Genomic DNA, 72,089 nt, shown 5'->3' on the forward strand with positions numbered 1-72,089 from the left:
TTTATATTGTAGAAATTATAAAAATAATTATAAAATAAATAATTTTATAAATAATTATAAAAAAGTGTCTCATGCCTGAAAGGCAGTGATCACTGTTGCTTCTAGGCTCCCTTACTTTGTAGGAGTATGGTATACTTTCGGGAATATGTGATAGCTGTTTTCATAAGTACAGGCACCTTAGAGAGGAAGAAAACATGGATAATTGAAGCTTGTGGTTTATTAATTTCCTAGCAGCACAGCTATGATTATTTTGCTGGAGTACACTGGAGGTAGGAAAACTACTGGAAATTTTTGCATTTGAATTTTATTTTTAAAGCTTGTTTCTTTAAAGAGTGGTAGAAACTGATTATCCATTCCAAAATGTCTTTTCTCTGATCACAAAGAGAAAACGAACGTTAATATCTCTTATCATGGTGAAAAAAAGGAATTAATCGATGCAAACAAACTTCTCACAGTATTACTTTTAATGGAAAATAAAATGTCTCATGAAAAAGGTTAGGAATGCAGCCAAGGTTCAAAGAGCTGAAACAAGGATCTCAAGAACTATGCGAAACCGTCACATCTGTTTATTCATTTACTTCTCTCCCTTTTTTAGTCTCATTCTTTCTGAGTATCCATCTCATTTCTTCTTTCTTCTACATGTCTTCTGCTTGTGTTTTATCCTTTTTTCTCTACAAACTGACAGTACTGATTATCAATTTTGTGTATTACTCTTTAAGGTTTATTCAGGTCAACAAACAGCCCTCTGTTACAATTCCACATTTTTAGAAGATGTTTACTCTTTTGCTCACTTTTAATGGCAAAAACTGCAATGATTTTTGCACCAATCTACAGAAGCCACTTCCCCCAACTCATGTCAAGGCAGTCATGTTCCTTCATCTAATCAATTAGAGTTAAGGGGCTGAAGAAATAGCATTATGTTGTTCAACATCATGGCTGGGAGGCTTACATGTATAGATCGGAGTCAGACAATTACAGGAGAAAGTAGATGGCTCTAGACCAGGACAGGCAATCCTCAAAATGTCTACAACAGAGAGCGGTGACTTTGAGTTCCCTGGGGTCTGAGAAAATCAAGGAAAATGTTTTCTGTAGGAGGTAAATATGTGGGAGCTTGAAGACACAAAAATAATAACTTGGTTGTTTAAAACTTACTTTAAGATATAGAAAAGGTGAGAGCGGTTGTTTGACTTTTTTTCTTGCTTGGATCACTTTAGAAGGGATTCAGGGGAGGCCGTATATCCAGACATAAATTGCATATTCACTTTTGTAAACCAAGCTCAATGAGTTTGGTAAAGAAAGGAACCTCAACACATAAATCTCTTAATACATTCCAAGAGTAGATTTGTCTTATTGACAATGTCACATTTTTGCCCCCATATTTATTATGTTTCACTAAAACTCATATCTTTCTAACATTTGCTATTGTTAAATTATACCTCAGTCTACCTATACTTACCCAGTATTCCTTTATGCAGGATTTGATATTTATCCTGGTTGAATTCATGACTTGCCTCATCATTCCAATCTACCGTGACATTTCTGGATTCTTATTCACTAATTCAAAAAAGTTATCCCTTCAGCTTCATGTCAACTGAAAATATGATTACATGCCGTCAGATAGTGATGAGGCTTTGAAAACAAGGTATCAGTTAGAATACAATGAACACTTGACAGGATATTAGAGATCTTGACTCTGATTTCAACTGTGAACTATTATATGAATTTGCATAAGCTATTTAATTGGATTATGCCTTCTTTTATTTATATATAAATGGGGTAATAAACAGTTTTGTAATTATAAAATGAAACAGCATCTAAGAAGAAGCTGGGCAACCGCTTCAAGTTCTATATGAATGGATGGTATCATAGAATTCTTGTCTTAGGTATCAGGAATTGCCAGGTGAGATGAATTGCTACAGTTCTTGCCCTGGGGTGGCCTGACCTGAAGGGCCACTTGAACTATTCTGCACAGAAAGAAGATGTGAAACTGAAGCTGTAGAGCACACCTTCACTGGAGAGGCAATTTTTTCTATCCCTAGCATCGAAATATAATTTATATGTCAGATGGTGCCTTTGAGGCACCAGTCAGTATATGCATCAAGCCTGTTAAAAGTGATGCCAGTTAAAGGATGACATTACTTTGATTCTAAGATAGCTCCACTGACTACAAGGTGGCTTCTATAGTGAATGCATATGGTTTTAACTTAGGCAGCAACTCTAATGCCCTTGTTTATTTTTTTAACAGCACCCCTATTTTTCATCATGAAGCCACCTCTTTCCATATTAGTCCATGTAGTTCGGTTCAGTAGAGTTGAACCACTGTCTCAAGGGTGGACGTATGGTACACACTTGACCAAATAGAGTCTGGCCTCCACTGGCCACAGAAATAGAGTCAGAGACAAACATGCAAATGAAGTTATTCCAATTACATTTCCTCCCAGATAATTTAAGTATCAGGTAGAACGACAATGATAAAAACAATTGCTACTTGGTCTTGAGTTCTTGCTGTGTAGATCCTCCAGGCTGTCCTACTTTCTGTTTTTCCCAAGGCCTAGATATTCAAGTGTTATCTAAAAATATATAGGCTACTCCACCTATTTCCAGTATTTTTTGCCTGAGTAAGCCTGTTCTGTTTTTTGTTACCTGTAACTAAATAACTGAAACCAATATATACTATAACTCAAGACAATGAAAAAAAAGAGCCTTATAGAACCAAGAAAATGCAACATCTTGATAGCTCTACGGGCCCCTGTATGCATGCACTTTAAGTCCCCAAGAGTTCTGTGCGTTTCCCAGTTATGCCAGTAAAATCTAGTATCATCTAGTCTCATAATTACTTGATATAAATGGCCTGATTCTACCTTAGTCCCTGCTTCCTTTAACTAAATTCTTCCCAAATCTCAAACTATTGGAATTAAATTCCACATATTCTCTGCCCATCATAACTCTTCCTAGTATTCTAGAGATATTTAGTATTTGTTAGGGAAATTTAATCACAGAAAATGCTTCTTTTTATTTTTAATGTAATACAGCAAAAGTCTCCTTGGCACTAACTACTCAGCCCTGTATGGCGTTGGGAGGTACAGTAATTATCTATTGTTGCATAATAAATCACCCTAACATTTAGTGTCTTGAAACAATAGTATTTATCATCTTACAGTTTCTGTAAGTGTCAAATGTGGGTAGAACTTAGTTGGGTTCTCTGTTTCAGAGTCCATCAAAGACTGTCATCAAGTTGTCAGCAATGTCTGTGGTCTCATCTCAAGGCTCAACTGGGGAAGGATCTGCTTTCAAACTCCCTTATGTGGTTGCTGGCAGGATTCATTTTCTCAGGGAATAGCTGAATAAGGGCAAAGGCCTTTGCTGGAGGTTGGTTAGAGGCTGCCCTTAGTTTCTTTTTCTTTTCCTTTTTTTTTTTTTTTTTTTTTGAGATGGAGTCTCACTTTGTTACCCAGGCTGGAGGACAGTGGCACAATCTCAGCTCACTGCAACCTCTGCCTTCTGGGTTCAAGTGATTGTCCTGTCTCAGCCTCCCAAGTAGCTGGGATTACAGGCATGCACCACCATGCCCAGCTAATTTTCGTATTTTTAATAGAGACCTCAGCCTCCTGAAGTCTTGGGATTACAGGCATAAGCCACTGTGCCCAACCAGCCCTCACTTTCTTGATGCGTTGGTCTCTCCATATGGCAGCTGGCTTCCTCAGAGCAGGCAAGCAAGAGAGTTAGGGAGAAAGAGTATGAATAAGATGGAAGTCACAGTCTTTTATGATGTAATCTTAGGAGTTTGACAGTCTGTTACTTTTTTCATATTCTGTTGGTTAGAAGCAAGTCATGTGGCCCAGCCAGCACTCAAGGAGAAGGGTCATGAATACTACAAGGTCATGAATATCAGGAATCATATCAGAAGCTTCTTTGCACAGTAGGATGCCAATTTTTTGTTCACATATTGACATCATGTGGTACCTTAATCACAGAACATTGAAAGTAGTAAGGCAAAAGAGAACATAGACTTCATTTTACAATGTCCTCACAACTCTGTTTTCTATAGTAGCATCTGTGTATTTATCAACAGAAACTACCATACATTTGTTATTGAAATCTTCTCATTGTCATATTTAGTTTCATAGCAGTGTGTTCTCTTAAAGCTTTTAGTGCTGCATACTCAAGTGATCATGACAGTGTGCTTTAGACATGTAGACAAGATTTTATCTGTTATGGTGCAATATTGTACTGGGTTCTCACTGATAATCAGCTGTCTGGTCATTATCCTCTATCAGTAAAAATAGGAATACAATTTACTTGATTCTTTTAAGATGTCTGTGACTCTAAGACTCCCATATTTGCGAAGCAGTTGAAGCATCTTTTTAGAGGAGAGTGTCCATACGTTTTCCTTCAGCATTACAGTCTTTTCTTCTCTATTGTCTTTTTAAGGATATCCTCTTAATATCACAATTCGGTTACTTAAATCTAATTCTTATGTGTCTGATTGCAGAAAATTGATTGTGTGTGTGTTTCCAAAGTCAGTATCTGCCTTGGTTTGCATAAATCTGAGAATTTCAGGTTTTGGTAATTTCTGTGTTTAAATAGTCTCATAGTTGTCATCTTCAGTTCCCCAGTATATAGATAAGTAATTAATATGTACTGTGCCTTTATTATGACAAAAATCAAAGGAAAGACTTTAAATTTGAATCAATATTCAACTGTGCCATACGTAGAAAAAGACAATAGCTGTGCTATTTAAAAGAGAGGATGGTCATTCTAATTAATTGAACTTTCTAGTTAAAAGACATCAAACATTAGGCATTATCCAGAGGATATAGTAAATGTCTTCTGTTATGTCTGTGTTTTTTACACTATGGCAATATATGTTATGATGCCAGGATACTGCAGGAGAATAGCCAACACATTTATTGTAATTAATGTTTTTATTCATTCATACTTTCATTTACTCACTTATTTAATAAATAGTTGTAGAATGTACCCTTTGTGCCAGATACGGCATGGAATGCTGGTGAATATGAATAACACATAATTCTTACACTTTAGAAACTCGCAGTTTATTTAGAGAAAACAAATGTAAATAAATATTTATAGCATTTTACACAAAATAGTGATCATAGAAGAATGTAAATGATATGGAAATCATTTAAAGCTTATTCTCAAACTTTTGATTTTATTAATTGGAAAACCGTAAAAATTCTGTGGGACTCAAATAGACTTATTTTACTAACTATAGGCTAAAAGAAAGAGAGAATATACTGTCACTATAATATCATAAAATATAAGCCATTTTAACACCCAAATCAGGGAAAGGACTTGATCTTAGATTAAAATATATTTCCTCCAAAGTAAAGCAACTGTATTATTTCTATTAGCAACTCTATTCATTTCTGCTTAACTAATTATCCCAAAACCTAGACACAAACAGCAAAAATGTATTCTCTCACAGTCTCTATAGTTCAAAAACCGGTACACAGCTTAGCTGGGAGTCCCTGACTGAGAGTCTTTCACAAGGCTGCAGTTTAGGTGTCTGCTGTGGCTGCAGTTATTTCAAGGCTAAATTGGAGGCAGATGTGCTTCCAGCCTCACTCGTGTGGCTGCTGGCAGGTCTCCGGGCCTCACTGGCTCTTGGCTGGGTGCCTCCCTCCATTCATTCTTTTTTGTGCCTCCATATAGGGTAGAAGGCAGCAATGACAGCTGGTTTACCCAAGATTGAGTAAGCAAGTGAGGGGTGAGCCAACTGGAAGTCACAGTAGCTCATAACACAATCTCAGAAGTGGTAGCTCATTCAATACTTTTTTCAATATCCTGCTTAGAGATGCTAGGTTGTCCAGCCTACAGTAAGATGATGAATATCAAGAAGTAGAGATCTGTAGATCATCTTAGAGGCTGTCTATCACAGAAACATTACATCAATCTTTTTTGTGTTTTATTGCACCTTATGTTGATGAATCTCTGTAATAAATAAAAGGAGGAACAAGAAAGGGAAGGCTTCCTGGAGGCAGTAACTGAACAACATATTCCCCCATAAAAAAGGGGTTGTTGAAGTAACTGTTACATAGAATATGAGCAAAAGCCATCAGGTTAGAAATGGCCAAGTGTATCCTTTGGGATAGATGATAAGGAGCAGATATGGAGTCAAAGCTAATAGCACTGCAGAAGCAGGTAGGGGTCAGGTGCTGAAGAGCTGTACATGCCATACTGAGCAATTGGGCTTTATTTTGCAGGAGGTAATTTAAAAGATACACGGGGTTGGGATGATTAATGTTTTCTTGTCATCTTTATGAATATGATATTTGTGAAATTATTAGTAAATAGCAAGTAGCTTTCACAGGAAACATCAGTAGAGTTGAAGATATATATATATATATTTGTTGTTCAGGTGGCCTAGAAAGAGGCATCTAACCACTATGTAGTTAATTAATCTAATTTAAAATTATTATTAGAATTTTAAAATAATGACAAATCAGAGTCATTTTTAAATAAATTTTGGTGAGAAAAGCATATCATGTCTTTAAAATTTTTTAGTTATCTTATAACAGTAAGTAATGTTTAAGGAGACAGAAGTAAAACATATATAAATGTTAAGCTTGCCGTCCTAATCATTAGCAAAATTAATCTTCATCTCTTCTGTTATGAGAATTCTTGATATGAAGTCTTAGTCATAATCAGGAAAGTTCAATCTTAGCAAGTCCCTTAACCTTAGAAGCACTGTCCCATGTTGTGGTTGGTAATGTTTTCCAGGGGCAACAGATATCAGTGAAATGTCCCTCTTTTTAAAATGCCTGAGAAACTTTGAATCCAATGGTGATTCATTTTATGGCTTCTTCAGTGACTTCATAAATTGTACATGTGTGCATCCCCATAAGCACGTGTATATGTGTGCATACACACACACACACACACACACACGTGCCCACACATATACATTAAGAAAAATACAAACCACTTTCAGGACATAACCTCAGAATATCTCAATACATCACTGGGAAGGTAGATTCTGACCTGCAACCACCTTGCATTTTGCTCTAAATATGATCATATCACCTTCAAATGAATGCCCGGGGTTGATTCTGAATATGTTTCCAATATGTGATATAAAACTTTTGGCAAACAGTTTAAATATTAATTCACACTTATAAATGTTTCTACTTCAATTTTTAATGTTTTCATCATATTACTAGTTTACTTTGCTTCAGATTTTGAGGGTGCAAAAATAAGGTAACATTTCTTTTTTGAAATTCAGATTATCAGCGATAGCACCTATCTCATAATCAAGAAAACATCATCTTTCTGCTCTGGAATTTCCTCAGTCATAAAAAGATCAAGAATTCCTGGGGCATACTGAAGTTAACTGATCAGCATTCCTGGCTACAATTGCCTAGTGATGTAATTGCCTAGTGATGTAACTGATCAGCATTCCTGGCTACAATTGCCTAGTGATGTAATTGCCTAGTGATGTAACTGATCAGCATTCCTGGCTACAATTGCCTAGTGATGTAATTGCCTAGTGATGTAACTGATCAGCATTCCTGGCTACAATTGCCTAGTGATGTAATTGCCTGGTGATGTAACTGATCAGCATTCCCGGCCACAATTGCCTAGTAATATGAAAACTAGAAATTCTAACAAATCTGTTAGTTGATTCTGTTGTCTGCTGGTTGCTTGTGTCTCTGCTGATGAAGTGTCTCTGTAGAAAACCAATAGTTCATCATGGAATGAAGCTGACATGTAGGATCTAGGGGTGTCTGAGTTATGTTGCTCCTACACAACTCTCATAGTTTCTCAGAGAGGGAAGAAGATGAGAATAACATCTCTCTCTCTCCAGGGACATTAAGCACTTCAAGTCTAAACCCTCTTGGTAACAGCTCTAGCACATATTCTTGGCTATTTTCAATAGCATATGCACAGTGCAGAGGTAATTAGCTATAGCCACTCACTATTGCTTGACCCAGCCTCCATCATGCACCTCTAAAGCATCAGTTGTAAACTTACGGGCCCACGAACATAACAGATGTAATTAGCAGGCCAGGTGAGGTCTGGTATAAAGTGAAGAGCTCTTGCCCCACCCTAGCTCATTGTTATTGTGTGAGAATGAAGGCCCAAGTTACATGTTACTGGATTTTTTAAGAGAAACCAAACATTCTGATTTTTATATAAAATCTTCTATTCAATGTTGACAGCTAACTTGCATATTTAAAAACGCAATGGAGCCCAGGTGTCATGGCTCACACCTTTAATCCCAGTCCTTTGGGAGGCTACGATGGGAGAATTGTTTGAGCCCAGGGGTTTGAGGCCAGCCTGGACAAAATGGTAAAACTCTGTCTCTCCAAAAACAAAAAACAAAAAACAAAACAAAAAAAATAGCCAGGTGTGGTGGTGCATGCCTGTAGTCCTAGCTACTTGGGAGGCTGAAGCAGGAGAATTACATGAGCCCAGGATGTTGAGGCTCCATTGAGCTGTGATCACACCAATGCACTGTAGGTTGGGTGACAGAGCAAGATCATCTCAAAAAAAAAAAAGGAAAAAACAATAAAACAAAGAAGCACAACAAACAAACTTTGTGGAGATGTGGCTAGGAAGGACTACTTGGCTCCTTCAGCAGATTCTAGTGCTTTGTATACCACCGCAACTGCCTTCCTGGGGTCTCAGAGTGCTTTCCAGACTCTATTCTCCCGCCCTATTACAAAGGATTTTTACATCTGCTTCCCTTGCATAGTTGGCAGCAAGTAGCCAAAATCTGAGAATGTAAAGGAAAAAGAAAAAGGGTAGGAAAAAGGGTCTTGCTGAATTTACTTACCTATGAAATACATATGTCTAGAACAGTGCTTGGCCCAAGGCGCCCACTCATCTGTGGCTTGTTTTTCACTTTCTTCATTATGTCATTAGAAGTCCAAAACAAACATGTCATCAGGATCGCTGACTAGAGGCACCTAGCATGTGCCTCCTCTACAAAGGACAAAAATAGCAAGTATGAATAGATAACTGCAAGTTGAACAAAGTCTCTAGGGGAGAACAATGGAGTTGAATGATGAAGTGGCAAAGACCCCCTAAGGCATGGAAACTCAGGATGGCAGCAAAAAGAGGGAAGCAAAGTACCTGGCCAGGATCTATTTAGAGCCAAGCATTCCCATTGTGAAGAAAGGGTGGGTGGGAGATCCCCAGCTGTTCACATCCCACCATGGATGCCTGCAATCCTAGGCTGCAGAAGAGCCGTACTACCCTCACAGGCCCTGAGTCCAGTGGAGGGAGGTGCCTGGAGTCCAAGTGACTATATTACCCCAAAGAGAGAATACACACTGGGCCCTCTTACTCCTCAGGACCCAGGTTGCTGTTGCATACCATTTTGAGGATGGATCCCCTACCAGAGAGCATCCTGCCCAGGGGGCCAATAACCTCTGCATCTGAACATCCTTGGGGCTCCACTATTATCCCACCATACCCACACAGAAGACTGCAGGGCCACAGCTCCAACTAGATTCAGTGGTGCAGCTGTGAACCAGGCTCTTAAGCCCACCTGGGGCTCTGCATCCCAGACAACAGGTGGTCCAGCACAGCAGGGAGGATATCCTCAAGATAGAAGTTGTAGATGCACATATTCCACAGAGCCTAAGAGCCAACAGCCTGGCATCAGACTCCGCTGGTGACCCCATTACCTTCAGTAGCAGAACTACTTTGCACCTGTATTCCCACTTGGGGCCTGAGGATCAGTCCATCTAGGTCCCACCAATGCTGCAGGTGACCCTACCCATTCCAGGGGCAGAGCTGTCACCTGTGTACCCCCCAGGGTCCCCAGGATTCACATACCCAGGGCCTGCTACAGACATTGACCCCACCCACCACAGTGGCAGATTTGCTAATCATTATGCACCCTCCATAGAGCCCAAGGACTGGCCCGCCCAAGGCCTGCTGTTGCTGGTAACCTTGTCCACTCCTGTGGCAGAGCTGCTCAATGCTTTCACAGTGGCTCAAGCCCACCTGGTGGTCTCTGTAAGGTTAGCTGAGAGTAAGGGCAAGTAGACCCAAAGTCAGGCAAGCAAGTTTTATTAACTTGCCGGGCTGCTCCACAGTAGCCAGAGGAGGCAGCTCAGCTTAAGGCTGCTGTGGGGTTTTATAGGGCAAGGGGCTAGGTTGGGGTGGGGGAAACTGAGTAGTATTGCAGGTGTTTCAACCGTTTCCTGGAAATATTTTTGTCTGCTCAGTTATGCAACGGGGGCAGATGTCTTAACTGCATCCTGGAACTGTTTACCAGTTCTACTGAACGTCTTACACGAGCGGCTGTAAAAAAAGGTTGGGGGGCATTTGTAGGTAGTCACAAAGCACTGTATTGTCAGGGTCATGGAGTGAGGAGGACGGGTAGCTTGGATCTCTAACATTCCAGCCTTTAATAGGTGATAAAGGAAGAAGGGCGACGTTATCATCTGAGTGCTTCTAGCTGAAGAGGGGCGGCGACGTTATCATCTGACTGCTTCTAGCTGAAGAGGGGCGGTGTGCAAGGGGAAAGACTGGGGAGGTTGGGGGATGGTTGTTCTTGAAGCTGCCGGTATTTCTGAAGAAGCAGCATATCTCATACTGTCCCATAGGTGAAGGCTTTAATGCGGTCCTGTAAAACCTGGGTGAGGAGATTTATGAAGCGGGGTCCAGAAGCTAAGAGAAGAAGGATGGTTATAGCTGGGCCAAGGAAGAGTAGCAGCCAGGGCGCCCAAGAGCTAAGGGACGATGAGGGCCCGAGGGACCAGTTAGAAGATGTGTTTTTGGTTTTTTTTAGGTTTTGGCTTGGTCTTTGAGTTTTTGACTGCATCTTGTACTAGGCCTGATTGAGACAAAAGCAGCACTGTTCATCTAGAAAGATGCAGAGACCTCCTTTCAGCAGTGAGCAAATTAAGGCCTCTGCGATTTTGAAGGGCAACTGCTGCTAAGGAGTCTATTTGTGATTGGAGGGTTGAAACAGTGTCAGCTAAGTCTTCTAAACTGTCTGTAAGATCTCGTGAGAGGGAGCGATAGTAAGTGAGGGAAGTAGAAAGCCCGGCCACTCCGGTTCCAACTGCAGTAGTAATTCCCAGCCCTACTAGAAGGGGTATTAACTGAATGGCCCTGCATTGGCACACTTGAGTTTTTACAGGGATTGGTAGGCTTTGGTTTCCAGGGACAATGTCGATTTTTGGGCTTAGAAAAACTAGAGTACAGGTACAGCCCAGTTGGTAGGGAGGCAGAGATAGGTGGAGGCACCACACAGGAAGAATATGCCTTGGCTAGGTAAGCAGAATTAGTTGTGTATATTAACTAATTAGTTGTGTGAGCTTGTGGTCTTTGTATATCCATGCTCCTAGGGTGCCTGCTAAGGCAGCTGTGGTGAGTGGCTGTAAGGGAGTATTAGGAGTATTAGGAGACAGTTGGGTTGAACCTGGATTTGTGTTTTCCTAGTGGAGGAGAAATCGTTTTGTATCTACCAGGAGTCTTTTGTTATCATTTAATAAAGGGATTAGAAGACATTCATTTGTGGTGGGGGGATGGACCTCAGAGGGGGATGGAGTCCAGGGTTGAAAGGATAGGCAGGGTAACTGCCTTCCATTGTAGTATCCTGAGTTTAAGTTTTATAGTAGAGTGGTGTTAATTTTGGGGGGACCAGAAAAGCACATGGTAACCTGGAAAATGGGAAGGTGAGTATGGTCAATTGGGCCTTGGAGTTGCAGAGTGAAATTGCAGTGGTTTGAAGGTAGATGTCCTAGAAGGTGACCTGAGGGTAGTGGTGTTGTATGCACAGAGGGGCTTGGGAAGTTAAGAAGGTGGTGGTTATAGGACCAAGGATGGGCTTGGTATGGTTGGTTTTGGGGCTAGATTATCAAAATAGGGGTGCATTAGCAGAACTGCTCGCCCTGTTGTGGTGAGGGGTTTGTTTGTTTTGGAATAGGAATTGGAGAGATTTATTAAGTACTGTAAATCTGGGTATTGGTAGGGGCCGCTTAGCTCATAATGGGGGTATAAAGTTATTTGAGTAAAAACCCAGTCACAGGTTGAAACAGGAATTGCGGTGTAGGCTATAGTTGATAGGCAAAAGCAAAGCCACTAGTTATCAGCGAGGGTGGGGTTGGCCTATTTTAATAAGGCATGGGTAAGATTTAGGATTTTGTGAAGGTAATTAGGCATTGGTGGAGGAAGGAGAGCTAGAGTGTCAGGGACCAGGAGGGGTAGAGAGACAAAGGGTAAGTAGGAAAGTAAATAAGTGTGTTTCATCTGGGGAAAAATCGCACAAGTCACCTTGTAAGAGAAGGTCATTTATCCACTCTAAAAGAGAGTCAAAAGTGGGAGCTTGGGGATAAAACCAAGAGATATCTTGGCACACAGAGGTGAGGAAGATGGTAAAGCGGCAATATAGGCACAGGCAGGACATTTAGAGGTGGTGATTATTTGTTATGGACTGTGATTCCAGTTATGAGGATAATTAATAGGCAAAGGGTTTAAGTGATTGAGATTTTTTGCCTGATACTCCACTTGGAAGGTGCTACAGTATATAATCCTACTGCAAAGAGTATGGTTAGTATGCTCCTTATTGCAATGGTAGCATAGAGAGACTTCCATTAGAGAATATAGAGGTAGAAGTAGGGCAGATGTTGAAGATTAAATTGGATGTTACTTATCTTTCATATCTTTAGGGAGAGAGGGGTTCTTCTGAAATAGGAGTGAGGTGAAGTCAGATTGGTCCCAGGGCGGCGCTGAGGTATTTGCGAAGGACGATTGGCGGATCAGCTGTAAGTGGGTCAGCTGTAGGAGCCCTTTTTAATCTGGAAAGATGGTACCAAGAGGTATGTCCTGAGAGTTTGGCTGCAGTGGGGGTTGTGAGAATAACCTGGAAAGGGCCTTCCTACTTGGGTTTGAGACTTGTCAGGTTGAAGGTTTTTAGGAAAACATGTCCTCCTGGTAGGAGAGTCTGGTCAGTGGGGTCTTTGTGGGGTTTTGGGAGAGCTTGGTCCGCTTGTTCACGAAGGAGATGGCAGATAAGGGAGAGTGTGGGAAAGTTCTCCTAACTGAGAATCAGATGGGGACCTGTTTTGTAGGAGGAAGGGGCGTCCATACATTAATTAGAATGGGCTGAGGAAGGAGGGTGCCCTTGGACTGGTTCTAATGCAGACTAGAACTATGGGCAGAAGAGAAGTCCAGGGTTTCTGAACTTCAAGAGTGAGTTTGGCCAACTAGGTTTTGAGAATTCCATTTGCCCTTTCACCTTTTCCTGGTGATTGGGGTCAGCATGGGATATGGAGGCACCACTGGACACTGAGGGACTGAGAAGTCTGTTGGGTCATTTGGGAGAGGAAGCAAGGGCCATTGTCTGATTGTATGGAGCGAGGGAGACCAAATCTAGGGATAATTTCTGCTATAAGAATTTGGGCAACTACTGCGGCCTTTTCTGAAGAGGTTGGAAATGCTTCTACCCACGCAGATAAGGTGTCTATAAGAGTAAGAAGAAATTTTTTTCTTTTGATGGGAGGCATGTAGGTGAAGTCTGCCTGCCAGTCTTCCGCTGGGAGTGTTCCTCTGAGCTGATGTGTAGGGATGGAGGGAGAGTGGAGGGCCCCTTGGGAGGAAGTAACAGAGCATATATGACAGTTGGAGGTTGTGTCTTTCAGTGAGGTGAATAAGTGGGAAGAGGAGAAATAAGGGTGGGGGAGGATGAGCTTTTGATTTTTGACTATCCAATCCCCTTGGAAGGAGGCTCCTTGTTGTAGGAGGGAGGCTCCTTGCTGTAGTAGCGAAGCTTTTTCAGTCGGAGAGTACTTGGGTTGGATTGCTAGGGTAATGAGGAGGAGAGGGGCAGGGACAGAAGAAAGGGAGGCATCTTTTGCTGCCTCATCAGCCTTTCTGTTTCCTCTGGAGATCTCATCTGACCCCATGTGATGCCTTCTACGGTGTATCATTCCTGCTTTAGAGAGGAGGTGTGTGGCCTAAAGGAGTTGGTAAACAAGGGGGCCGTTAGTGATGGGGGTTCCTTTGGCAGTGAGGAATCCTCTCTCTTGCCAGATGGTAGTGTGGGAATGAAGAATGTGGTAGGTATATTTGGCGTCTGTATAAGTGTTGACTCCTTTGCCTTTGGAAAGGGTTAGGGCCCTGGCGACAGCTATGAGTTCTGCTTTTTTGGAGGAGCTTCCGGGGGGTAGAGGTTTGGCTTCAGTTACTCGGTCAAGGGAAACAACTGCATATCCAGCAATTTTGGGGGAGCCAGTGGGCCCAGAAGAGGAGCCATCTATGAATAGTTTGTCATCGGGTTTGGTGAGAGGCTTGGAGGAAATTTTTGGGAAATGTGGCCATACACGGTCCAGGATGTCAGTGCAAGAATGAGTAGGGGGGAAGAGGATATGGGAAGTAAGGATGCTGGGTTGAGGGGAGCCCTTTTGGCAAGGCTGAATTAGGGATTTTTAATAAAGAGGGCATGGAGTGATTGAATTTGGGAAGGAGAGAGGGAACTTAACACCCAAGAGGAGAGGAGACCCTGTAAACCCAAGAGAAGAGGAGATCCTGTAAATTGTGAGGACTGTGGACAGTGGTGTTTCAGCTGAATGTCAGTTTTTTGCTTTCCAGAGCTGAAATGGCCACTGCTGCCAATGCTCTAAGATAGGCTGGCCACCCTTTGATGGTGTTGTCTTATTGTTTAGAGAGATGGGCTACAGGGGCAAAGGAAGGAGGATCTCCTTTCTGTTGTCCTAAGACACTGAGGGCTATCCCCCAGCTTTCAGTGCTATAGAGAATAAAAGGTTGGGAGATATCAGGTAAGGACAGGGCTGGTGTGTGGTGACAAGAGCGGTTTGGAGTTTATGGAAACTGGGAAGTATGTTATGTAAGGGGCTTAGGGGTTCATTGAGGGAGGCTTTGACTGCTTCACAGAAGGGGTGAGCTAGGAGGGCAAAGTTGGGAATCTATATCCTAAAGAAACCTACCAGTCCTAAGGAAGAGAGAATTTCATTTTTTGAAGAAGGTGGAGCCAGGCTGTCTATTAAGACTGCCCGTGCCGGGGCCATGGTTCGAGCCCCAGGGGAGAGTTGGGCTCTCAAATATGTTACTGTTGGGGTGGATAGTTGTGCTTTGGAGGGGGAGACCCTATATCCTTTGCTAGCAAGAAAGTTTAGAAGGGTAATAGTGTGAGTTTGAGAGTCTTCTAGGGAGGGGCTGCAAAGAAGGAGATCATCTACATATTGAAGGAGATGGCTGGGGGAAAGGTCCAAGGAGGTGAGGTCTTGGGCTAGAGCTTGTCCAAAGAAGAGAGGGCTGTCCGTGAAGGCCTGAGGGAGAGTGGCCCATGTGAGTTATTGTGATTGAAGGGTGTCAGGATCAGTCCAGGTGAAAGCAAAGAGGTTTTGGGAGTCAGGGTGCAGGGGAATAGTGAAGAAGGCATCCTTTAGGTCAATGGCAGTGTAGTGGGTGGTATTGGAGGGAATAAGGGAGAGGAGTGTATAAGGGTTGGGAACTACTGGGTGAATGGGAAGGACTGCCTGATTGATAGTCTAGAGATCTTGGACTAGTCGGTAAGAGCCATCTGACTTTTTAGCAGGAAGGATGGGGGTGTTATATGGAGCATGAATTGCTCTAAGAAGACTGCATAAGCAGAGCTTGTTTATAATGGGTTGTAGGTGTTTTTAGTGACTGAGAGAGATGGGGTATTGGGGTACATTGGGAAACTTGGAGGGGTCTTGGATTATGATAGGGTCATGGTGAATAGCTAGGGATGGGGTAGTGATGTCCCACACCACTGGGTTAACAAGATAGGCAGGAAGCAGGTACTGGGGAGAAGGGTCAGGGGTCAGACTGGTGGAAAGGAGCAGGAGGGACTCGCTTTGAGGGAGACAGGAAAAGGTGATAGAAGCCTTAAATTTGGCTAACAGATCTTGGCCTAGAATGGGGGTAGGGCAGCGAGTCATGATAAGCATGCAGCGAGTCATGATAAGAAAATGGTATTAAAAAGGGAACAAGAAGGGGGTCCAGTGGCACACGGATTGGAGACAAGTCCATCAACTCCCACAACTGAGACCTGAGAGGGATGAATTAGTCCTGCAAATTCAGTTAAAGCTGAATAGGTGGCCCCAGTATCGATTAGAAGAGATCGGCTTACCTGCTACTAGTAGGATTACCCTGGTCTCCGATGCAGTGATGGAAGAGGGGTTTGGCGGCCCTGGGCCCTGTCAGTCTTCAGAGGCCAGGCTGAGGAGCTGTAGCAGTGTGAGGGATTCTTCACTCTTCGGCTTGATGAGGGGACAGCGGGTTGGGGGAGCAGGCTTTTCTGTTTGCCTGTTAAGAGGGCAGTCAGACTTCCAGTGGCCAGTCTGTTGGCAGACCGGGCAGGGGCTCTTCGGTACTCATGGGTTAGGACATGCCCGTGACCAGTGGCCTTCTTTGCCACACTTAAAGCAGGCCCCAGGAGGAAGACTGCTTTTGGGTCTTTTGTGCCCTTGGGTGCTATTGCCAGGTTGACAAATAGCTGTGGCTAGTTGCTGGTATTTGGCATGATCTCATTGGGCCTTATTTATTTTTTCCTGCTCATTCCTATTATTAAAGACTTTACAGATTGAGAAGGACTTGATGTGGGGTTTGAGGGCCTTTTTGAGTTTATGCCAGATGTTGGGAGCTGATTGGGAGATAAAATGGGTATAAAGAACTATAGTGCCTTCTCAGGAAGCAGGATCAATGAGGGTGTATTTTTGCAGAGCCTCTCTAAGACGGGAGAGAAATTCAGTGGGATTTTCATCTGCCCTCTGGGAAATTTCTTTGAGGTTTTTAAAATTTACAGCTTTATGGTCAGCTTTGTTAAGGCCTGCAATGAAGCAAGTGACCATATGGTTACGGGGTGCTCAGCCTGGGGTCTGTTGGTTGGTATTCCCAGGACGGCTCTTCTCGGGGAACTACCATGGCCCGTACCAGAGCAGGATTGGCAGAGAGAAGGGCGATTATAGAGGGTGAAGAAAGGCTGAACATAAGCAATTTCAGACCATTTCCCATTGCAATAGCAAAAATTGTCTAAGTCCCTGAGTATATTGAAATCGAAGGTACCATTTTCAGGCTATTGGGAGTCATTGTCTAATTTATATTCTGGCCAAGCTGTATTACAGTAGAAAATAAGTTTTTTGGGACAAACCTCTGAACAGAGGCCGAGAGTGTTAAGATGGCGAAGGAAGCACCCCAGGGGAGTAATCTTAGGTGGAATAGATTGAGAGGCTCCCTTGTGAATGGAATAGGGGGTGAGAGAGGAAGAAGAGACTTCCAATGACAAGGATGGTGGGAGATGGTGTCCACTGTCCCATGGGCCTTGCCTAGGAGGAGGGAGGTAACCACCAAGTCAGGCATCCCTGAAACGGAGGAACCAGAGGCCCAGATGCTGGGAGGAAGTCCTTGGCCCAGGGCTGGGTCTTTCGGGCAAATAGGGACATTTAAGGGTTCCAGGTAAATGACAAGAGTCTCTCTTACTCACCCCTGTGCAGGCTTTGGTGATAAATGGAGTCACCAACAGTGAGAGGGTCTGAGAAATCCTCCAGGTCTTTGGCAGGTTCAGGAAGGGAGGATGGCCGGAAGAGGTGGAAAGGCACCGAGGCTCTAGCATGCTGTGACGAGTGAACCCAGGAGGAGGAAGTGAGTGAGAGGGAGAGGGAGGGGGAGAGGGAGAGGGAGAGAGGGAGAGAGAGAGAGAGAGAAAATGAGTCCTCTAGGGATGCCTGACCAGAGCCTTCCTGGGTTTCAGCACCAAAATGTAAGATTAGCTGAGAGTAAGGATGAGTAGACCCAAAGTCAGGCAAACAAGTTTTATTAACCTGTCAATCTGCTCCACAGTAGGCAGAGGAGGCAGCCCAGCTTACAGGCTGATGTGGGGTTTTATAGGGCAAGGGGCTAGGTTGGGGTGGGGGAAACTGAGCAGGACTGCAGATGTTTCAACCATTTCCTGGAAATGTTTTTGCCTGCTCAGTTATGCAAGGTGGGCAGATGTCTTAAGCACATTCTGGAACTGTTTACCAGTTCTACTGAAAGTCTTGCACAAGCAGCTGTAAAAAAGGTGGAGGGAGGAGTTTGTAGGTGGTCACAAAGGACTGTATTGTGAGGATCATGGAATGAGGAGGAGGGGTAGCTTGGATCTCTAACAGTCTCCACCCTCAGAAAAACCATGCCACAGCCTCCACAAACAACTGCAGAATAAGACCATGAGGTACTCACAGACACTGTTGACTTTGATTACAGCTGAATAAATCACTCAGAGACTACATTGTTGTATTTACACCAAACCAAAGCCATAGCAATCTATACAGCCAACATTATAGGACATATCCACAGGGAAAAGTCTTTTTTCTAAAAGGGCTATTTTGAAAGAATAGAAGATGGTGCTATGAAATGAGATGCACAGATATCAATGTAGGGATAAAAGAAACATGAAAAAGCAAGGGAAAATAACTCTTTCATAGGAGCACAATAATTCTTCAGTAACAGAACTCAAAGGAAAGGAAATCTATCAAATGCCTGCAAAGAAATTAAAGTAATGATTTTTAAGGAAACTTAGTGAACTACAAGAGAATATAAATAGATAATTCAACAAAACTTAGAAAATAATTCATAATCTGAATCAAAAATTTAACAAAGAGATAGATATCATTAAAAAGAACCCAACACAAATCTTGGAACTGAAAAATTCAATGAATATATTTTTTTTAAAATGCACTTAAGAGCTTTAACAGTTTACTAGATCAAAGAATAAAGATTTTTTGATTCTGAAGACAGGTATTATGAAATAACCCACTTAGGTAAAAAGAAAAGAGGAAGCAGTATAAAATGAGACTTATAGAAAAACATTAAGCAGACAAGAATTCACATTATGAGCATTTCAGAAGGAAAGGAGATAGAAAAAAAGGCATAGAAAACCTATTTAATGAAACAATAGCTTAAAAATCCCCAAAGGCTTAGAGGAGATATGGGCACTCAGATCAAGGGAGTTCAAAAATCCCCAAGTAAATTGAATCCTACAAGATCTCTGCTGAGCCACATTATAGTCAAACCATCAAAAGTCAAAGACAAAAACAGGGTTTTAGCAAGAGAAAAGCATCAGGTCACATAAAGGAGGATCCTCATCAAAAAAAACAAAAAAATTCTCAGTTGAAAACTTACAGACCAGGAAAGAATGGGTTAATATATGTAACGTGCTGAAAGAAAAATATTGTTGGCCAAGAATGCTATACTCAGCAAAGCTATCCTTCAGAAATGAAGGAGAAATAAAGTCTTTCTCAGACAAGCAAATATCGGCAAATTCATCACCACACAACTGCCCTTATAAGAAATACTCATGAGAATTGTACATCTGGAAACAAAAGGATGATAACTACCATAAGAAAGCACACAAGGAAAAAAATCACTGGTAGATCAGATATATGAATGAGAAAGAGGAAAAAATCAAATATTATCACTACAGAAAATCAGTAAACCACACAGTTAAACAATGAGAGAGAGAGAGAGAGAGAGAGAAAGAGAGAGAGAGAAAGAAAGAAAGAAAGAAGGAAGGAAAGGAAGGAAGGAAGGAAGGAAGGAAGGAAGGAAGGAAGGAAGGAAGGAAGGAAGAGTATACAAATCTACCAAAAAAACAAATACTACAATGGCAAGAGTTATTTCACATCTACAAAAACACCTAGAATGTTAACAGTTAACACACCCAATTAAAAGATATAAACTGGTCAAATGAAAATATCCAACTATATGCTGCCTTCAATAAACTCACTTCATCTATAAAGACATGGCCTGAATGTGAACAAATGGGAAAAGATGTTCCACACGAATAGAAATCAAAAATGAGCACGAGTAGCTATATTTTTATCAGATAAAACAGACTTTAAAAATTTATTAAAGAGACAAAGAAGGTAATTATATGGTGATAAATGAATCAATTCAGTGAGAGATATAACAATTGTAAACAGATTTATACCCAACATCAGATATATAAAAACAAATACCATTAGAGCAAACAGGAGAGATAGTTCCCAATGCAATAATAGTTAGGAATTTAAACACCCTACTCTCAGCATTGAAGAGGTCACCTAGATAAAAAATCAGCAAAGACACATTGGATTTAAACTGCATAAACCATATGGATTTACCAGACATAGGGCATTTCACTCAAGAGCTGCAAAGAATACACATTTTTCTCATCAGTACATGGAACATTATCCAGGATAGACCATATTTTAGAACACAAAACAAGTCTCAACAAATTTTTAAAATCAAAATCTTATCAAATGTTTTCTCAGACCACAATGGGGTGAAACTAGAAATCAATAACTACAGAAATTTTGAAAAATGTACAAATACATTATTTATTTATTATTATTTTTTGAGATGGAGGCTCACTGTGTCACCAGGCTGGAGTGCAGTGGTGTGATCTTGGCTCACTGCAACCTCCGCCTCCCAGGTTCAAGTGATTCTTCTGCCTCAATCACCTGAGTAGCTGGGACTACAGGTGTGCACTACCATGGCCAGCTAATTTTTGTATTTTTAATAGAGATGGGGTTTCACCATGTTAACCAGGCTAGAGAAAACAGATAAATTTCTAGACATGTATATCCTTTCAAGGTTGAATGAAGATGAAATAGAAAACCTAACCATACTGATAAGGAATCACAAGATTAAATCCAAAATAAAGTCTTCCAACAAAGATAAGCCCATGAGCAGAAGGCTTTACTGCAGAATTGTAGGAAACTTTTAAAGAATAACTTATACCAATTCTGAAACTACTCCCAAAATTTTAAGAGGAAGGAATTCTTTCTTACGTATTTGATGAAGCCAGAATTCCTTTGATACCAAAATCATACAAGGACACAGCAGCAGCAGAAATAACAACAACAACAATGAAAACTACAGGCCAATATTCCTGATGAACATAGGTGCAAAATTCTCAACAAAATACTAGCTAACTGAATTCAACTGAATTCAGCAACTAGCTAACTGAATACACAATGATCAAGTGGGATTTATCCTAAGGATGCAAGGATGGTTCAACATACAAAAATCAATAGATGTAATACATCACATGAATAGAATGAAGTGCAAAGACCATATAATCATTTCAATAGATGCGGAAAAGGCATCTATTTGACAAAATTGAACATCCTCTCATGATAAAAATTCTCAGTAAATTAGGTAGGAATAGTAGAAGGAACATACCCCAACACAATACAGGCCATATATGACAAACATCGTAACAAATGGGGAAAAGTAGAAAACTTTTCTCTAAGAACTATTATATAACAGGACAAGAATGCCTACTTTTACTGCTCTTATTCAACATGTCATTGGAAGTTCCGACCAGAGTAATTAGATAAGAAAAAAATAAAATAAAGGGCATCCAAATTGGAAAAGAGAAAGTCAAATTGTCGCTGTTTGCAGATAACATGATCTTTATATGTTAAAAAATCCCTAAAGACTCCACCAAAAACCTCTTAGAGCTGATAAATTCAATAAAATCAAAGTATAAAAATTCATAGTATATCTATACACCAGTAATAGACTACCTGAAAAAAAAATCAAGAAAGCAATTTATTTAAAATAGCTACCAAATAAAAAGCCTGCAGATAAAATTAACCAAGGAGTTAAAATATCTCTACAATGAAATCTACAGAACACTGGTGAAAGAAACTGAAGAGGACACCAAAAAATGGGAAAACATGTTATATTCATTAATTGAAAGAATTAATATTGCCAAAGTGATTACACTACCCAAAGTCATATACAGAGTCAGTACAATCTCTATCATAATACCAATTACATTCTTCAGAGAAATAGAAAAAAACACAAAATCAAAAACCAAAGGAATTGTGTTTGGAATCTCAAAAGACCATGAATAGTCACAGCAATCCTCACTAAGAACAGTCAGAGGCATCACACTACCTGACTTCAAAACATACTAAAAAATCATAGTAATCAAAACAGCATGGTACTGGTATAAAAACAGACAAACAAACCAATAGAACAGGATAGAAAACCCAGAAATAAATCTACATATTTACAACAACTGATTTTTAACAAAGGCATTAAGAATATACATTGGGGACAGGACAACCTTTTCAGTAGATGTGCTGGGAAAACTAGATTTCCATATGTACAGAAATGAAATTAGACTCCTATCTGTCACTATATCCCAAAATCACTCAAAATGGATTGAGAACTTAAATGTAAAACCTGAAACTATAAAATTACTAGAATAAAACATAGAAGAAATGCCTCAGGACACATGTCTGGGAAAGGATTTTATAGATAAAACATCAAAAGCACAGGCAGCAAAACTAAAAATAGATCAATGGGATTATATAAAACTGAAAAAGCTTCTGTGCAGCAAACAAAACAACAGAGTAGAGAGACAACCTGTAGACTGGAAGAAAATATTTGTAAACTGTTCATCTGACAAAGGATTAATGTTCAGAATATACATGGAGATCAAACAACTAAACAGCAAAAGAGCAAATAACCCAATTTTAAAATGGGCAAAGGATATGAATAGACATTTTTCAAAGGAAGACATACATATGGCCAACAATTATATGACAAATTCTCAACACCACTAATCACCAGGAAAATTAAAATTAAAACCACCGTGAGATATCTTGTCACCCTAGTTAGAATGGCTATTGTCAAAGAGACAGAAATAACAAATGTTGGCAAGGATACAGAGAAAGAGGAACTCTTATACACTGTTGGTGGGAATATAAATTAGTACAGCCATTATGGAAAACAATATGGAAGTTTCACAATAAAACTAAAAATAGAATTACCATATGATCCAGCAATCCTACTATTTGGCATTTCTGTAAAGGAAAGGAAATTAGTATATATAAGAGATATGTGCACATGTTTATTGCAACAATAGTCATAATGGCCTAGGTATGGAATCAATCTAAATGTCCATCAACAGATGAATGAATAAAGAAAATGTGATATGTATATATATACACAATGGAATACTATTCTGTCATAAAAAACAATGAAATTCTATCATTTACAGAAACATGGATGAACCTGGAGAATATTATGTTAAATGAAATATGCCAGACAGAAAAATAAATAATTCATGTTCTCACTCAAATGTGGGAACTAAAAAAGTGGAGCTCATAGAACTACAGAGTAGAATTTTGTTTACTGGAGGCCGAAAAATGTAGGAAGGATGAAGGGTAGAGAAAATTGTGTTAATGGATACAAAATTACAACTAAATAGCAAGACTAACTTTCTAGTGTTCTACAGCACTATAGGGTGACTACAGTTAACATTAATTTATTATATATTTTCAAATAGCTAGAAGATAAGATTTTGAATGTTCCCAACACAAAGAAATAATAAATATTTGAGGTGATGATTATGCCAATTATCTTGATTTGGTCATTACACATTGTATATATGTATCAAAATATTATACTCTATCTCATAAATATGTCCAATCATTACATGTCAGTTAAAAATATTTTCAGAATGAAGACCTGCTCCCTCAACATCTATTAAAGCCATTCAAAACATATCTCTAAGAAAAATATAACCAATAGATCTTAAAAGTCTGTACCTGACTTCAGTACCTACTCATTTTGAGGGTAACACTCAAGAAAAGAATCAGTATTTTTATTTATTTATTTATTTTTTTCTTAGAGGTCTCCTTGACCGTTACACAAATTGCTGTACCTCCTTCATAATAACCTTACTACCCTAGTGTGGTTATGAATAGGGGAGTCCATTGTCAAATATTGTCACATTCTTCCCTTAGAATAATTGATTTCTATTCAATTGGCATTTCACAGAACAATTTCTCTAGCTTTACTTACAAAAGTAACTGTCAAATTCCACCACACAGAATTCAGTTACAATAACTTTATTAGAAACATGCATTAATCAAACATAAAATAAAAGATAACTCATACTTGAGACAGCAAGGTTTTCATAAAATCACTTTCTGTCCTAGAAGCAGATGTCTGAGACATTTTCGTTAATAAAGATCACTAGATATACATCCTTACCAAAATAGAACATGTCCTATCATGCACTTTGGAAATAGATACAATTATTGTACTATATTCCTCCTTTATATATCTTTCTCAAGTTGTAAATTCTGAATTATTTCCTAGGGAAAAGAAAATAGGGAAATAGTAGGTTCATATTAGAAAAAAAGTAAAATTATTTAAAAAATTTAAATAGGTAGTAAAATTTCAAAATATATAACTGTATTTCTGTCAACCAAAAAATATTTGTAGGTAAAAAGGGGGAAGTTAAATTAAAGCAGTTTTTTGTTTTGTTTTCTTTTGTTTTTTTGTTGTTGAGACAGAGTTTTGTTCTTGTTACTCAGGCTGGAGTGCAGTAGTGAGATCTCAGCTCACTGCAACCTCTGCCTCCCAGATTCAAGTGATTCTCCTGCCTCAGCCTCCAAAGTAGCTGGTATTGATAGGTACTATTGACTTCATTCTTAGAATCGTTCAATTTCATGTAGAGTATGTGAAAAACATTTAGAAAAATCTTTATTTTAATGTTATTGTTGAGAGACAAGTCAAGACTTGCCTTAAAAGTGTTCTTTGATTTATAAAAGAAAATATAAATGATTTTTAAAAAGCCACTCAGTTTTTATGAGAAATCTGATTGCATGAATCCCCCGTTTATCTCCCTTCATTCACTCAACACATATTTATCGAGTGTTTTCTATATTCCAAACACTATAGTAGGTCCTGTTGAACAAATATAGATCTGGAGTCTATGACGAAATTAGAGCTGAACCCTAATGAAACTTACAGTTTAATGAAAGAGACAGATATTAAACAAATAATTATATTAATGATGGGACAAATGTTATAAAGATAAATGTATTAGTTTGTTTTCATACTGCTATGAAGAACTGCCTGAGGCTGGGTAATTTATAAAGGAACGAGGTTTAATTGGGTCACAGTTACACACGGCAGGGTAGGCCTCAGGAAACTTACAATCATGGCAGCAGGCAAAGGGGAAGCAAGGCACGATCTTCACAAGGCAGTAGGAAGGAGGAGTGCCCAGCAAAGGAGAAGAACCCCTTATAAAACCATCAGATCTCGTGAGAACTCTCTCACTATCATGAGAACAGCATGAGGGAAACCACCCCCCATGATTCAATTACTTCCACCTGTTCTCTCCCTTAATACGTGGAGATTATGGGGACTACAATTCAAGATGAGATTTTGGTTGGGGGACACAGCCCAATCATTTCAATAAATATGCCACGTTAAAGACACATAACAGAACCTTGACCGTGTGTTGTTAAATAGGCTTGACTAACTGAGGAAGTTACAACTGAGCAGACATGTAAAAGATGAGTAGGTTGAGGCAGAATGGAATAGTAGTCTAGACGAACAGCACGTGGAAAATCCTTCTGACAGGAGGAGCATAACATCCATGGAGAGCTGAGGAAGAGCCAGTGAGACTTGAGCAGAGAGCAAGGGATGCAAAGTATGATTGGAAATGCATCAGAGAGGTTCCTCAGAATACATTTAAAGCTGTTGAAGATGTGATCATTTAAGGAGACTGTATATAAAGAAAAGAAAGATGTCCCAGAATTGCCCTAAGACATGCCAGTCTGGGTAGAGGAGATTAATACTGCAAATGATAAAGAGCAACCAGGCATAAAATCAGAGCATGAAAATGTAATGTCTGAGAGAATATAGAATCCAAGAGAGTGCAGTGTTTCTAAAAAGAGGAATTGATCAACAGTGCTGAATGCTGTTGAGGCAAAAAAAAAAGGAGGACTGAAATAATAAGAGAAAACTGGAAATTGTCAGTGACTAGTTTGATCCATAATGGAGACAGAAGACAAATTAGAATGAGTTGAGGAAAAAGTAAAGAGTGAATAAATGGAGGCAGAAAATATAGACAGCTCTCCTTCGAAGCTGGTTGTAAAGCACTTGACTGATTGAGTAATGGGAGTGACTTGATTGTGTATTTAAGAAAAAATTAAGCTATTGTCTTAGTACATTCAAGCTGTTACAAGAAAATGCCATAAGTTGAGTAGCTAATGAACAGAAATATTTTCTTAGGGTTCTAGAGTCTGAAATGTCCAAGATCAAGGATGCTAGCAATTTTACGTCTACTGAGTTCCTGCTTTATTTTATATATATATATATTTTAACATAGATGGTGCCTTCTCACTGTGTTCTTATATGGTGAAAGGGCAAACAAGTTCCCTCTTTTGTAAGGGTACTAATCTCATTTGTGAGAGCTCTACCCTCATGACTAATCATCCCCTAAAAGTCCCACCTCTTAATAATATTGCATTGGAAATTAGGTTTCAACATGTGAATTTGCTGGGGGAAGGACACAAACATCCCAATCAAAACATACTCAAAAGAAGTGAAAATTGGTATTCAATAAATACGTACATACATGTTCAGAATGGCACTATTCACAATAGCTAACAGGTAGAAATAGCCCAAATGTCCATCAGGGGATAATGAATTAAAAAATGGTTGTAAAAATACAATGGAATTTTTATTTTATTTTATTTTGAGATGGGTCTTGCTCTGTCACCCAGGCTGGAGTTCAGTGGTGCTGTTTCGGCTCACTGCAACCTCCTCCTCCTGGGTTCAAGCAATTCTCCTGCCTCAGCCTCCCAAATAGCTAGGATTACAGGCTCATGCCACCACGCCTGGCTAATTTTTGTATTTTTAGTACAGATGGGGTTTCACTGTTGGCCAGACTGGTCTCAAACTCCTGACATTAGGTGATTCACTCACTTTGGCCTCCCAAAGTGCTGGAATTATAGGCATAAGCCACCAAGCCCAGTGGGAATTTTTTCTTCCATTAAAAAGGAATGAAATATTGATACATGCTATAACATGAACGAATCTCTAAAACATTATGCTAACGAATATAAACCAGACACAAAATGTTGCAATTGTGATTCTTTCTATATAAAATATTCAGAATAGATAAACTCACAGAAACAGAGCACAAATTGGCCAGAGGCTGTAGACGGAGGAATGGGGAACAACCATTTAATAGGTCGAGGTTCTTTTTTCCTTTGGGGTGAAGAAAATATTTGGAAACTAGATACAGACAGTGGTTGTGCAATATTGTGAGTGCACTAAATGGCACTGAATTGTTCAACTTCAAATAGCTAAATTTTACATCAGGTGAATTTTATCTCAAAAAATATTTTAAAAATAGATGATGAAGACATAATTCAGAGAGAGACATTATATATACAAGAAAGAGAAAGGATATCAAAATAAAACATTCCTGAGAAATCAGGAGGGCGTGGGAAGAGAAGTTTAGATAGTAGGAACCAATTCATTGGAAAGGAAACAACCACCATAGGATGGCTATAGGTAATGGGAAATTGAGATGTTTGGTAGTGGGAAGTTTTGAAATTCTCTACATTTTTTCCAAAGTCTATTGTAGCCTAAATATTAAATATAACTTTAAATTTTCCAAACAATATAAATGTAAGGGATATAAGTATCCGAATGTTCTCCTTTGCAAATTTGCCAGGGTGAGTGTATACACTTAATGACAATTATGTTTCTCTTTCTAATTCACATTCTTGAGCCTTCTCAGCAGTCCAGAGCTATTACCTATTGTCCAGGTTCTAATCCTGGCTTTACCACTAGCTGTGTCAATTTGGGCAAGCAGCTTAACTTGTGTTGCTTCAGTTCCCCTCTCTGTAAAATAGATGTGATAAAAGTACCTACCTTATAGTGTTACTCTGAAGAATAAGTGAAATAATGCTGGTTAAAGTTTGAGGACAATACCTGGCACACAGTAGATGACCAATACAATTAGATATTATTATTAATTTTTCATAGATGAATGTGGTGTTATTAACTCATAATACTTAAAATTTGTGCTAACGTCATTTTTTCTAAAGATTCTTTCTGCAATGAATACATTTTGCTTTCTGAGTCCAGTGATCCTTAAGAATCGGATAGGACAGGATACTTGTCTTTTTTCTCAAATATATGGAAAGCTTGCCATCTAAGCAGAGATCTACGGCAGTCTTTGGACTCATTGGTATTATCTGAAATCAGCTAAACTAATAACCAAAGGCAAATAGAGTCTAAAGCTATTATAAGGTGCCACATGTTAATATTGAGATACTGACTTATTCTCTGTAGATCCCTGTATGTTTAAAATAATACAGTTAAAAAAACAAAAGTGTTATTTTAGTGATTAAAAATCATACTTTCCAGATGTTTGGCATTTTGTGTCAGTCTCAACAAAAATAGGTATTCTTATTTCTGGTAAACTTGATGAGTTAAGATGTATGTTGTTATTTACTCTGTTGGCCAGGCTGGAGTACAGTGGCATGATCTCAGCTCGCTGCAACCTCCACCTCTTGGGTTCAAGCAATTCTCCTGCCTCAGCTTCCCACGTAGCTGGGATTACGGGCGCGGGCCACCACACTGGGCTAAATTTTTATTTTTATTTTTATTTTTGGAGTTTTATAAGAGATGGGGTTTCACCGTGTTAGCCATGATGGTCTCGATCTCTTGACCTCGTGATTCACCCACCTCAGCCTCCCAAGGTGCTGGAATTACAGGCGTGAGCCATCGCACCCGGCCTGGTTTAAATTTTAAAACGCCTTTTACTAGTTTGTTTTCCTGGGGATAAGAAAGTCCCTGCAGATATGTAAATCACTCTAAAAAGGAGGAAATGATTGAGAAAGGGAAAAATCTATTGGGTAAATTGGGAATTATTCTTTCAAATTCTATATTGGTCTTTCATCAGTCAATGCTGGAAGATGTCATCAGAAAAAAAAAAAATCCAAATTGCAATAGAATATTTACTTGCATCAGTGTCTCATTGAACCAGGAAAGAGAATCCCAATATTATAATTAGTTTAGCACAGTTCCAGAGTATGAATGCATTTTATCCTTAAGAGACCTACGATATAGTGGTTAAGAACATAAACTGTGGAAAGGGACTAGCTGGGTTCATCCTGGATTCAAATTCCAGCTAATGAAACCTCATCATAGGGTTATAAGTGAAGATGAAATGAACTAATACATATAATTATTTATAGCAATGCTTGGCATCTGGTAAATACTCAATTATCATTAGCTATCATTTTATATTGTTTGCCTTTTGAAAAAATGTTATTTAACCAGAAAGTAATGTATGTTTCAAGAGAAACTATAGAAATTGATGAGTAAGGTTTGCCCTTGAAAAGTCAGCTGAAACACATAACTGTTTAAAATCCCCCTCAACTTAGAGCTATTGAGGAAACCAGGTGGTTTTACCAGGTTTCCATCTTATAACTCAGTTAAAAGAATATCAAAACATACCACAAAAGTTTCATACATCTACAATTCCATTTTGAGAATTGTTTTAAATAGCTTAAAATGTAAGCCGTTTGATCTTTATAAAGATATATTGGACTTGCACTGCCTTCATTATTAATCAGTGGAATATAATAGATTTGAACGGATGTCTACACTGAATTTGAAACAAAAAAATTCAGTCCAGTTATCATCACTATTTTTAAAATTTACTTAGAGATTAGGGATTCTACTTAACAGCATACTCAATTGGTTATTTGTAAGTAAATATTTTATCTTGCAATCTTACTGTAAATAATTTGCCAACATACACAAAAAGTTGATATTTACACCCATGTACGTATACACACTCTCACAGGATGTTCAATTTATCATTTTTGATAACAAATACTGGAAATGACTTTAATGTTTATCAATTGATATTAGTGAAATTAATTCTGGTACTTCTGTCCAATAGAAGACTACTTAGCTATTAAAATAAATGCAATAGACAGTAATGTATTGACATAGAGATAGTCACAAGGTACATTATTTTAAAAAGTGTAAGATGCTGAAATATCTATGGAATAATCCATTAAGTTAAACACAAGTATATGTATGCACATACGTACACAGGAAGCTTTTAACAAAATAGCTTCATGGGCATAGTTTTATAGTTTAAGTATATGATTAGAAGGATTTTTTACCTTATGTGCAGGACTTATTGATAGTGCTGGTAATTTCTAACATCAACAATATCTGGTCGATGCCATCCTAGACCATTTACTTTTATGTGTTTTGTATGTAAAAATAGTGACAAATTATATTTTAAGCTAACATGTCATACTGAACATTCTGATAAAATAATATGTCTTCCGTAGTTCAGCTGTATTTATTATTTTTTCCTCTTAATTTCCATTTCTCTTCTATTATAACCATTTACTCATCAATTTGTATTCCCCCTTTAACTGTGAAATCTTTAGGGCTCTAAGAATTTAGCCTAACACCTAATAGGAATGGCAGACATTTAATACATGTTTGTATGATCCAAGGCAATATACTGTAAGAACATAAGCTTTGAAATAAAGCAGACATGAATTTAAATTTTGATTTTGAAAATATCTATCTGATTATCATGGGCATGTTACTTGACTTTATTAAATATCCAGAAAAAAAAATAAAATCACACAGTTCCTATCTTATGGGACTTTAGTAGTGATTCCATGATATCGTGTTGCTAAAGAGCATACTTCTGTGATTGTCATGCAGTAAGTCTTCAATAAATTAAGATCGTGTCCTCATTTTTCTTTCTTTCTTTTTTTTTTTTTTTTTTTTTTTTTTTTTTTTTTTTTTTTTTTGTGAGACAAGGTCTCACTGTCACCCAGGCTAGAGTGCAGTGGCGTGATCTCAGCTCACTGTAACCTCCACCTCCCGGGTTCAAGCAATTCTCCTGCCTCAGTCTCCTGAGTAGCTGGGATTACAGGCACCTGCCACCACTCCTGGCTGATTTTTGTATTTTAGTAAAGACGGGGTTTCACCTTGTTGGCCAGGCTGGTCTCAAGCTCCTGACCTCAGGTGATCCACCCACCTTGGTCTCTCAAAGTGCTTCGGATTACATGTGTGAGCCACCATGTCTGGCCTCATTTTCCTTTTTTTACTCATCACTTAATAGTCCTCTGTAGGCTACCATGTCCTCCTCACAAATACTTTTTTTTTTTTGAGACGGAGTTTCACTCTTGTTGCCCAGGCTGGAGTGCAATGCTGCAATCTTGGCTCACTGCAACCTCTGCCTCTTGGGTTCAAGTGATTCTCCTGCCTTAGCCTCCCAAGTAGCTGGAATTACAGGCATGCACCACCACATCCGGCTAATTTTGTATTTTTAGTTGAGACGAGGTTTCACCATGTTGGCCAGGTTGGTTTTGAACTCCTGACCGGAGATGATCCACCCGCCTTGGCCTCCCAAACTGCTGCGATTACAGGCATGAGCCACCGCACCCGACCCTTCATAAGTGCTTTAACGCATATTTTTTTATATCTATCTTAGGAAATTTAGATTGGGAAAGGAGTGAACAAACCTAAAAATAAATTGACACAGGAGGTGGAGGCTTCCCTCCCATTCAGAGGGAGTAGGGAGTTGGCTAAGAGAAATTAACTTTAAAATGGCATTTTAAAAATTTGTTTAAATGGCATTTTTACTAGAATGTTTTCATAATGTGTTAGATTTGCAAATATATACTTAAGCATAAAAAAATATGTTATACTAACTTTGCTTTCAAAAGAGATGTAAGCCACGGCAGGCAGTATCAGTAACTTAAGAGACCAGTGTGAAAAGCTTTATGTAAGATAATATATAATCCAATTATGGAGATACAAGTCATCACTGTATGTTAGTCTGAAAGAATTATAGTCATTTCACTGCCACCATATTATTTATTACTTTGAATTCCTCAAGGTGAAGGGTTGAGGGAAGTGACCTTCCAGATATTTTTTATTGTTGTTTTTCTTGGAGGTGGGTGTCAGTTGATTTCTCTTTTCATTTTCATTTTTTTTCATTTTTCCATTTTTCACTTGTTCATTTTAAGTTGGGTTCTAGAATTTAAGCTTTAGCTATCAGTTGAGAGGGTTTTAAAAAACGCAGAATTAAATCATGAATTTAATAGCCTTTCAATAATCCTTGTCCAGTGAACTAATTACAAAACCACAAGCAGTAGAAAAGATCAGAAACTGCAGTTACCCATAGATTTGAAACGTTGACATTTGGCATCTGGTTCCAAAGTGGATGTTTACACAGTAGCTGTCTTTAATATCCTTTTCCAATAAGTTATATACTATTTCTGACTTGATTATTTCATCCTATATACAGTACACTAAGCAAACAACTGTTAGCCTATGCAGAATTAAACATATTTCTTGAGGCATTTTAGATACTGTGAACATGTCTATTCACTCATTTGCAGAGAATTGTGCCATTGCCTGTCATTGGATTTGAGGAGGTCATCCAATCACAATGAAGTTCAATGAAATCTGAAGACTGGTTAGAAAAGTCTTAACCATAACTGCTTGCTATCTATTGAAATAGATTGGGAAGCACAGATTGTATCATCATGAAATTTTCACACATGGTGGAACTCCATTTGTTAACAGTCACAGAGGGTGATGCTTGGCATTTTAAACTGTACCACAGTATTAAACTCATTATCATATGAACTGATAAGATCTAGTACAGGAATCAAAAATGGGTCATTGTTGGTTGTGATTTTTATTAAAGTCATCCGATTTTGATTTTTCAATTTAATAGTCCATTTCCTCTTTTTAAGTGTGTGTTCTATGGAATCACAAATAATAGTTTTAATCATTAGTATTTCTGAGATGAGATCATATGATACCCATATGTCTCGAATTGCCTTCATACAAGGTCACAATTTGTAGCTGGGAAGAGCTAAAATGAAGCCAACAGGACAGAGGAACTTTTCAGGCAGATGTGGTGTAATAGGCCCAAAAGGTTTGGAATTGCCTTCAAAATCAGCGAGATCCAAGTAAAACATCCTTGTTCCACTACTTCTGAGCTAAATCGCTTTGGGAATAGTAATTCATTATTCATCCATTCAGTTGGTAAATTGATAACATGTATGACATGGTGGGAGCTTGGAGCCCAGCACTGTTGAGCACTGGGGAAATAGCAGTGGACTAAAAAGTTCCTTCATTCTGAGAGGGCAGGGGCACATGGAGGAAATAGAGACAATAGAAAATGTCAAGTACAGTGAGTCTCCAAAGGAGGACCTAATCATGGGGGCTAGAGGAGGTATGTCTAATAGAACCCAGGTCAAAGCTGAAGCCAGAGAATGAACAGCCACGTTAGTGAGTAGGGGAATTCAGGGAACCAGGTCTCCCAGAGCAGGGGCAGCTTGTGTCGATTCCCACAGATTGGCTTGCTTGTTTGAGATGAAACCTACTTGATCCAGACAGTAAGGAGTGAGTCTTCAGAGGACAATGGTGGCCAGATACGGAATGGCCTTGAAAGCGATGTCAGAATTTTAGATTTTTTCCCCCCTAAGAACATTGTTTAGTCTTTCTAAATGCCAATTCATTTAGCTATAAATTAAGATAATATTGTCTGTCTATAAGGTTTTTGTTTAAAGATTATGTGAGATAAAGATATCTCATAGAGTCCAAAATTATATGTATAACTCCACTTCCAAATATTTATAAATATAAAATTTTGTTAGAAAACAAGACCTGGCACATTTTAGCCATTTTATAAAAATAGTTATTCATTTTGTTGATTCTGTTATTGATCGCATTCTTATTAAATTAGCAGATTTTGGGAAAAGAGTCAGGAAAGCATAATGACTGAAAGGTCAGAACTAATTGTGAGCGTATTTGCTAGTAAGGAGTCTCACAACTAGATACTTTCCAGAAGATCTTGCCAACTTCAGGAGGAAAGTGAGTGACAAGCAGATTATCTTTGTTCTAAACTCGGAGGGCCTAGAGCAGTGGTTCTTAACCAAAAATGGATTTTGCTTCCACAGGAAATATTAATGCTTGTCGCAACTGGTGGGAAGGAGTGGTCTGTAGAGACCCGTGATGCTTCTATCATCCCATGTTGCACAGGACTACCGCCTACAACAAAGTATTGTCCGTAGTGCTGAGTGTAGGGACCCCTTACTCAGGGCATGCTGGCCAAAGTTGGAATGGGGCCACAGTTGGCATGAGGTGCTCACTATTGGTTCATGTCCTTCACTCTATCCCTTGGTTGTCTATACCTTCTTTTCCCTCTGTTACATTTTTTCTTTACCTTGTTTCTCCTCTGTTATAATGGAATACAAAGTATCATATGGTGAATTACATACATAGTTTTCTCTGTCTCAAAGCTGCTGAAATATGTATACCTTCTCTAACTAATCAGCTTAAGCAAACCTCTGCAGTGGGTGGTAATTGTGGCTGACAATAGCAATCATGTATTCCTAAAGTGGCAGTGGAGAAACATGAAGATTATGTGGGAGTGTCAAATCTGTGATTTAGGCGGGGCAGTGTCAAACATCTGCAAACAATATTGCTGGAGCATCCAAATTAAACAAAACAATTTTTAAAAGAATATAAAGTTAGCAGAATAACTAGAATCTAGCGGGAAAATGTAACAAATGATTTTTTACTTCTCTAGAATAAACTGAAGAATTCTACAGTCAAAGCATACTATTGATTGTGCCATGAGGTTTTGTATACAATCTCTCCAATTTCCTTAGGGATTTCTATATTTCTTTTTAGTGCAACATTGCTTTAATTGGATGTCAAGTAAAAGAAGTGGCTGGAAGCACCCATGTTTTATAATTTCTAATTTCAAAATTGATAAGAACACATGCTTCTGTGGTGTTTATGTGTATGATTTGCCAAAGTGATTGTTTAAAAAATAATTTTGTAAGTGTTAATTTTCCTTAGGCAGTCCACATTTATTTTAAATATTACAAATGAAGTTAGTAAATACATTATAATGCATCCAAGCATCAGATATGTGTATATTAATTTTTATGTGTACACAATTTAATTTTGTATGAGGCACTTTCTTAAATAATGGTTATTAGAATCTATTAAATTCAAACTTCATTTTTCATAATGCACAGGTAACAGGAATCTCTCCCAAACCTAAAAGTATTTAACAAATTGCACAGCTCAAGCAAAAGAAAAATAAAATAAGTGTAACTTTTAAAAGGTTGCAAACACTTATGGCATTTTTAACCTTACAATTCAGAAGTAATAAAAACTATAAAATATCAGGGTGGGGTCTGGCTAACTGAGTAAAAGCCACAAGATCTAGGCTATACGTATTTCAAAGCAGCAATCTGATTATGTCATTCCTCTCTTAACATGTTTTCATGGTTTCTCATTACTCTTGTAATAAAAAACGCTCTCTAACCTGGCCTAGCACCTTCTACAACTTCTGACTACCTCTCCAGCACCCCTCACAGCAGGTACCTGCTGCCGTAGGGCCTTTACACCTATGATTTCCTTTGCTTCAAAGCCTCATCTCAATTGCTCCCTGTGCCACTCATGTTTAATCACTCAGACTAAGTCAAATCTACATATAATGCATAATCAGAACACCACAACCTGTCCTTTACATTTTTATTGCAGTGGTTAATTTTTTTTATTTATGTGCTGATTTCATGCAAGAAGCACCAAAGAATTGCTGTTATTTTTGCAATTAATTTCCCACAGATATACAGGGTTTATCAGTCTTATTTCCCAATCATTTCTTATGATGGCCCAATTGTGGAAAAGACGAGCCCACAAGAGAAGAGGTTAATAATTATAAATGTGACTCATGTTTGTATAGAGCTTTATATTTTGCTAAGTCTATTCTATGTCTTATTCTCATTTGATCCTTGTAATAATCTCTTTGGTGATGTAGGAAAGTTATCTATTCAGTAAACATATTTTTAAGCAACTACTATGATGCTGAGAATTAGGGAGATATATATATATGTTACTTTGATATATATATAACATTTATATATAAAAATAATATATAAAGGTGTATATATGTGCGTATGTTTGTGTATATATATAATGGGGAGGAGAGTAACATATAGGTATAAATTATATAGGTAACATTATACAGGTAACATATAGGTAAAATTATATTGGTATAAATTATATAGTAACATATAGCTAACATTATAATACAGTAATATTATATAGGTAACATGATATAGTAACATTATATAGGTATAAATTATTATACCTATATAATATAAATTGTATGCTTTATATATAAATTATATAATAAACAAATATGAAGATATAAATATATAAATTATACCTATATAATTTATACCTATATAATATAAAATTATATACCTATACAATATATATTATATATAATATATATTATATAGGTATATATAAAATTATATACCTATACAATAATATATATACCTATACAATATATATTAAATAATAATTTATACCTATATAATTTATATTATAGGTATAATTTATATTATAATTTATATTTATATTTATATATTTATATTTATATATTTTATATTTATATTTATTATAATTTATATTTATATTTATAATTATATATAACTATATAATTTATATTATAGGTATAAATTATTATATACCTATATAATTTATATTATATAGGTATAAATTATATGGGTATAATTATATAGGTAACATTATATAGGTATAAATTATATAGTAATGTTTAGGTGACATTATAGTATTATATAGGTAACATATAGTAACATTATATAGGTATAAATTATAAAGGTATGTATATAAAATTATATATATTAAGTATATATTTATAACATATATTTATACTTGTATAATTCTATGTAGGAATAAATGTGTGTGTGTGTGTGTGTATATATGCACACACACACATATACATAAATGTTGCTCTCCTACCTTCAAGGAGATTTTTTTTCACTGGGCGTGGGAGAGGTATGGAGAAACAAAAAGAACTACCTACTGTGGAGTGTCTTTAGGGCTGTGTTCAACATAAGACAAAGCTGGTGCATGAATGAGAACAGGAAATGGTTAATTCAGCCTGAGGAAGGCAAAGGAGTGAGAATAACATTCTGGGCAGAAGCAGCAACATAAATAAATGGACACATGACCGTACATGGTTTGTGCTGACGGAACTCTGAGATGCCGAAGATATTGACAGAAGATGGCATAGCTCCACCCACCTTGGTCTCCTTTGTATTGCTCTGTGTTGGTTCCATTCCCAAAGCAGGCTTTCCCTTAGCAATGACAATAAAATCGAGTCTCATATGATTTCCTTGCAACATTTCCAATAACATTCTCAAAATTGTGTCTCATGGCTCCACATGGGTGAATCAGCCACTTTTTTAAGCCTGATTGGCCACATCTAATGTAAAAGCCCACTCCAAAACTCAGATCCAGATTAGATGTATCCAAGCCACGTGTCTTAAAACAGTAATTCTAAAGCTTTAGCACATATTAGCCTTCCCACAAGAGCTTATTAACATGCAGATTGCTGGGCCAAATTTCCCAGAACATCTGATTCAACAAGTTGGGGTTGTGGCCTGATTCTTTGCATTTATAACAAGTTTTTAGGTGATGCTGATGATGCTGCTGATACAGGGGCCACACTGTGAGAACCAGGGTCTTTGAGAACTGGAAGGATAGTTTCCCCTGAAAAATCTGAGGGCTGCTGCCTGCAGATGTGACTGGATTCCAAGTTACCTGATGGCACAGAAACTATGACTGCTTGTGCAAATTTGGGAAACCTATGGCAATTGTTCGCATATTGGTCTTGTTTTTCTTATTGATCTTTCTACTCTAGTTATTCGGTAGCTTCACCATACTTTTCTGGCTATACAGGGTTGCTCACCCCTAAGCACTGGATCATTTTCCACTGAAATGTATATTCTGTGTTTGCTTTTCTCAGAATAACTTGACCCAAAGATCTGATGATTGCATTGCCACTACACGCACAAAATGGATCCAGAGTTTTTGGATTAAGGACCCTGTTTTGCCATTTATGTGACCTTTGGCGTGTTACTTAATAGCTGCGTGCCTTGGTTTTCTTACGTGTAAAATATTGGTAATAATATCTAGTAATTGTAACTATGCCATAGAATTGTCAGGATTCCATGAGATTATATATAGAGAGTTTAGAATAATTCTTTTTTTTTTTTTTTTTTTGAGACGGAGTCTCGCGCTGTGTCACCCAGGCTGGAGTGCAGTGGCGCGATCTTGGCTCACTGCAAGCTCCGCCTCCCAGGTTCACGCCATTCTCCTGCCTCAGCCTCCGAGTAGCTGGGACTACAGGCGCCCGCCACCACGCCCGGCTAGTTTTTTGTATTTTTAGTAGAGACGGGGTTTCACCGTGTTCGCCAGGATGGTCTCGATCTCCTGACCTCGTGATCCACCCGCCTCGGCCTCCCAAAGTGCTGGGATTACAGGCTTGAGCCACCGCGCCCGGCCGAGTTTAGAATAATTCTTGACACATACTTAAAGACTATCTAAGCCTTAGTCATTCTTATGAAGTGTTTACTGTCCGTGGCTTTAAATAATTAGATTTGATAGGTTTTAGAAAGGAAGGGGTCCTGATATGTTATTAGAATGTAATTCCATCCTTTAATAGTTGATATAACTACAGAGAACTACATTATCTCACCAAGGATAAAGAGATGGTCAATGGACCCAGAACTCAGGTTTTCTTTGCTCATGCTGCAATACCACGTTAAGTCTTACTTCTTTCCAGTGAAACATGACTCCTCATGGAAAGACCATGGATTTGGGAAGCACAGAGGTAGACTAGGATTCCTTTTTTTCCCCCTATATTCTAACCAAGTAGCTTTAAGCAAATTAAGTGCTTCCTTGGAGCCAATGTTTACCTGTCTTTGAAATGGGATTAAAAATGGGCTGGGCATGGTGGTGTGTATCTGTAATCCCAGCACTTTGAGAGGCCAAGCCAGGGAGACGAGTTGAACCCAGGAGTTTGAGAGCAGCCTGGGCAACGTAGCCAGATCCACCTTTACAAAAAATAAAATACATGTTTAATTCCTTTCCTTTTTCTTATTTCTTTGCATAAGCCTGCTTCATCTAAGCAAGAGTCTTTTCCTGTTAAGCCAGTGGAATGACTAATGGTAGAAATTGTAGAGTGTATGTAGATTATATGGCATCACGATGAGGCAAATGTTCTTCCACAAGAGGGCTTTCCATGCTCACCACCAGCACTTTTGCCAGTCACTGCCCCCTTCAGTTATCTCTAGAAGTAATGATTTACAGTTGTTAACTGCTACCACTTGTGGAACTGTTTTCCTGTGCCTGGTATTCTGCCTGACTCAGGACTTGACCTATTGTATCCTTCACATTCCTCATCACAGCACTAGAAGAAGGCACTAATGTTAGGGCAGTTTCGCAAGAGACAGGATTTTATACCCAAGTATGAATGACTTCACAGTGTGATGTGATGCCTATCTAATACAGCAGGACCTTTGAGCCATGTAAGGGGTAAAAAAGGAACAGCAAAGATGGTGGACCATGACTAACATGACTGACATGCTATTTTGAAAGTGAATTGAATTTTAGTTTTTAGTTGAGGATTTACATATTTCCAGACTTCTTTATGGGAATGGTGGAGGAAAGGCTGAATATACTCATCCTGAATACTGTGAAATAGGGGATACCTTTCTCCTTATGACACCCCCTTTTTAAAAAAATATATGCTGGCCACTATCTGGCGTAGAAGATTGGCCTGTGCTTGTCTTTAGAATACGCTCCCAGGCATGCCTCTGACTTTGCTGGAAAGGTTTTCTCCTGTCTCTTGATGTCTTTTTCCACGTTCTCCGTTTACGTAAATCTGATGGAATCTTTTAGACTAGCTCAGTTGCCTTCCTTCATGAAGTCTGCTCGGGTTGAACTGTGTCAATTACTGATCTCAGAGTTCTAGTTTGCTAGATGTCTTTAAAACGTTTATTATACAATTAATACATATACAAATTTGAAAAATAATCGACATAAGCATAAAGCATAAAACAATCACTTGCAATTTCACTGGCCAGAAGAAAAGTGCGCTCACATTTTTCAAGCATGTATGTGTGTATGTGTAAAGAAATATTTGTATGTATGTGTGTATATACTTAGGCACATATAATTATATAATATCTAGTATCTGTATCTTGCTCATTTACTTAACATGATATTATAAAATAAACTGTGAAAAATATGGCTAGTATGTTTTCATCTGTATATTTACATGAATCTTATTAGTCAGATATAAGTTCTTCATAAGACATTTTAAAGTTATAAATAAGCAGCAAGACATGACTATTTCCTGGCTACTTATTTACTGTGGGATCTTAGGCAAATTACTTATCCTGTTAATTTTTTTGAAAAAATATTTAACTTGGTTGTTTTGAAAATTAGATGAAATAATGCAAATAAGATAAGTAATATATGCCTGACACCTAATAAACACTCAAAAACATTTTCATCAATATTGTTCACATTGTCAGTATTTATTTGTTAATTCAATATATGACAACTACGTATCCAGAAATATGTTAGCTCTAACTTACCTTCTAGGAGCTTAAAACCTATTTAAGGAATTTTTACTACATAACAGTATTTCCACAATTGACAATGGGATCTGATGGATAAGTTTGTACTAAATTAGAACAGCCAAGACTTTAGTTTTAAAAATTAGGTAGTGATACAAAAAAAATTGCAGAGAACAAGATTTTCTATATCTCGATAGAGATTTTATGATGAGCTATCCAAACTTGTAACCTGCAACCTCAGTAATTTTCTTTTATCTTTTAGATTCGATAGTAAAAAAGTAAAACCAAAATAGCCCTGTCACATCCAGCCACTGTCAATTAATGCCTGGAACTGGATTAACTACGAGTAAACCAATTCAAGTAGCGCGAGACTCACCAGCTGTCAGGCACGGTTAGTCTCCTTAGAGGGACCACATACATATCCTGTTGCCAAGGAAAACAGCCTATAACATCATCTTTTTTCAGGGCACGGGTAAATTCCTGTCTCATTCGTACAAAACCTTCAGACCTCTAGGAGACCATGGGGTATAGATTAAAATTCATGCCTAGCAGAAACAGCTTCCATACTCCTCACAACACACTCCTACACAGTATTCAAAAGAGGATCCCAAGGACTTAGCTGTGTCTCATCTCTGCATTTGAACTCCATTCATGTACATGTAGAGAGCAGCTAGTGTTTTACAAAGGGCAGAGGTGGTTACATTGAAAGTACTTGGCATTATCACAAATCCCTATGTTTGTATTCTTTTATGGGAGCCACAAGATTTATCTACTGCATTCTTTTTTACCTAATGCCTTTGTTGTCAGGGTTGAAACATTTTTGAATCCAGCAAACAATGGGAAGGAATTGGTTTTATACAAACAACTTTGGGTGTGTGTGTGTGTGTGTGCACGCATACGTATGCATGTTTCCCAAAGACCAGAACAGCAAAGGACACTACTAAAAGAAAATCTTAAAGCAAATCTGTGGGTTACTAGGCCTACCTGGGTCTTTACTGACTGTGTTACACTGGATTATTGACTAGAAACACCTGTTGTTTTCCCTGCAGAGCCGTTGGGAAGAGGAGGAGTACACATGGCTGGTGCATGAACCTTGGTAAGTCATAGTAAAGCAAGAGTGTAAATACTGGAGTATGCATTCTCTGTCAGTTCCATGCTACTTTTGGAGAAGTTTTGGCATTTGCTTCTTTGCATTTGGCACTATAGATTATTTTAATAATGTTTACACTCTTGTTCTGCTCCCTAGCTCTACAAGCTGTTAAGAGAAGCCACATTTAAACAAGCATCCCTGCATCTTTTGCTGCTACATGAAGAGAGTAGCAGGCTGTTCCCCAGAATAGTCTGTAAAGAATCTTCTCCAAATAAACTACTTTAATGCTAAGCAAAATGCCACATATGTAAAATAGGTAATGCCGGATTATGTAAAATGCTTTTTAAAAGATGAGGGAAAAGGACTTAGCATCAAATAAATCTGTCAGCATGGGGAGTTCCAGAAATAGTTGTAACAGTGGTTTGAATTGCTTAATATTGCAATTACTATTTACTTCTTCAAATTAGCCTCCATTATCTGATGAAAGAATCTTAGAATAATTTATTTGACTCTCCAGGGGCTTGTGGCCATATCATGAATAGATGTTTAAAGAGCCTTCTAAGAGTCTGCTAAGACCTAAATTAATCTTTGTATCAAACACTTTTACATATTGCTTTTCCCCTTCCAAACACCCCCACAATCCAAATTTCTCAAGTAGGTTTTTTTCCTTCATCAGTGTTAATGCATTGACATGCAGTAGGGAAATTAGCCTTGAGTTATATGTATCAAGAGAAACAACAAAGCAATGTGCTTTGTTCCTGGCAAGCTTACTTAATCTCTCAGATATGTAAAGATGAATCAGAAAACAATATAATCCAGCTCATCTGTTTAATCGGAATCCTAGAATGAATGTTGGAGTAAAAAAGTACCATAGAGAATACCCAATCTAGATCCTTCTTTTCCTGTTTGAGAAAAAGGAGATTTCAAATGCTCCAATAACTGACCCAAGGCCTACAGGCAGGTGTCTGTCAGTATCCAAACAATGCAAACAAGAAACCAGTGCTTGATATTTCCAATTTCATTTTACCATTTTACTATTCCAGCACCATTGCCTAATCAAGAAAAATCAACTGAGAGGGTTTTTAGAGACAGAGATATCTAAGATTCTCTCTTGGAAGATCTGTATTAATAGTCGGAGTAGAGTCTGAGATTCTGCTTTTGACAAATGCCCTGGGAAATTCTTAGGATACAGAATTACAGAAAACTCCACATTGCATCATTCCGTCTTCAAAGATAAAAGATCACTACTAATCAAATAAACTGATATAGAAATTTCTAAAACATATGGTTATGAACTTATTTTAAAACATAGACTTATTGTCTGTGTTTATATATTAGACCTTGGAGTCTAATATATAAATGTTATATATTAGACCTTGGAGAAGCTGTGCATTTAGACCTGTATGATGCATCCATTTATAAGTCAATTGTCCTGGGATCTGCTTTTATATTTATGGTGTTTACATGTCTGTCATCTGTAATATTGGTATTTTTTAGAGTTCATCTAGATCTTTGACCATTCAGTCAGCACTCTGTTTAGTAAGATATGGAATTCCAAAGATGCACTAAAACGATCCCAACTGTGCTATAGGAGATGTGCAATAGGAACTAATGTCAGGCAGAAGCAGTTAAAACACTTGGCAACTGCCTGAACTGCTATGCTTGCCATTTCCTAGAGATAATGCAAATTGTGCTTTGGCAAGAGATTACCTGTCGATTTTTTTTTTTCTTATTTTGTAATTGCTCCCTCACAAAAAAAACCCACAGGTTAGAATGTACCGTCTGCTGTCCATGGTCCTAATTGTGGTCTTTGATGGGAAATGGTACCTTTTACAGAGCCAGCTTGTGAAATCCTTTAACAGATTTTTTATGATCCCTGTAATTCTGGCAGTGCCAAGCATATCTGAGTACTAGATTCTACACCCAGTTAGTTTTCCCCCAAGTCACATGAGCTAAGCGTACCTGCAATCATTTAGATATACATGGTTGACTTTCAGGTAATTTTCAGAGAAAAAGAATGACAAATGAACAAAAGTTGAAAGTTACATTTAAAAAGATAGCCTTAACCTCTAAAGTTTACATGGCTTATTTTAGCCATTTCAGAGGCTGTATACTCAACTTCTTGTGTGAATTGTGCTTTTAAACCATTCCATTTGACAATTAAAATGGAAACGTGGATAAAGGCATTGTTTGTTTTTTCTATAGTCCCATCAATGTGCACTGTGCTAAACAATAGTCAGGGCATGGCAAACAAAGGCTATGCCCTGTGGAACTTACAATCAAGCTGCATGATGCAATGCAGAACAATACAATTCAGAACAAGCATGTGGTGATTAACAACCTTTCTAAGTGGCATTCTTTGCAGAATAGGAGTTTATATATATACGTATAAATCAGTGGGGTTGGGGGGTGGACATACAGTTTCATCTGTAGGGACTTTGACAGAAGATGCAAATCAGCCGTGGGTGCATAGACCAAGGAGAAAAGAAGATTAGAAGGATAGTATGATCAGTAACTAAATATTTCAGGGAGCTGTCTATGCACTGAATGGAGAACTGGAGAGCTCCTAAAAATAATGAGTATAGCCACCTTATGAAAGAAAATAAGAACCAACGTATTAATTAAGAAGAGTCCCTTTCTTTCCAGTATTTCAGAAAAGGGGATGGGTTTAAAAGCAGCCATAGAGAGCACTCGGGGATAATCATGTACGGTGTGTGCTTAAAAGTTTGAAATTTTACTTGAGCCATGAGGCATTTGATAAATAAATTATCCATTGATTAATGGAAGAAGTAATGCAGTTTATCTAGAATTGCGTGTTGAGGAGTCCTTAATCCAGAGCCATGACTGTGTGGATTCAAACATATTTTAGAACTTAATCCAGTGTTGTGTTTGTGTGTCTGTATGGGTAGGTACAACATTTCAGTTAAGTAGAGCAGCTACTGGAAGTCATTTATCCTCACTCCAGTAATAATGGCTAATATTTATTGAGTACCTACTATGGCAAAGTAGTATTCTCAGCAGTATTGATCTTATTCAGTCCTCACAGAAGCTCTGTGAGGTAGGTATTGTTACTATTTTAAATCCCATCACACAGGGCTGGGCACAGTGGCTTATGTCTGCAATCCTAGCCCTTTGGGAGGTTGAGGTGATCAGATCGCTTGAGTCCTGGAGTTCAAGAACAGCCTGGGTAATATGATGAGACCTCGTCTCTACCCAAAATACAAAAATTAGTGGGGAGTGGTGGCACATGCCTGTAATCCTAGATACTTGGGAGATTGAGATGGGAGGATCACCTGAGCCCCGGGAGGTTGAGGGTGCAGTGAGCCATGATCATGCCACTGCACTCCAGCCTGGGCAACAGAGTGAGACCCTGTCTCAAAAAAAAAAAAAAAAAAATCCCATTGCACAGATGAATAATTTGAAATACACAGAGGCAAAGCAACTTCTAAACCCCAATAGTCTGGCTCCAAAATCAGTATTCTAATCACTATGTTATAAATTCTTTACAAAATTCCAGGTTCCCATTCTCAGAAAAAACTACCTTGATGGAAACCTCCTGTATTTTTGTGAAGGATAGCGAACATTAATTTATTTGTGTTTGTGTAATACCATATAGTATTCTCCCTATAGGTTTGCATTCTACTAAAATCCACTATATAAACTGACAAATTAGTGTGAATAAAATGATAATATTTGTGTTAAGTACAATAGATTCAATATCAAAAAGACTAAATAAAATAATAGAGAGGAACACCATGTAAATATTCTCAGTCCCCTAAAGAATAATATAAAACTAGGAAATAAAATATTTAATAGATTAGAGTCTGAGCCCCTGAAAAATATTAGCACGGAGTCATTTGCTATATTTGTTCACTGTAGAAGGCCCCAGGGTGGTTTATGGCAGCCTGGGTTCAACAGTATCACACTCAAACAGATTATAGCTAAATGTGAAACTTAAATAGTTTTCTTATTGTTTATCTCAGATATAGCAATATCAAAGGTGTTTCTTGCTATGCAGGGATCCCCAACCTTGCTTTTTTTTTTTTTTTTTTTTTTTTTTTTTGGGTTTCTGTTTTTGCTGCACCCAAGCTATTTCTTTATCCTGGAAGCGTTCATAAAATTATTAAATGTGAATTATTTTAGGTAATGTTTTATTTTAAAACACAGTAGGCTCTAAAGCACCTTTTGCTTTAGATACGGGGACATGAAAACCAACTGCCATCAGGACCTTTGCTTTCAGAATTATTATGGCAGTCCCAAAAAAGTTGAAAAACACTAGTTCAAGAAAATGAGTAAAATACCAACGGTATTGAAGTATTGTATCTTCCTTTCTTGTGAAGCTTGCATAATATTTGTGTTCCTTGAGCTTGAATAACAATTGTCTCATCTTCTCAACACCAAACAAGTGGTTCACCAAATAAACAATCAGGAAAAGAGAACACAATAAATTTTGTTAAATACTGCATTTGCAAAAGAATTTCTAAAACTCCCAAGATGATGTTAAGCAGATATGCATCTGGCTTTTAACTGTAGTAACGTAGGTTGGAGTTACAGACAAGCGACAACAACAAAAACTATAAACAGAATTTAAGGGTACAAAGCACTTTTGCTTCAACTGATGTGATTCAAGGGTGCAAAGCTTAGGGATGATTTTACCTCATTCCCAAGCACTACTATCAATTCCTAGGTCTTTTTGGAGACAAGTTTTTTTTATGTTTTTAAATCTCATCCTTCTTTTTGCTCATTTTTTTTTATTATTCTAAAAATTTTATCAGACCTTTCCTAGATTAAACAAAACTACCAAGTTTCAAGTCAAACAAGTATGATGATTTACTCCCTTTGAGGATAAAATTCCCAAAAGTACGATCTAGATTTTCTGTTTTGCAAGATACAGGGTCTGCTCCATGACCTCACTGAAATATCTCTTTCGAATATAATTAATAAGTCTATTGGTACTTCTTACCTCTTCCTAAGTTAAGATATAATTTATATATCATAAAAAGCACAGATCTTAAGTAGTTATATGAGTTATATATTTTGTAAACCACATGCCTATATATATACAGTACATTTGTATCATTCCAGAACATTCCCTCTTCTCATCTTCTAGGTGTGATGAAAGAAATTAGAACTGTTGCTACTACAGAAGAGATAGACAGGGTGGTTTCTTTCATCATAGTTTATTTTTTCCTGTTGTAGAACTTCAAATAAATGGGATCATACAATGCATACTTTTCTGTCTAGCTTCTTTCACTAAGTACAACATCTTTAAGTTTCATGCAAGTTGTTCTGTGTAGCAAGTTTATTCTTTTTTATTACCAAGTGCTTTTCATGTTAGGAACATACTACAATTTATTAATCCATTCCCTTGTTTATGCACATTCGGATTTTTTACAGTTTGGAACGATTCTGAGTAAAGCTGCTATGAGCATTCTTTCACAAGTCTCCTTGTGAACACGTTTCCATTTCTCTTGGGTAAATGCCTAGGAATAGAATTGCTGAATCATAAAGTAGATGTATGCTTAACTCTGTAAGAAGTTTTCAAACCATTTTCCTAAGTGGAGGTACAACTGTGTGTCCTCATTAGTAACATATAAAGTTCTAGTTACCATATACTCCTGCCAATCACTGGTGTTTTCAGTCTTTTAAATTTTGATCATTCTAGCAGATAGGTAATAGTATCTCTGTGGTTTCGATTTGCATGTCCCTGATGATTAAGGACGTGAACTACTTTTCCTTGATTTTCGTGTCCCTTTGTGAAGTATTTGCTTAAGTATTTGGTCCATTTTTATTGTGTTTAAAAAATTATTTAATTGCAGGAAACCCCTTCCTCTTACCGTATATACAAATTAATTCAAAATGGAATATGGACTGAAACATAAAAGATATCAAGACTATAACACTTTGAGAAGGAAGTATTTTTTAAAAGTTTTTTACGTTGCAGTAGGCAGACATTTCTTAGATGGGACTGAGAAACACTGTCCATATGATAAAATACTGCAATATCTGGTTTTATGAAAATTAAAAATCTCTGCTCAACAATCGTCACTATTTAAAAAATCAATAGGGAAGACACGGACTGCGAGAAAAAATTCACAATACATGCACCTGACAATGATTTGTAGGCAGAATATATAAATAACAAATGATCTTTTAATTATTAAATATATGAGCTTTTTCATTTCTTCCTTCTATAGTTTGGTTTTTCATATCTTTTGGCCCTGTTTGGCCACCCACTTCTCCTTGAAGATTACTTCTCTTTTGGCCGGGCGCGGTGGCTCACGCCTTAATCCCAGCCCCAGCACTTTGAGAGGCCGAAGCAGGCAGATCACGAGGTCAGGAGACCAAGACCATCCTGGCTAACACGGTGAAACCCCGTCTCTACTAAAATACAAAAAAAATTAGCCGGGCGTGTTGGCAGGCGCCTGTAGTCCCAGCTACTCAGGAGGCTGAGGCAGAAGAATGGCTTGAACGTGGGAGCTCGTAGTGAGCCGAGATCGTGCCACTGCACCCCAGCCTGGGAGACAGAGCGAGACTCCATCTCATTAAAATATATATATATATATATACTTTTCTTTTAGCTGTTGTTATTTTCCTTATTTGCACATTTTAAACTCTCTTTAATTCATCCATTTTGTGCTTTTTCACGGTTCCTCTTTGGATATCCAATTTTCTGATGTCTTGTCCTACTTATCTACTCTTTTCAGTCTACACTTTTCCCTGGATGATCTAAATTCTTGCCACTTACAATGTGATCTTCCACCCAACAGCGTCAGCATCACCTATGAGCTCTTTCGAATTGCAGAATGTCTATACCAGGCCTATGCATCACATCTGCCTTTTAACAAGATCCCCAGGTGACTCCTATATATGCACATTAAAGCTCGGGAAGAAGCATTGTTGTAATTTATATCTATGGTTTCAACTGTCTCCTCTGGTGATAGTTTCTACATATTTAGTTCATACTATTCTCCTGTGGTCCAGATTTATACCTCAGTGTGCTAAGCATCTCCAGATGGCTGATATTTAAGTAGGTATGTAAAACACAATATGTTCAAAACAAACTTATTATCTTTCTCTTCTTTTATTTCCCTATCTCAGTTAATGAAGAGGCCAAGTCAAATGATGCTTTCTCTTACAAAATAAATGACTAAATATTTTTTAATATAAAAAGATTCTACTTAAAATAAAATGATATTGCAATACCCAGTTCTGTGACTTAGAGGGCACGGTCTGACTTGGCATGGAAAGACAAAAAATTAAATAAAAACTGTTATAGAGAATAAAAAATTGGGATAACATACGTTAACTCCCTAAAAGAAAGATAACCATTTAGTATCTTTCGTCCTAAGTAATCTCAAAGTTTGAAATTAAAACAACTTTTTATACATGCAAACAGTTCAGCACCTCACAGGGAAAAGAACATAAAATGCTATATATTTTGTATATACCTGTTATATGATGTCAGAATATCATCAAGTTTTTATCCCATCAACAAATATCTATCAACAAAAAATAAAAATAAAAGCAGTATTTCTACTCAGTTATTCCTAGTCACAAAAAAGCAATTCATTCCACTAGAATGAGAAAAGAAAATGTAAAAGATTTGATTTCTATTATAAAAAGACTAGAAATTATTGTTGAATTGCTGAACTGAATTATACACATCCCATAGGTACTGAGTTCAATGACGGTTACATTTTTAGTGAAAATATTTCATTCTCATTCCAAATGGCAGAATGTCTTCACAGTTATGTCACAGAAGGTACTTTTTCTTACCATTTCTCTAAGGTAAAGATAAAAATTCATGCATCCCGTTTTACTGAGGAAGAAATTTCAGATGAACTTTTATGCCACCCCTAGCACCATTTTTTTTAATGGGCATTTTTGGTTGTAATACTTTAGTCTTGTCCTCTGCTAAGTACATAACATAAAATATCAGTAAGCATGACTGAAAAGTGGTGATAGTTTTCCCATTGTATTTATAGTAATAATCATGTCATTAATCAACATTTATAGGGAACATTTTTGTGCCTCACTTTATGTTCGTTATTTCACTAAATCCATACAATAGCCAATGATGTTTAGAGCTATTGGTGACTTTCTTACCTTCTCACAGCAAGAGAAATTCTACTTAGTGTTGTTTAATTGCAAAGTCAATGTTATTCACCATTCAAACATGAGGGTGTAGAAATTTGTCTTCACAGTTTTTGTTCATATCTCTTGTTTGAAGAAATAATTTAAAAAGAGGAAAACCTATCCCCTCTACACCTCTAGAGGGTAAATTTTCTCCTCTGTGGAGTCAGAAGGAGGGAATCAGTCAGAGAAACAATGAAAATGATGATAACTGTGTCTGTTCTATGGAAGAGAGGAAAATGAATTACTTCATGGCATCAGGGTGCATTTGGAGAGTAAGGGCTGCAAGAATTCCAGAAAGAAATTTTATTTTTGACCAATGTGTGGATCCTCCTCCATGCCCTATGATTAGGCCAAGAAGTACCTGCTCACTCCTATTAGGGACAGACACTCACACACCTATTTCTGTCTAAGCTTCAACATTAGTGTGGACCCCCAAGTTACCACTTGTACAACTAGATGCATGAATGTTTGCAGCTGGGAAAATAAATTTTTCACACATTGCTGGAGTCCTAACCCTGAGCAGACACAGCATCCTCCCAGTATACAGGTTTTCTGAGTGAAATCAGTGCTGCTGACAGGATCCACATTTTCAATCTATATTCATCTACACAGCATCATATCTTCTTGGGAAGGGCATTGTCATACAGTTGAAGCTAATGTTCTGGCAGGCTTTTATCTTGCTAGTCTATCATTACAATCCCAACTGAACCGGAAGGCTTCAGGGGTTTTCTGTTGCTCTCAGTCAATCAGAATGGCAGGTACTGACTTTTCATAACATGCTGATCCAAAGGAGGCAGTCACTGCATGGGGTTTCCATGTTCGGCCTCTTTCCCTCCTTATGCATGGGAAACCTGGAATAATTAATTAGAAAAAATTGAGAAGCATTAGGTCTGCAGCATTTGACCAGGCTATGAGTTTCAATTAATGTTTGTAAGTTTCCAGTTTCCTTTCTAGCTCTTATCTAGTAAGCTGCCGCTAAAATTTAAAGTTCAAGAAGAGCTTTCCCAGCTGCATAGCTGTTAACTGCATCTTCTTAAGGAGTCAATATTTAGATTTTGAGAGGGAAAAAGTGACTCTAATAATGTAAAACGCATATGGAACTGGTTAGATATATAAGACATTTTGCAATATGTACATTTTCCCCATAGCTGAGGCCTTCCTTTAAAGAACAATTTTTATGAAAATTATTATTATAGATTTGAAAAAAAAAAATTCCTGCCTTCTTAAACAGAATATGTTGAACTTAGTTTAGCTTTATTCCACAGGGCTCAGGAACATTACGATGAATATCCATTATTGTGTTATGGTATAGTGATGCTGTGCTAGGTTCTATGTAATTTAGTAAGTCAGATTTTTCTGTAGGCTCTTGAGTTTCATTCATTCATTTACTCACTGGTTCATTCTCTCTAAATTTATTGAGTTCCACCTATGTGCCAAACACTTCTCAATATCCCTCAGTAAATCAAAAGAGACAATGTCCTTGTTTTCTTAGATTTAATCTAGTCTGAGAGCTGGGTGTAGAGAGAATGAATACACATAAAAATACGTAATGCAAATCCAGTACATGACAAGAAGATAAAGAACTGGATGCCACCAAAGAGAAAGAGAAGACTTATCTAATTCAGATGAAAAGGGCAGGGAAAGATTCTGAGGAGTAAGTTTCATTTTTCCAATGAGATTTTCAAAATTAAGAATTAGCTGGAGTAATGGTATGCCTGTGCAAAGGACAAGGATTGAACAAATGGCCCGTCTGGCTGAAGCATAATAAGGAGAAAGAGTTTTAAAGAATACTCGTGCTGTTAAAAAGTTTCAAGAAAAAAAATTGCCAACTACTTCTTAGGAGTGATTTTAAAATTTCAGAAAAAAATAGTCACAAAATTATGAAAACATTGATACCAAAAAAGTTGATGTTTCCAGAATTAATGAGGATTTAGGTCAAATGCAAATATATTTTTAAAGTTATCTTTATGTTTGTTATTTTTTATTAAATTTTTTCTTAAGTTATTTGAGAATTCTCCATGGAAAGTTAAATGAGTATGATGTGGGAAAAAACACACACAATTATTTATACCAATTGACACCCTGACATCATTGTTTCCCAGATTAACACTTCATTAAAACCTGGAAATGTCTATAAGCGGGATCTTTTTTTTTTTTTTTTTTTTTTTTTTGAGACGGAGTCTCGCTCAGTCGCCCAGGCTGGAGTGCAGTGGCCGGATCTCAGCTCACTGCAAGCTCCGCCTCCCGGGTTTACGCCATTCTCCTGCCTCAGCCTCCCGAGTAGCTGGGACTACAGGCGCCGCCACCTCGCCCGGCTAGTTTTTTTGTATTTTTTAGTAGAGACGGGGTTTCACCATGTTAGCCAGGATGGTCTCGATCTCCTGACCTCGTGATCCGCCCGTCTCGGCCTCCCAAAGTGCTGGGATTACAGGCTTGAAGCGGGATCTTTAAACAAACAAAATATTATTTTACTTACAACAGCATGTTGCTGGTGTGAGAACAGTTTGTATGTGAAGCAAATGGAATTATGGTTAATTAGCATGAAGTTTCGTTCAATGAATAGTGAGAGAAACTCAAAATAGTGGAAGTATCTATTTGGATTATTACTAAAATCATGAACAAGATGATTTTACCAAATGAACTCCCTGCTTTATTTTATTCCACAGAAACAATTTTCTCTTGAAAAAAAAATCAAAATTAAAATATCCTTAAATCATGCTGATAGTTCCCTTGAATTATTGATTACTTAAATTAGCATGTAGAAAATATTTTACTTCCCTGAAATTGATTTTCTGTGATTTTTTAAAAAGATGCATAAGATACGTGGATTGATGCTTAAATTCATTCTAAGCATTGAAATTCACTAGCCAATTAATGATACTCAGTATGTGTTATTCATAATATACCCATAAAATTGATTATTAAAACCCAGAGCAACAGATTTTCATACTGCAATGTATGTGTACTCAAGACAAAACTAATTCTAGTGCCTGCTAATACCAGCATTATTAGAAAACCTTTTCCTTGTTTTACTTTTTGAATGTAATTAGAAATTTGCTTAAAAATCCCCACTGATGTGAAATGTTAATATTAGTGCAATTAATGAAATGCTAATATTTATGAATTAATTTGTGAAAATCTTGATGAAAGGAAGCTAACCGAAATCATTTATGCAGAATCTACCAGAGGACACAGTTTGTCCTTGGTGACTTTCTCATTTTGCCTTCAGAATATTATTTAGTAAAATAGTCAGTAATATTTCAGCAAATGTTTGGTTGAAAGGGCTCTCTAAGACAAAGTTAACAGCAGCTTCTAACATAGATATATTAATTGAAAATATTAGAGATGATATTTCTCAGCCACTAACTCAGATGTGTAGGGGAAAAATGTAATTTTTGTTTTCCACAGTTTAACTTTGTCTCTATCTTGAGCTTCCATTCTTCCTGATGACCAAATATGTAGTTTTAGTCTGACCCATGTGGACTCCTTTATTTCAGGATTAAATGCAATTAATCCAGTGTCTGTTCCCTCCACTCCACGCCTACCAGCATCTCCAGGTACATCTGATTTCCTGAACATCCTATTGGTATTTGCTCAAGCTTCCTTGTTCAGACCAATACTCCAACCACCGTGGCAAACTCTTTTCTTCTTTGGCATCTTTGCATCATGTCTGCAATTTCTCCATGTCTGCCAGTTCTTAGTGTCACAGTGTCATCGTCTTTTATTACACAAGAAAACAAATAGCATCCCCCCATGCCATGTGACATGTGTTGGGGCTGATTTGTTTAGGCATGCTCTATTCATCCCAAGATGTTGGTTCTAGAAACACAGTGGGGTTTGTTGTCAACTAGGGCATATGGCAGGTCCTGTTTAACTTCAGCTCTCCTATTGCCTCACAGAGGTCATAGCAGAATTAACTGACTTGGCAAATATTCTTCACATTTTTTTTTTAGTTTTGTCTGGATTTTGACTTTTTAAATTTACATCCACAAATTTGATATCCATGGCAACTTCTCTTTGGAGCAATAGTGGCCTCTTGATGGATGGTTCAGGCAAGAAATGAAAAAAATTGCTGATGTCAAAAGAGCAAATAGCTCCTTGGTCAGTGCTTCACATTGACTAAAAATTTGCAAAAGAAAAATGAAAGAAAAGAAAGTAGGAAGGAAATTATGCATATTAGCATGGGACTTAGATAACAAACCTTTGCAAAGCCTTTGTTATAAGACCCCAGAATATCATTATAATTAAGGGTAGCTGAGGCAAAATAGCAAATTCAGGAAGATGCCTTCCAATTCCTCTTCATCCTGTCTTGATACTACTCTTCTTTCATTGCACAGTCTTCTCATAAATCCAAGTCTCAACTTCAGAGACTTCCCATGGATCTTTTAACCTACGTTGTATTAGCATTTCATTGTTTGAAAAACTTTCCTCCATTGACAGATGGGTGGATTCCAAAAGTTATATATACATGCATATATATATTCACACACATACACACACACACATACACAAACATGTGGAACATAATTCAGCCATTAAAAAAGAAAGAAATCTTGTCAATTACAACAACATGGATGAACCTGAAGGTTATTATGTTAAGTAAAGTAAATCAGACAAGGAAAGACCAATCCTGTATGATCTCACTTATATGTGGAATCTAAAAAAGTCAAACTCACAGAAACACAGAGTAGAATGGCGACTGCCGTTTCTACTGGGCTGCGGGATGAGGGAAACGGGGTGATGTCGCACCGTACACACAATGTGAAGGGTAACTGTGAGGTGATGGATATGTTACTTAACTTGATTATGGTAATCACTTCACAATATATGCGTCTATTAAATATTCACAGTGTACACCTACAATTTAAGTAATTTTATTTCTTAATTATATCTCACTAAAGCTGAAAAAATTTAAAAAATAAAATCCTTTTCTTTAAAATCTCTCTCTGTGGATGCAACCAATACGCAATGCTGCGTCAAATATACATTTTGACAAGGGTCTTCTGGAGATAAACTCTTATCACAAACATAGCTGAATTATTCTGAGGTACAAAACAAGATAATGGTGGAGAGAATTTTATCAGGCTAGCTACTTTGTGGACACCCCATGGATAAGATAGACTGCTTCACAATTAATAGTTAAGATGCAGAGAATTTTAGGAAATTTGAAAGCAAGTTTATTATTCATACAAGGGATACCTGGGGAGAGCAGGGTGGGCACAAACAGATCCAGGCTGGCTTGGTCAAGGCAGAAGGAGGGGATTGAACCATCATAGAGGTTAGGGGATAAGGCTGGGGGTTGGCTAGATTTGAATTTCCCACTGGGGCCAAAGGAGGGGGCATGCATGGGCTTTTTGATCAGCCTGTCCAGATGTGGGGCTAGCAGAAAAGAGAAAAGTGAGGCTTCGGAGTGAGTGGTCAAATGTCAAAAAATGAAGGTAAGTCTCTTTTTCACACTGATTTTTCCCTGCTATTTGGGAATGACTGGTCATTGCCCAGGGCTTCCTTATTCCAGAGAACAAAGGCAGCCTCCCCCCAGAATACACGAAACTGCAGTGAGGGGTGGTAAGAGACCATGATGATTACACAGATTTGGGGAATATGAAGAAATCCAGGGTCTGGTTCCTTCTTTCCTTTTGTACATATTTCCTGAGGTAGATCTGGAATTACACACAGGACCCCATGATCCATAGATCCATCTTCTCTAAAGCTAAAATAGTAGAAAAGGATAAAAAATACTTTAATGCTTCAAACATGATGTGCTAATAGAGTAATAGTATTTGTAGGGCAGGAGCAAATGTGTGGCATTCACAATCAATTTTAAAATTAGACCTCAGTGTATATTCCTTTATTTATTCATTCATTTTTTTTTTAAACAAATAAGACCATATCTACTTATTTATCCAAGCAGCTTTCCAGGTGTTGAGATACATGAGCGAGAAAGATAAATGACCTGACCTTATGGAGTTTGCTTTTTTTTGAGACGGAGTCTCGCTCTGTCACCCAGGCTAGAGTGTAGTGGCATCATCTCAGTTCACTGCAAACTCCGCCTTCTGGGTTCAAGCAATTCTTCTGCCTCAGCCTCCCGAGCAGTTGGGACTACAGGTGCGAGCCACCACGCCTGGCTAATTTTTGTATTTTTAGTAGAGACGGAGTGTCACTGTATTGGCCATGCTGTTATCGAACTCCTAGACCTCGTGATCCTCCTGCCTCAGACTCCCAAAGAGCCGGGATTACAGGCGTGAGCCACTGTGCCCAGCCAGAGTATGCTTTTTTATAGATGACAGTTAAAAGAAAAACAGTACAACTTTAATTCTATTAAGTACTATAAAGGAAGGCCTAACCTAGTTTTGGGTACAAGGAAGGCAGCCCTTGGGATTGATGGTTTGCCTGAAACCTGAGGCATCAGCCCAGAAAGTCTTTGAAGAAGTCAATTCTGGGCACAGGAGTTCCTATTTTCTAATTTTAGTGTTTAGCCAGCACTATATTTAATTGGCCAGATAGAAATAGGGCAAAAATTGAAATGGGCCTCTCTGCCTCTGTAATGAATTAAATAGTTTTCCATAGCATTAGCTGTAAATGACACTACTGAACTGACAATTTCTTTCTTGTTTGGGCTTCATTTAAACTTCTGAATGATATTAAGAGGTTATTAGAGATTAATCTCCAATTAGGTATTCTGATAGCCCAAGAAATTGTCAAAGGGTCCCCATGGCCATACTTTTTTAGCATTAAAGAGATACTGAATTAATAATATTTTGCCATCTCTTCAGACCTTTAAACTCCTGTGACTGATGTCCAATCATTTAGCCCACTTAAACAGAATGTCACACTGTGAGCCTTCCATTCTGAATAGGTCACTGTAGGCTAGTGCTCATTAGTGTTGAGTGTGCATTTCAGAAGCTGCAGCAGTCACTCAGCCCCCATGTTTTAAGATAATAAGTAGAAAATTGTTTTCTCCCAAATGGAAGGGTTATGAAGACAGTGCCATATGTCATTATTATTGTGACTAAAAAATGTCATCGAGGCTCTATAGTGCTCTATAATGCTTCACCATAAGGCCATAAAATCATGTTGGGATAGTGAGTGAGGCTCATGGCGTGGTTCCCAGACCCATCTGGAGTGCTGTGGACTGCACAGGACAGAGTCCAAGAGCCCAGCATCGAAAGCAGGAGGGGCTGGGCGAGGCAGCTGTGAGTTATGTGGGATTCTCATCCACCAAAGCAAGACGTGAATGCATTAACCAAGTACTGGCAGTGAAAATTTAAAGGGAAAGGTCAGGAAGGCATTATCTGGAAAGAATCTCCCTTACTTTGTTCCCCTGAAAAGTTAAAGGTTTATTTTCTTTCTCTTTTACATGTTTGTTTTTCAAAGCTTACCTCTTTACTAGACTATGAAAAGATACGTCATCACTTTGAAATTTATTTTTTAATTAGCTTTTTCTTTTCCTCATCTGGTTTCTTTAATTACATTGCGTGCACCAGCTATGTATATTCTAGTAATAATAAGACTTCCAAAGGTGTAGACTATAAGACTTAACTAGTAATTCTAAACTGGGAATTTCTAAGGGAAACATGGTAAAAAGGACTCATATATTGGTTAGAATTAGATGAATTTTGTAAACATCTGTTATTTTTGCCTTGTAACATTTCTCCCCCTTCTGGCAGGAGCTCCTAGATTTTATTTTCCTTCAGGGAACTAATTTCACCCTTTACCTTGACTCTATGGTTTTGATGGGACTGTCAGTAAAGATACGTCACCTTCCTGAGCCAAGGGAGGATGGACATGTTATCTAAGTTACACCAACAAGACTATATTCTTCTGTATTTGAATTTTAAGCAGAGAGACAGAAAGGTGGAAAATGGTTTTCCCTGACACATTCCTGTGGGGAAAATGTAAAAGAGTGCCTTTAAAAAATGTTTTTGTTTTTTTTTTTTTAAATTTTAAGTTCTGGGGTACACGTGCAGGATATACAGGTTTGTTACATAGGTAACCATGTGCCATGGTGGTTTGCTGCCTTTTAACTTTTCTACCTTAGATTGCCAAAGCAGCCCTGAGTCGTGTTCTTACCAAGATCTGGTTGTAAAAGAGTTAGTCCTTTTACTTGGGGAGTTATTCTATGTCCTTCTAATATATTAAATTTTAGGCAAAATTAGTTCTTTGGGCTGTATCTAGGAAAATTACCTGATTCCGTGATAATCAAACCTTCATCCAACCTGATAAACCAAATAAATAATTAGCCAAAAAATTGGCAATATAGTAGATATATTTGATTGTGTTGTTAGGGACTAATATGTGTTCGGAGGAAGGGGCCATTGAAAAATCAATGGGGGCATTTGAATTTGGAAGGTCATAAATTATGGGCTTTGAAATTTGCTGTTTGATACAGTGTAATCTAATGGACTGGGAGGGAAAAAAAAAAAAAAAGGTAACCCATTTTCTGACCTACTCCCATGACATCTGCTGCCTTGCCCCATGGCATCTGTGGTGGGTTTCGGTTGCCTTATTTACAAAGTAATGAGTGAGCTGGATGATCAGAAAATCTTGTTTGGTTCTATGATCTTGTAATTACATATTTTTATTCTTTAAGCTCGAGTGAAATGTTGAAAGTTTTTGAGCAGAGGGATGACAGTATAAAAGCCATGTTTTATGATAGATTTAAAAAAGAGACATTTCAGTAGTTAAAATTGACATAGAATATCTAAATTCTTCTTTACTCATCATCATTTTTAAGACAGGTTTGTGAAATATGTACGCCTTTAGAGCAGCAAACTACTTGGGATTACTCGATGAAGTCAAAGGCAAGTTATTAGAGGAAATTCAGATTTAACATTTGAGGTTCAAATATTATTTGAAGTAAAGAAAATTTAGGAGAAGAAATCCTAATGAATATGAAACAATATCAATAATAAAACTTGAACAAATTCCTTAAGAGAATATCCATAATTTACATAGGTGATTGTCTAATAAGCAAAAGTAAATTAATTTTGATTTAATTGAAATTATCTTAAAGTTAGGTTGTATATGACAGTGTTGAAAAGTTGATGGAATCTCACTCTGTCACCCAGGCGGGAGTACACTGGCATGATCTAGGCTCACTGCAACCTCCGCTTCCCCGGGTTCAAGTGATTCTCCTGGCTTAGCCTTGTGAGTAGCTGGGACTACAGGCATGTGCCATGAAGACTGGGCATTTTTTTTTTTTTTTGTATTTTTAGTAGAGATGGGGCTTTGCCATGTTGGTCAGGCTAGTCTCAAACTCCTGACCTCAAGAGATTCACCTGCCTTGGCCTCCCAAAGTGCTGGGATTACAGGCATGAGCACTTCTCCCAGTCAAGATTTTTCTTTTTTAATGCACCTGACTGGTCTCCTAGCCTCTCAACTACCCTGTCACCAATATATTTTTTAAAATGTTTGTGTGTATCAAGTATAATACAGAGAACAGGTATAAAACAAAAATTAAGACTAAATTATCATAAAATCAACGTTTAGTGTCTACTACTCATAGCAATAAGTAGATCATGACCTATAACCTGAAATCTCCTTTCTAGCCTTTCCACATCACTACTTCTTTCTTATAGCCTATCCATTGTCCTGACAAGTATTATAATCACTTCCTTGGTGTTACTGTCTAATCACTGCTTAGTTTTACCTCTTCTTTTAATTTTATACAAACAGAAACACATTACTTGGATTTTATTGTGCCTGTCTTCTTTAACTTACATTATGCTTGTGAGATTCAGCTGTTAATGTGGGGAGCTTTGGCTCAATCATTTTGGGTGCCATATAGTATTTCACACATGGATAGGCTATCCATTGATATTATAATAGATAAATAAATTGTAGCATATCCTTGTGTGGAATACTACACAGCACCCAAAATGACTGCTATTATAATTGTCAATTTACAAGTGACCTCTGATGGTGTTTTTCCTCTTATTAAATATTTTTATTTCATTCATTCATTTCATTTCATTTCATTCCATTCCATTTAGAATAGCTTCTAACCTTCCTAGTTTATCATTTGCAGCTTTTTGAAATCTAATCTCAATCTAATTTTCCAACTTTCTATAGTATCATTTCCTAGCATATGTATTATATATTCTAAGGCTGTAAAGCAACCCTCTTCCCTAGCGACAGGGAACACTCAAATGTTCCTGTGCATTTAGCTCGCGTTAACTCTGCTGTCAGAGTATGCTTTCATTGTTTGGTAATAAAATCCTATTCGTCTTTCTAGACAGCTTTAATGTCAAATCTTCCATGAACACAAGTCCTAAACCCATCTCAAACATATAAACAAAAACACACTTCAGAACTGATTATTTTGTCCTCACTTTCTGACACAAATCCTCATGTACCTTATAAGGGGGCCCCGGTAACCTGTTTCCTCAGCACACCCTACCTCCATACCTTCATGCATTTGCTCATAATTATTTCTTTGCCCAAAGAAGGCACAGCTCATGCCCTGGAGACTTTATTGGTTCTTTTTTTTTTTTTATTTACCATAAGAACTGAGTTACTGAGTTAGTACATGACTCTACTGTGCTCCTACAGCACTTCATTCATATGTCAATTATGGTGGATTCCAGTTATATTCATTTTCCAAATTGTTGGTCACATGTTTTTTCTTCCTGGAGGCAGATATCTCTCTTATTTTTTTTTTTAGCCACAGATTTAATATAATAATTGTCACATGCAATATGTGGCAATAATATACCATTGGTGAAAGAGTAAGTGTAGAGATTAATGCATGAATGCATAGAATATGTCTCTGTTTCACTAGTTATGATACAGTTTTCCACAAATGGGTTCAGAAACTCAGTTTATTAGAATGGCTCCAAAGTTCATTTTTACTTATCATGATAGTAGGGGGAAAATGGGAAGAATTAATAAAAGCTAGACACAATTCCAAAAGCTCATTTAGCCAGTGTTTTCTCTGGCTTTCACCAAAGTATGACTACCAAATAGAATGATGCTTTATTCTGTCTATTTGGGTTTTGTTTGTTAATGTACAGTGGAGGTTTTACTGAGCTGTGAAATTATTGAAAGCACTTATCACCAAACATTAGTGGACATAAGAATCAACAGAGAAAATTGTTAATATTGTAGATTTATGACCCTAAGTATCTGGTTCAATAGGGCAGTGTTGGAGCCCAGAGATAGGCATTTTTTGAAGTCCCTTAAATAATTGCATTTCAAGAGATTCTGCTACCACCATTAAAAACAATCCAGTTTCCATGTAATTATTGGCCTGGAAACAGAGCGAGTATTGGGTACACAAGTAAAGCCTAAATAATCAGATGCTGAATTCCAGAATGTTGGATAGAAACCATCTTAGATATGCAGCTGACCCTTGAACAACATGGGCTTGAACTGCATGAGTCCACTTATTATATACATTGATCTTTGTCAATCTGTCAAACATAGATTAAAAAATAGAGTAATGGTGGGATGTGAAACCCACGTATATAGATGGCCAACTTTTTGTATACACAGATTCTTCCGGGCCCACTGTGGGATGTTAGTATGCGCAAATTTGGGTTTATGTGGGGCAGAGAGTGGTCTGGGAACCAACTCCCTGAGTGTACCAAAGGACGACTGGGTACATTTGACATGGTGAGATAGCCAAATGAAACTCTGTATTTCAATATCTAGTAGCAAACCAAAGTGGCATACATACCAGAAAACAATGGCAGTGGGAAGGAATGTGTCCATTGCCTTAGAAACCCCTTAAATATTGTTCAAAGAAAACAGTAAGTCAAAGGGAGAAACAAATATAAATTAAGAACACAATGGTATCCTGAAAGATATTTCTCTGGGCTAAAATCTACCCCAATACTCACAAATACTTGACTTTTAATATTTCCTCTCTCCTTTTTGTCTTCCTGCTGTTCTAAAAGAAGATATACCTAAGATGATGATCTAGCAAGTGTGCCTTGACATACCATGAATTTCAATTGTTTGTGAAAATGATAGATGAACTACAGAGTGGAGAGATTTTGATAGACTCAGATGAATTTATTAATTTATTTCAGAAACATTATTTAATGAAACAAAGAACTGTATTTAGTACTTTGAAAATGCCTTGTTATTCATTTGTAGTGCGATGTGTCCACAGTTTTTAAGAGATAGCCCCTCAGTTTCATGGCCTTGATGGGCTCATTTGGCCAGAACAAAAAACTCACATGCATTTGCAAATACGAGCTGATCTATACAACCCTTCTACCTAAAACAGAGAAATGCATCATGTTTTTTTGCAAGTTCAGGCACTAATAGGTAATAGCATTTTGTTATCTTTTTAAAGCTTTTTATAGTATTACTTTTGAACTATACCATTTTGCATTAGGAGCATGTGCAGTATTTGGAAAAAGTAGCCTGTTAAAGTATGGGCCTGAGTCTCATGCTGTATTTGTGAAGTTGTTAGAACATTCTGGCTTTCTGGATCCACCAAGCAAGTCAGCCAAGATGGAAACATTAATTGGAATATGTGGGTGCATTCGCATTTTTATGGTATACCCTTAGAGATTACATGACTGGCCAAGAAAGCATATTTAGGATTCATATGTTTTAATTATGAAATGTAACTCTCCATGGATCTCACTTTTGGCTCAGTTTATTATTTTAGTTCTTCAAAACTCTAATAATTAGCATACATAGATGTTAAGTGTTTTAATCTGAGGCATTTATTATTGACTTTTAATGGTTCGTCATAAATTAAATGTGAAAGGGGAACCAAGAAAAGAAAAAGGTTTGTGGTTATGTTAAAAATTATCCATAAAAATTGTGAGCTTCTAATTTTCAATGGAAAAAATGCTGTGTTCATTTTATTTTCACCATTAATTATTTAACCAGTAAGGGACACAGACACTGTTGGGCTTGTCATTCTCTTTCCTCCAAAATCTGAGGAAATATGATTCTAAAAATGAATGCTAGGGCATGGTTTTTATTTGTGTTTTTTTTAAGTTGTAGTTTGGGACTAAATTTATTTTCACCAACAGCAATGGAAAACAAAGCGCTAGGAGGTCGAGAGAAAGAGAAGAATTGAATGCGGAACTGGTGATCTAACAGAAATATTCACTTGAAAGTTTTAGACAACTGTCAAAATCTGTGGACAGTTCTTAGAATTTGATTTAAATATTACTATAATGCCAAATATATGAATATATTTTCAGCTGGAAAATATATGAATATTTTAAATCAGAGGCACTGTTAAAAGCCAACTTTGTACAGATCTTAACTTAGTTATTATGTCTGATACAGCATAAAAAGAATGGTGTTTGTTATTCCCTACCATGTATCATGAAAAGTCATCTTTATAATTGTGACGAGAAACACAATCACATTTTACACAGGGCAGCCTGGAGTGTGCGTGGTCCCTATCTAGAAGTGTAATCTTCAATTTTTTCTTTTTTTAAATGAGAGATATTCTGAAGGAGGAGACTTATTTTTGTAATGTGTCTGTCAACTCGTTTCTGCACACAAATGCTCTTTCTCTTTCCCTTTATGTGTCTGCCCTACTGAATAAAAGGATTGATGTAGGCGATAAACCTGACCTACTTCCTAGATTTAACGCTGCATCTGTCGGTACCTTGCTAAAGAGTTTGATCTCTGATGAGCTAATCAAGGCTTACACTGTCACCCCAATAGGGCATGCATGGAGTCATAAAATTGTTTTACTCTGTTTTGTGTAAATTGGAATAAAAAGGTACTAGCGTACTGTCAGCACAAATGCTTCTGAGCTGTTTTTCTTGAAGAAACTTATCTCTTCCTAAGACACAAGACCAAAGTGAGAAATGGGACACCTAGAAAGTATAAAGCACCGTTATCCACTACTTTTTTTGGTAGGAAAAAAACTTAGATCTATTTCCCAGCCCCCATGGATAAGAGTAACACGAAAGCATATATGACTTCTTTGTTTTAAAACAGGCATATGTTAGTATACAGTCAACAGTTTTAAGAAAGAAAAGGAATTCTTTAATTGGCCTTTTTGGATGCATGACACACATCACTTCTTCAACAGAATGAAGCTCTACGTGCAAGTGTTATTGTTTTTATTTTTAAAAATTACTTATTAGATGAAATACCAGTGGAATAACTAGGATGCTGGCTAGGCTAGATTCTAAAGCATGAACAAAATTAATAACACTGTCTGGAATTTAGTGACAAGCATTCGCCTGCCACATTGAAAATGGCAGCATCTGCTTAATAGCATGTGCCCATTCAACATTGATGTGGAAGAGCACTAAGATAGGAAATGTTTTTGCCTGGAAGTGAAGTAAGTGTTTGCGTAATTAAATGTTGGGAGAAATGAGTTACTCGAGTAGATTGAAAAATGTTAAATTGAATTATTAAAAATAAATTCTAAAATTACCATTGTGTTTGAGAGAAGTTAGTGCAATCGTTAACTATGAGTTTACTGGTTATAAAAACTTACCTATATTTAACTTAACTTCTTAAGTATTCATAGAGACAACAAGTTACTGTCCACATTAGGCAAGATTTACCTCATTAAGGAAGAGATATCAAACTATTAGCAGAAAAAGAATTAACACTAACCTTCTCTTCTACCCTTCCATCCTCTAATCTTGAATAAGTGTCCTAGTTATATACTGAACAATGAATTAAATGCTTATACTACAGATGAATTAAACTTTAGAAACAAAAGAGATTAAAAATTCGAAGATTGTAAACTTAATTCACAATTGGGAAATGTGTACCTTCACTGTACGGGGAGTTTTCTTGTAATGCAACATATTCCTTTCTAAAAATCATATGCTATGCCAAATCACAGCGTTACAAACCAGTGGCTTGTGGGGAAAATGAAGTTGGGGTGCAACACTCAAAAATTTTATTATTGACATTTACTGTTAACATTATTGGCATCAAAACAATAGAAACTAATAAAATTGTAGCAGTTTTACATGTTAAATGGTTAAGAAATTCGTAAATATGATATAAGTGTGGCACTTTCTCAAAAACACCGACATTTGCTTGTGGAAGTGAGTTTCTGAAGAGTTGCAGCTTGTTATTCTAAACTGGTAGAAAGATGATTCTCTAATATCAAAAAGAAAGCTATTACATCGAATAAGAATAGGTGTGGCTCAGGTCCCGGCGTAGTGGCTCACACCTGTAATCTCAGCACTTCAGGAGGCTGAGGCAGGTAGATCACGAGGTCCAGAGATAGAGACCATCCTGGCTAACATGGTGAAACCCCGTCTCTACTAAAAATACAAACAATTAGCTAGAAGTGATGGCACACGCCTGTAGTCCCAGCTACTTGGGAGGCTGAGGCAGGAGGATCCCTTGAACCCAGGAGGCGGAGGTTGCAGTGAGTCAAGATCGTGTCACTGCACTCCAGCCTGAGCAACAGAGCTAGACTCTGTCTCAAAAAAACAAAACAAAACAAAACAAAAGAGCAATAAAGAATAGGTGTGGCTCATCACGGAGGCGGGGAACTTTTGGTAGCTGATAGATGTTTAAGGTATGTGACTTTTGTGCCTTCCTATGAAACATGGGTCAGCTGGTTACAGTTTTCTGTATTCACCTAGCATTTCACTCAGATGAAATCCTGTCTAAATAAACATGAATTGCATTACGCCCAAATTATTCTCTGCTGTACTAATTGCATTGGACCAAATTTGCATTTTCACAAAAAGCATTATAACAGAACTGACTCAACTGAAATCTGTGCAAATTTGTGTTATAAAGTGTATGTCTCTCATGTCATAAACCTGTCATGTCAAAATGCTAAAATTCATAGAATATGCTTTTATGAACACACTTTTCCTTATGCTGAAAAATTTTACTAGGCAATAGTTGCTTGAAATTTTTGTACTTTGGGCTTTCTCAAGTCCACTTCCGCATTATCCTGTTTGAGAAATAAAATATTAGTGAAAATCTTTGCAGTTCACCTTAAGCCTCCACGGTTGTTCTGTTAATATACCCACTTTATAGAACTTGAAACTACAACTTGAAGTGCATAAGTAATTTCTCCAAGGTAACGTAGCTAATAAGGTTGATTATTATTACTACTATTATTATTATTATTGTTATTAATTTTTGAGATGGAGTCTTGCTCTGTTGCCCAGACTGGAGTGCAGTGGCACCATCTCCACTCACTGCAAGCTCCGCCTCCCGGGTTCACACCATTCTCCTGCCTCAGCCTCCTGAGTAGCTGGGACTATAGGTGCCCGCCACCATGCCCGGCTAATTTTTTGTATTTTTAGTAGAGACGGGGTTTCACCGTGTTAGCCAGGATGGTCTCGATCTCCTGACCTCGTGATCCACCCGCCTCAGTCTCCCAAAGTGCTGGGATTACAGGCGTGAGCCCCCGCACCCAGCCAAGGCTGATTATTGTAGTGTTTTGACCCAGGCTCTTTACCATCACTCACTCACAAATAATTTTCTATTCTTGACATAAGGATTGGAAAGGGAAAGCCCTTAAAACCTTCTCCCTTGACTCATAACTTCTATAAAGGAGAATGTTATGCCTGTTACCAAATTTCCTGTATATCTTTTTGTGACATTTCAGTCTCATCAGAAGACTTAAGAGACCACATATAGAGATACTTAATGTTTGTTTGCTTGCTTGTTTATTTATTTATTTTTTTGAGATAGTCTCACTGTGTCACCCAGGCAGAAGTGCAGTGGCGCGATCTCAGCTCACTGCAACCTCCACCTCCCAGGTTCAAGCAATTCTCGTGCCTCAGCCTCCCAAGTAACTGAAGTTACAGGCGTGTGCCATCATACCCAGCTAATTTTTGTATTTTTAGTTGAGACAAGGTTTCACCATATTGGCCAGGCTGGTCTTGAACTCCTGGCCTCAAATGATCTGAAGATACTTAATCTTTACCCTTCCTTTAATTCATGGGAAAGTATGTCCCATGAATGAATTATCCAATTAGGATAGAAGTGGGGAGAGGAAGGTCACTGCAAAACATATGAACTATTTCAGATGGGTAAAGTGGTGGTCAACTAGGAGATCTTTAGTTATTATTCATCCCTTTGATAAGCTGATGAAAATTATAAACTGTTTTCTGATAAGTGCAATAGACTCCTCATTAAAGCCATTTAAAGTAAGGGACTACCCATCTCCCTCCTCCCATCCACAGCATCATTTTCAAGTGCTGTCTACTTAAAAACTGAGGGGTAGCAGGAGGGAGGAAAGAAAATGTAGGTCTGAACTGAGGAGAGGTTGTTTCCCTGCTCAGGGAACTTACCTGGCTACGACTTTGGTGGCTAACTCCCAGCCATCAGGCCTTACTTCACATTTTACAAGACTTACTTCTGCTATTATTCTAACCTTTGATCTTCCCCATCAAGTATTACTTAGAAAAACACAGCAGGTGCTCTGAAGCCTAGTTATCAGAAAGTGCAGGCACACCTCGTTATATTGCACTTCACAGATACTGAAGATATGAGTTTTTTTTAACAAATAGAAGGTTTGTGACAACCCTGTGTCTAGCAAACCTACCAGCGCCATTTTTCCAAAAACATGTGTTCACTTCACGTCTCTGGGTCACACTTTGGTAATTCTTACAACATTGCAAAATTTTTATTATCATTATATCTGTTATGATGATCTGTGTTCAGTAATCTCTGAGGCTAGTATTAGAATTGTTTTGGGGGTGCTATGAACCACACCCATATAAGAGTGCAAATTTAATCAGTAAATGTGTGTGTGTTTTGACTGCTCCACCAAATGGCCCTTTCCCTACCCCTTACCGTCTCTTTGGGGCTCTCTATTACCTGAGACATAACAATACTGAAACTGGGTCAATTAATAACCCTACAATGACTTCTAAGTAAAAGAGAGTGTCACATGTCTCTCAGTTTAAATCAAAAGCTAGAAATGATTAAGCTTAGTGAAGAAGACCGGTCAAAAGCTGAGACAGGTCAAAAGTCAGGCCTCTTGTGCCAGTTAGCCAAGTTGTTAATGCAAAGGAAAAGTTCTTGAAGGAAATTAAAAGTGCTGTTCGAGTGAACAAATGAACGGTAAGAAAGTGAAACAGCCTGATTGCTGAAATGGAGAAAGTTTGAGTGGTCAAGATAGAAGATCAGACCAGCCACAACATTCCCTTAAGCCAAAGCCTGATTCAGAACAATGCCCTAACTCTCTTCAATTCTATGGAGGCTGAGAGAGGTAAGGAAGCCGCAGAAGAAAAGTTGGAAGCTAGAAGAGGTTGGTTTGTGAGGTTTAAGTGAAAATGCCATCTCCATAACATAAAGTGCAAGATGAAGCAGCAAATGCTGATGTAGTAACAGAAGCTGTGGCAAGTTAACTGGAAGATCTAGCTAAGATCACTGATGGAAGGTGGCTACGCTAAACAATCTATTTTCAGTTTACACGAACTGCATCATATTGGAAGAAGATGCCATCTAGGAATTTCATAGGCAGAAAGGATAACTCAATGTCTGGATTCAATGCTTCAAAGGACAGGCTGACTCTTATTTAGTGGCTAATATAGCTGGTGACTTTGAGCTAAAGCCAATGTTCATTTACTATTCTGAAAATCTTTAAGATTTTCTTTAAGTGCCTTTAAGAATTATGCTAAATCTACTCTGCCTGTGCTCTATAAATGGAACAAGAAAGCCTGGACGACAGCACATCCATTTACCCTATGGTTTACTGAATATTTTGAGGCCTAACACTCAGAAAAAAGATTCCTTTCAAAATATGACTGCTCATTGACAACGCACCTAGTCACCCAAGGGCTCTGATGGAGATGCCCAAGGATATGAATGTTGTTTTCATGCCTGCTAACACAGCATCTTTTCTACAGCCCATGAACCAAGGAGTCATTTTGACTTTCAAGTCTTCTTATTTAAGAAATACATTTTCTAAGGCTACAGCTATCATATATAGTGGGTTTTTTGTTTGTTTGTTTTTGTTTGTTTTGTTTTTTAGAAGAAGATTTGCTCTGTCGCCCAGGCTGGAGTGCAGTCAGTGGCAGGATCTCGGTTCACTGCTACCTCTGCCTCCCAGGTATGAGCAATTCTCCTGCCTCAGCTTCCCCAAGTAGCTGAGACTGCAGGTGTGTGCCACTGTGCCAGGCTAATTTTTTTTATTTTATTTTTTATTTTATTTTTATTTTTAGTAGAGACGAGGCAAAGAAAATTGGAAGCCTTCTGGAAAAGATTCACCATTCTAGATACCATTAAGAACATTTGTGATTTCATTTGAGGAGGTCAAAATATCAACATTAGCAGGAATTAGGCAGAGGTCGAGTCCCACACTCACGAGTGACTCTGGGGGCTCAAGACTTCAGTGGAGTAAGTAACTGCAGGTGTGGTGGAAGCAAGAAAACCAGAATTAGAAGTGGAACTTGAAGACGTGGCTAAATTGCTGCAATCTCACGATAGAACTTGAACAGATGAGGAATTGCTTCTTATGGATGAGCAAAGAAAGTGGTTTCTTGAGATGGAATCTACTTCAGGTGAAATGCTGTGAACATTGTTGAAAATGACAACAAAGGATTTAGAATATTACATAAAGTTAGTTGCTAAGCAGTAGTAGGATCTGAGAGGATTGACTGCAATTTTGAAAGAAGTTCTACTGTGTATAAAATGCTATCAAACAGCATGGCCTGCTATAGAGAAATCTTTCTTAAAAAGAAGAGTCAATCGATGCAGCAAACTTCATTGTTGTCTTATTTTACGAAATTGCCACAGCCGCCCCAACCTTCAGCAACCACCACCCTGATCAGTCAGCAGCCATCGACATGGAATCAAGACCCTCCACTAGCAAAAAGATTACTGCTTCCTGAAGGCTCAGATGATCGTTAGCATTTTTAGCAATTAAGAATTTTTAAATTAAGGCAGGTACCTTGTTTTTAGAAATAATGCTATTATATGCTTAATAGAATACAGTAGAGTGTAAACATACTTTTTATATGCACTAGGAAACTAAAAAATTCACATGACTCACTTTATCATGATATTCACTTTATTGTGATGGTCTGGAATGGAACCAGCAATATCTCTGAGGTATACCTGTATAGATGTTTATATAGGGTTGGAAGACTTAGCAAATGCAAATATAAGAAATAGAATTAAATCTGATTTTTAAAGAGTGATTTTTTTTACATCTGAAACTTAAATTCAATTGAGTGTCCTATACTTATCATGGCGTTCCCACACTTATAAGCAATGTATTCCTGAAGGCAGATGTTACAAGCTGGGTTCACTGCTGGCCTTGCTTTAAGAATTGCTTTCTGTGACAAGTCATTGCCTTCACTTTCAATTAATTGACAAAAACATAATAAATTAAATTTTTTCCTTCAATTTTAGTCCCAGGGGGAATAATGTCCTGTGAGAGGGGCTGTCTGCATCCCAAGTTGTCACCTAGTTTCCATAGAGTAGATAAAGGAAAGTTTCACAGACTTCTAGTTCCTCTTCTCAAATGGAAGATGGATTCGAAGACTCTTTATTTGTACATTTATCAATGCCTGTTTGTGTGTGAAATATAACATTCCATATTGCTTGATTCTTCTCTGTTTCTGTCTTGTGAACAGCACACTCTTGCTGGTATTTTCCTGAACAAATAAAGAACAAAGTCGTAATGTGTGGCAATCAAGATAAGTGAAAATTTTTAAATTAGCTCAAACTGAGCTATGCCTGTTGCACCAAAATGTCTCTTTTTAAGACTTTTCAAACTTGGCCTTCCAAAAATATGCATTGCTGAGGAACTTTAGAGAACCAATTCCTCTTCTGTGGCATTTATTCACGTGATAAAGCTCACAAAGCTATCTTTAATTATTACTGTATAGGATATCCCGTTATCTTTAATTATCACCACCGAATGGTTGCAAAATCAAATACTGCTGGCAATCAAGAGTCATTATACAATAGCATGATTGCATCTGTTCATATTAACAGATAAGCACAGAAAATCAAAACAGTGTCTGATTTAGCCACTAAAACTGTCTGAACAAAATATTGTATCTAGCGCTCTTAATATCTTGCAGTGACTTTGATCTGATTAAAGTCCAAAGAAACATAACCACAGATGCAAATGTTCTGGTGTTTCTGAAATTAATATTGCTGAATTTCACTGGACTGAATTGCTGGAATCCTAGTGAAGCAGAAGTGATTATAGGCACAGTACAAACTTATGATAGGAGGATATCTAAATCTCTGAGGCCGCAGGTGCAGGATTATAGTAAAACCCCACAGAAACATTCAGTGTTCTGTCTAAATACCCCAGTACAAAATTAATTAGGCAGTTGATCACATAATAAAGCTATGATGGATGATCTAATGGAAACTAGCATCTCAGAGTCAATAACAAACTTGATTCTCTTAGTAGATGCAGCTGATTTTCAGTTTTGCCATTTACAAGATTGTGTGCATAATAGAAGATGAAAAAAAGAAGGGGTTCTATTTTGAAAATGAGAACTCAGTTACAGTATTTATCTCTGTTGGAAACTATAATATGTAAGCAATGTAGAATTTGTAGATAGACATATCTGCAAGTAATTCTCTAAGATACTTGGCTGAAAAGCACATCAAAGAACGGGGAAATAATGAGACAGGCTCCAGCTGTTGGATTCCTACAGCTTTTGATTTGTGCTCTACTAGAAACTCCAGGTTTTGATCCTGTGTTGATTATTTCCATGGTACTGAAGTTGATTTGTGCATTATTTAAAAACAGACAGTAGGCAGCAAACAAGGAAGAGTTTGCAAACTATATCTTAAAAGATGTTTTGTTTCTGGCTCGTCATTTCTTGCCTTCTATTTGGGGAGCTCTGTTGATTGTACATGGCTACCTTGTGGGGGAATGCAGATTAAGAATGGGGAAGGTGCAGAACAGAGCTAATCAGAGGTTTTGAAAATAAGTCAGAATGAGATTGCAACTGAGGTGATCATAGGATTCTGGGACTACAAGATATATGAATGCCATATGTTCCATGTCGATTTTCAACTTTGTGGAACCATGGGAATGATTATAAGGGTAAGGACCGATGCCCAATTTGAAACAAGAACTATTTTCTCAAGACAGAAATCTTGTAGTTAAAAATCACTAAAAACTAAACCAGCTCTGGACCACCCCTCCCTGACTCATGACTTCAGGAAGTCCTTGCCTAAAAGGCAGCCCGTTTTTTAAAGCTTATTATTACATGTTTTCTTAAAACATGTTTCATTTCTTATTTATGAAATAATAAGAGAATTTGCAAATTCAGTAATAAAACTATCTAGAGAACTTTGTCCCCAATTTTTTTTGTGTGTTCTGATGTTCATAGAGGAACGCAGGTCAAGCAAGGGCCCAGAGGTTTTTATGCTATTTGAGTTCGTGATGAAGTCTTACTACTCCTCGATCTCCTGGAAGCCAAATGATGCCAAGAAACCATTCTTTAAAGTCTGATGTTTCTTTTGGTTGAGTCCAGAATTATACAAGGCCAGCTGTTGTTTCATGTCACTGATCATGAGAAAAGAAATCCAGCTGGCAAATGCACTTCTTTTTCTCATTGTTGGTGAACTTCTCTCATTGTTTCTTCATTTCTTCCTTCTTTCCTTCCTCATCTTGTCACTTTCTACGTGTACAGATACATAAACAAAGC

Source organism: Papio anubis, chromosome 5 (genome assembly GCF_008728515.1).
Source record: "Papio anubis isolate 15944 chromosome 5, Panubis1.0, whole genome shotgun sequence".
In the NCBI taxonomy this organism is placed as follows: Eukaryota; Metazoa; Chordata; class Mammalia; order Primates; family Cercopithecidae; genus Papio; species Papio anubis.